The 69,117-nt window shown below is 49.6% G+C and overlaps 4 protein-coding genes across 5 annotated transcripts; 3 read left to right on the top strand and 1 right to left on the bottom strand.

Annotated features, from left to right (window-relative positions):
• The first annotated feature begins 7,296 nt into the window (after nucleotides 1-7,296).
• On the top strand, nucleotides 7,297-8,864 carry LOC103709363 (reticulon-like protein B6). The gene is made up of 5 exons (XM_008794662.2): nucleotides 7,297-7,499; nucleotides 7,614-7,794; nucleotides 8,011-8,152; nucleotides 8,232-8,301; nucleotides 8,372-8,864. The coding sequence occupies exons 1-5, from the start codon at nucleotides 7,385-7,387 to the stop codon at nucleotides 8,539-8,541; spliced, it is 678 nt and encodes a 225-aa protein (XP_008792884.2). The 5' UTR covers nucleotides 7,297-7,384; the 3' UTR covers nucleotides 8,542-8,864.
• A 26,362-nt stretch (nucleotides 8,865-35,226) lies between these two features.
• On the bottom strand, nucleotides 35,227-35,598 carry LOC103709362. Its single transcript, XM_008794661.1, has one exon. It carries the CDS (start codon nucleotides 35,596-35,598, stop codon nucleotides 35,227-35,229), a length of 372 nt encoding a protein of 123 aa, XP_008792883.1.
• Nucleotides 35,599-57,278: 21,680 nt separating this feature from the next.
• On the top strand, nucleotides 57,279-57,833 carry LOC120112549. The gene has a single exon (XM_039132120.1). The coding sequence runs from the start codon at nucleotides 57,279-57,281 to the stop codon at nucleotides 57,831-57,833; it is 555 nt and encodes a 184-aa protein (XP_038988048.1).
• Nucleotides 57,834-59,758: 1,925 nt separating this feature from the next.
• LOC103709315 lies at nucleotides 59,759-68,110 on the top strand. 2 transcript variants are annotated; one of them, XM_026805516.2, is made up of 9 exons: nucleotides 59,759-60,272; nucleotides 60,356-60,433; nucleotides 61,970-62,647; nucleotides 62,836-62,938; nucleotides 64,244-64,344; nucleotides 64,453-64,627; nucleotides 67,196-67,366; nucleotides 67,440-67,525; nucleotides 67,630-68,110. In XM_026805516.2, the coding sequence occupies exons 1-9, from the start codon at nucleotides 59,961-59,963 to the stop codon at nucleotides 67,696-67,698; spliced, it is 1,773 nt and encodes a 590-aa protein (XP_026661317.1). In that variant the 5' UTR covers nucleotides 59,759-59,960; the 3' UTR covers nucleotides 67,699-68,110. The 2 variants fall into 2 exon arrangements, with proteins under 2 accessions (XP_026661317.1, XP_008792829.1); XM_008794607.4 differs by having other exon boundaries at nucleotides 59,762-60,272; nucleotides 67,440-67,540.
• Nucleotides 68,111-69,117: the final 1,007 nt, after the last annotated feature.

The following is a 69,117-nucleotide window of genomic DNA, read 5'->3' as shown; positions in this document are numbered from 1 at the left end:
GGGATTGGCCTGGCTCTCGGAAGCCCCTTTTCTGTCACATGAGCCTATCATTGCTCCAACAACATGCATTGATGTCTTCATGCATGAAGGTTAGGGTGCACCACCATGATACTGATAACATGATAACAGGTGTCACACAGACAGAGAGAGAGAGAGAGAGAGAGAGAGAGAGAGAGAGAGAGAGAGAGTTCACACATCTATCAACTGCCCCTCAAATAGAAACTAGCCCGTGTCTCTGAAAAAGAATGACTGTAACTTTGCCTATGGCCCATGAAGGTAATGATTGGAGAATAAAGATTAGCTGCTCCGTTCTCATTAGCTAGATATCATCAGAATGATTTGAGAGGATAAATTTCAAAGCTTTATTTATGGAAGCTTGACTTTGTTCGGTCATGGTTGGCATGGCCTTTAGGTACTGGTGCTCCATCTGCACGTCTCTTTGATCATTCCATTTTGGATTTTGGAGTGCAGATTGTTTCTACCTACCAAGGTGTCATCACCGCTGCCACGCGTATGCATCTTTGGCGAGAAAGAACGATTGATTTTTTTTTCGCGACATCAACTATTGAATCATATCTTGCACAAATCTTCAAGCACTTTGAACTCTCTTTTTTCATCTGCTTGCACATATATGGTAATGGTTATTGCACGATCAAATGAAGCATATTGCGAAAAAAAATGAATCATTCTTTCGCGCAAAAGATACAACCCAAATCCGTAGATAGAGACATGACTTTAATCATGTCAATGTCTGAATACAAGCCAAATCCAAATCCTATGGTTTGCCGTTATTGGCATCTGACAAATGATACTGAGCAATCAATCCCTTAGTTCTTGACACTCAAATGGCTGATCAGGTTTGGCAAGTTTTGGCTTTTGTTCTTTTTAATTCCTTTTATAGTTCCATTGGTCAGAACGAATGAGAAAAACATGGATAGAGAAAAAATTGACTCTTTATCTTCATTTCTACAGATCAGGCATTTCTGTTTCTGGAGGACAAATTGGTTAATTTATATTCATGGAGAATTCTTAGGGTTCTTGATGAGTCTTAAAGATATAAGAGCCCGTAACCCAATAATAAGATCCTACACTCACTATTGACCATACTGAAATTAGTATTCTTTCATTCAATGCACTTTATGTATTTGTCTTTCATGGATGGATTAATTTTTTAGATATTCTAAGGTGAGCTGATGGATTTATGAGCTGAGACATGCTCTAGTAGTTATGCTCCTTTGCTTGGCAATCAAATACTCCAAATTAGAGATGGTGCATTGCAAAATATTTAGACTTGGATATAATTATAGTATGGGTGGGTCACCTTTTTCTTTTTCTTAAGAAAAAAGAATGTGTTGGTGGATTTCAAGGGCCTGAAAATATGGCCACTAAAGGTTTTGGGTTGACCAGGCATGAGCTTAGCTAATTAGAACCAAGTTCGCTAATTAAGAAGAGGCTATATAGGCTTGGGGGAGGTTTTATATTTAGATTTTATTTTTGGATTTAGGTAGAGCTTAGCTCTACTCGAGCTTTCTTCTGGCCTAAAATTGGTTGTCTGAATGCAATCCCTCAAAGGTTAAATGTGCCCATCTTTTTGCATGCGATGAGTGGAATAAGCATTATATAATGTGCTTTAATACTCTCAACAAAGATATTGTGTTCCGGGTAGAACTAGGATAATCACTTAGCACTAATATAGAGAAGGAAAGCTATGTGTGTATAAGACCACCATAAAATAGCCATTAAAATCTATGGATGAGAATAAAACTCTCAATCAATATGGATTAGTTATAAAATGACAGTCAATTCAATCAAAAGGTGAACCTTTATAAAAACCTAGGCATTTACAAGATTGGCGGGCTCTAGTACCATGTTAAGATTTTATCTGAAAATTCAAATATTTAGATAGATGGATCCAAAAATATATAAGCACCACAAAATTTTTTAATCTATCTGATGTTGAACTATTATTACACTACAGGAAAAAGAAGTAATACCGACATTTTTTATATCGTTTACTGATACTTATAAGCGTCGGTAAATACCCGCCCGACGCTACCTAAAGCATCGTCGAAGCGTCAGCTATATCTGAGATGAAAATTTTTTTTTCCGATGCTTTAAAGCGTCGGCGAAAGCATGCCAGCCCAACCTGTGTCGTGCCACGACTGTTTTTTAACGACGCTTTAAAGCGTCGGGAGTTAAATTTTTTTTTAAAAAAATTAAAAATATAATTACATGTCATAAATTACATTATAACAATATGAACCTGCATTACATTTACATTGACATAAACATTCAGGTCATTCGAAATATTCATATTGTCATATATGATTAAATTTACATAATAAGTTTAGAATTACAATGTACTTTGAAAAATATAAGAAATATACATATCAAACTTTCTAAAAAATAGTCTAGAAAGTATCAGGACCCGAATTCAGCACCATCATCTCTACGAGCTGTTGAAGTATCAGGAATCTACAAAAAAAAAAAGAGAGAAAATCTAGAAGTTAGAAATATGAAAATCATTAACTCATACAAAATAAGTGATAATTATGTAAAGTATTCAAATATATATAGTTATTTACGTGAGGAAGGAGAAATCATTGTAACATAGATGAAATATGCTCAAGCTGATACAGCAAAGTTTGTTGTTCTGCTTCAACTCCGCTATCTCTACTTGATGGCTCTACTTTAGCTCCTCCATCTCTACTTGATGGCTCTGCTTCAGCTCCGCTAACTCTACCTAATGGCGATCCTTCAACTCTTTAATAGTTGCCCGAAGACTACTAATATCTGCAGTGCTACTACCTTCTCTGGCATTTTTTGTATACCTGCTCACTGCAGACAACTGAGTGGGGGTAACTCGAACACCATAACCTCTCACTCGACTATAACGCTTTGGGCCCATCAATTCAGCGAGCACCTGAGCTTCGACATGATTGGTCGCATCGGATAATGATGACTCTCCAATGCGCTCTGAAATAAGAGTTGTTGCCTTGTCCTATATCTCTCAAAAAAAAGTCATATTAATGTATGCTAATAATAGAACTAATAAAAATATCGTTGCACAAGTCAAAGATGAATACATATAACTATATCTCTTGACTCCTTTCGAACAAAGCTGCCATCTCGGTAGGTGTGAGTCATCTTATAAAACTCCACCATACCAGGCTCCCTTCCAGTATCATCTATCTACAATAAAATGTATATTGACAAGCTATATATCATGATATATGCTATATGATAGAACAGTTTAAGATAGTTTCAAAGAATTTCAAAAAAACCTACAAATTCAGCTCTACGCTTCGCAAAACTCATCGAGACTGAAGTATGAAGAATAGTCTGAGATGGTCATGCAGCTCTACCAATATTGAAATATGTCTTCCCAAAAAAAGAGTAAACAATGTAATATATTTAATGTATAAATTTGTAATCTATATTATTAGTAAATACAATCTAAGGTATTGAAAAATAATACAAAACCTAAGCTTTCTTGTAAAACAAGTAGTGGACAAGCTTCCTCCACTGATGAGAGATTACATCAGGAGGACAAACACGGGCAACCTCCTCTTCTGTCATACCATCGTGCTTCTAATCCGCTTTTAACTTTGCCCTATATTATTTTCACTTGCGGTTGACAGACTTCAGCACCCAATTATGACTCTCTTTAGGAAGCAAAAACTTACCCTACACCAAAGTAAAGAATGTTATAACAATGTTAAATCAAAAAATAAAATTGTGATAGTAAGCAAATTCAATTCTTTACCTCAATAACTATAAGAAGCTCAACCTTATACGAAGGAAATATTTCATTCCATTTTGTATAGTTGAGCAGACACAACTGACCCTTCCGCGCAACCGATCCTAGAAAAGTCGATAAAATGCTTGCAGCCCTCTTGATGGGCTGCCCTAGTTCATTGTAATGGACGACGATCTTCTCATCCTCACGTAGGCTCCACAAGTCTCATGTTCAAGTGGGTCCTCGTGTCCTCCTCAATCTCTCCGGTCCTTCTCGTCGGGCTGCTGGGATCGCAGGGAATGATCAAAAGAAGATCCTACTTGAGAGTGTTGAAACTTAATATCTCTGAATCGTTTTCCTCGCGGCATGTTGTTACCTGGTATCCACAAAAAAGAATCAATATTAGTTAAATGATAAATAAAATCTAAATGAATTGCTAATTAATTCAATGTATAAAAGTAATTTTTTTCTTACCATTAAGAAACTATATGTCTCATTCAACATTCGTCCTAACCAAACTCATAGAATTCAGTTTATCAATTGGCAGAACATTAAAAGGCATTCTTAGGAAAAAAAAATTTACTACCAAACTATACCTTGATGTTCTTAGCGGGCATGGCACAGATTCTAGTTAACTAAATATCACCGTAAGCGTGAAGTGCTCGCTCCATTGTGGAGATGTACCATATGTTTAAAAGATTAAAAAGAATCTGATTGCTGTATGGAATGATATTAAAGTCACATTAATTCCCACCTTCACAAGTAAAGAATAGGAAGCAATATGGAATGACTTGGAAAAGAAAAAGATGCATGCAATGAGAACAATCCATCCTTCATAAGAATTTCTGAGAAGACTATTACTATTGCAAGAAAATATTTAGCCACTAAATGAACATGTCAATAGAATGAGGGGAGTTGTGGGAATAGAACCCCTCCATCTAACATGGCTAACATCAATCAAAACCAACTCCTTTTAAGTGCCATGGACGATAAGGTCCACGGAATAGAAGAGTTTTCCTCTCTATATGGATTCAGAAAATAATTTGCTAATTTTTCCCATTAGTTAGAGCCCACACTTCAGCGATCAAAGCCATATCAAATATTTGCCTGGGATACTATCTTCTGCCCTTTCCCCTCCCGAGTGACTCCTTTTCCATATCTCAAGTGAAATGATCCCTTGATGTGACCATGGAAAAAGATAAGGCAGATTGGAAGATTAGCAACGTACATGCCAGCAAGGAAGAAGCCTTTGAGGGATTACAGATGACCACTAGGGCATTTTCTTGAGTAAAATCAAAGTAAATTGAATTGCAGAAAAAACAACAATTCAAACGAAAAATACCTTTATAATTAAGAACACAAGTTTAAGTTTTAAAAAAATAATAATAAAACAGAAACCAAAGCTGATACAGGACGGAGGTAGGGAAGGAGAGACAGAGAGAAAGAGGAGAAGAAGAGGAGGAAGGAGAAGAGAAGGGAGGAGGAGGAGGAAGAAGAAAGGAGGCTAATTTTCATTCATCGTTCATTAACCTTAAACAAATATATGCCCCATATATATAGGGTCACAAAATAACAAATAGGTCATTACAAAGAAAACAATCTAAAAAGAGCCCTCAAATGACAATATGTAAATAAATGCAACCAACATAAAATAAAATAACATAAATCAATCTAGCCACAACGAAAGTGGCTGGACCGTCCTTCTGCGGCAATCGTAATCCCGCAAAACAATCAGTCCGGTACTGGTGTCCAGACCTACCTGAAGGATTAGAAAATATCATGAATATCATCTTCGTAGGCAGTGCAGCTCTTAATTTAATCCAAGATCTCAAACCCTCATAATTATATGCATGTGGCTTTTTACCTTCCAAAAAAAAAGAACTTTTTTTGGCTTTTCATTTCTCAAGACTTACCAGAACATAATATTACATAGCTGGATGAGGCTTTTATCTCTGGAGATCATTAATTATACATATCTATTTAATCTCTTTTAAGTTCTACTCAACCATGGTGATGGTTTATTTGAAGTCATCCTCCATTTATAACACCGCTAGGCTCCCCAAGTCGGTAAACATAAATTGTAGAAAGATAATCCATTGCCAACTCCCATTACCCATGAAATAGAAAGAATTTTCAAAATCACACTGCTCGAAGAGATTTGCCAATTGGTGGTAGATGTTGGAATCTCTCTGAAAGAACCATCATACTCCTGAAAAACATAAAAGATCATACAACCTCAATCCGTCCAAGATACTCCGTGAGATCATATTCGTTGGAGCTTCATGAAGATGATGGGTTAAGATTCATGGTAAAATCAGTATGTGAAGCCACCTTGTACTGGTTTTGAGACTACAGAGTTTTCAGCATGTTCATCCATGATGTGAGCGTTCATATTTGTTGTCCACACACAATCATCAGTACCGGAATAAAAGAATATTTCATTTAGGTTAAAAATTTTATGTCAGACCTTACCTAGTTAGATCCATGTTTCGCATGTTCAAATGACAATGGAAAGATGATATTTTCCATGAGCACCTGGCTTCATAGAAGGTGCAGTGGTGCATCAAGTAACCCACATCAGTGAAACTTATAAAATGCTCACTTTTTGAGAATTAATTGACCTCTTCATTGATGAACAAAAAATATTCCAATGACCCATAAAAGAAAAGGGACTGAAAACAAGAAATTAAAATGGAAGCTGCAAATTGGTACTGAACGAAAGTAAGCATTCAGCATACGAATCATTAAGATATAAGGCTTTATTTTTGTAACCTATCTTTGCCTCTAAAAATCTTTTGAATTACCTTTTTCTCAAACGGAGGGAGATGAGGTCAGCCGGTCGGCGCCGTAGAGGAGGGAGGAGGAGAGGAGGGTCGCTCGGCGCCGGAGAGAAGGAAGGGGGAGATGAGCTTGGCATCGGACGCCGCTCAGTGCCAGAGAGGACAAGGGCCGGTCGCTCGTCGTCGGAGAGGAGGGAGGAGAAGAGGAGCTAGGACTTGATCGGGATGCAAAATGAGAAGGAGGGGGGCGGCCACTAGTTTTGTTGTGAATTTGACTTTTGACGATGCTTATACGCATCGTCTTAGGCTAGTACGACGACGCTCATTAGCGTCGTTTATTGCCGACGCTTTTTAAAAGCGTCAACAAATTTTGGCGCTAGAACGAAAATTGTATGTGTATCAACATGCCTCCATATCTCATAATATAGATTTTCATCTCTCCATGCTCCATGGATTGCCTTTAAATTAAGAGATCCCCCGTCTTTTTTACTTGTTCCTTATCCATATTTAATTGTTTGCAAGAGATGACCCTAGAATCAAGCTACGAGCGACAACAGATGGCATATGCACGCTATGTACTTCAGATGCTGTCTTCAACAAGTTGGCTTGATTGGATGAGAGGTGAATTGCATTTATCAAAAAGAGCCAACAAGGTGCTTTTTTTTTTTTTTTCTTTCAAAGACTTCCCTGATGATGGCAAACCTCCGGCTGAAGCAAATCATAATCTCAGGGTCCCGGCTATCCAAAGCCAAAGCTATTCCTATATTCCCTGCACTCTTGGCACCTCTTGTTGTGAGCTTGGAATCCCAAGTCCTTATTATTAAGGATCCAACCAACCTCTCTAACCATCCCAAGCTACGAAGCCATGCCTCGCATCAAGTATGCTTCAGATTCCGATGAGCAGCAACCAACATTCACCACCTCTAGAAGCCGTCTTGGCCACCACAGTTCTCTCCATGAACTCTTAGGTGGAGGAAGAGGTACTGTAATCCATTTCTCTACAAATCTCTGAAGCCATCTAAATATTCTCTATTTGTTTTTGAAGTCAAACACGCGAACTTATAACTCTCTCGTGCATGGATTGATTTCTCTAGTTGCGGACATCTTGCTATGGCGGAACAAACATTTATCGGCGGCAATTTTGGCTGGGGCCACGTTGATATGGTCTCTTTTTGCGGTGGCCGAATACCATTTCGCCACCCTTCTGTGCCACATCTCCATGATGGCCATGCTTGTGGTCTTCATCCGGTCTAATATGCCGTATCTGTTCGATCGGTAATCACCTTTCGGATTTTATGTTCTTTCTTTTTCTTTTTTTTCTTCAATTTTTAGATTCTAATATGAAGACCGTTTCAGGCTTTTCTTTTGTGTGCTCTCAAGCTAGAAAAAGAGCAGCTTTAGCAAATATTTTGGATTAAATGACATGGACATTTTCCATAACGAGTTCTTACTACATGGAGTAATACCAAAATCTACAACTCATTCTTTCAGGTCTCCTTTCAAGATCCCTCAAGTAATTTTGTCGCAACGTGACATCAAGGAAGTTGCACTAGCCTTCCAGGGCAGACTCAATCACTTCATTTCCATCTTCCATGACATTGCTCGCGGAAAAGACCTCAAGCAATTCCTATTGGTAGAAGATCTATCCCTTTTATATGCACTTGATCTTTTCCCGGCAATGCATTAATTCTGTTCTTCTTCATTTTGTTTAGGCCATGGCTTCCCTTTGGATATTGTCAGTGGTAGGAAGTTATTGCAGCTTCATCAGCCTCTTGTATCTCTGTAAGCTCTATGAAAAATTAATCGATGTTTATTACCTCTACATAAGATTGAAGGCTTGCTTCTTTTGTAGGCTTTCTGTGCATTCATATCCTGGCAGCTTTATATGAGAGAAACGAGTACGAAGTCAATCGTCTAGCTACCAAGGGAAGCCAAGACCTCAGGAAACTCTACATGACGCTGGATTCCAAGGTTCTCGGGAAGATTCCAAGGGGCCCAGTCAAGGAGAAGAAATTCAAATAAAATTATTTTCGCTTCTTGTTGGGAAGGCAACACTTGGCTCGGGCATAAAGTAACATGATGCTACCTTGTCGAAGATCTTATGCATGTAAACGGGCTCCATATCAATTAATGACTGTATTCATATTAAAACCAAAGAGTTTTATCTAGTTGTTCATCTTGAAAACTCTATTGAAAACAGAAGGTAACCATCCGTGTTTAGGTCTAGGCAACCTTAATTCCCAGATGATATGCAAGGGAAAATATACTAAAGTAAATGTCAAAGTTTGTAATATGTCAACCATTGACTCTGCAAAGACAGCTTATTGCACTTAATAATGGTGTCAGCAAGATCTCGAATGTGGAGTTTTTGTGCATGACTCTTTTTTTTTTTTTTTGGTTAAAAACGACATTTTATATAGCTCTAACGTGAGTACAGCCTGCCAGGTCAAACAAAAGTAAAAAATACAGAGAATGAGGTAAAACTGCCAATGACGTCCAGATGAACTCCCCGGAGTGGCGAGCTATAAATGAGGCAACCCAGTCTGCTGTTCTGTTCGTCTCCCGAAACACATGAGCTGCCTCGAAAAAGATAAACTTCCTGGTCGGTTGACGTATCTCACCAATCAATGGGGGTCATCCCCATGCATATCCACACCATAGATCCAGTCAACCACCGAGGAGGAATATCCCCCTCAAGACACATCCTATTGGCTCCGAGAACACGCCTTGCATAGGAGATATCCTCCCAGGCTGCCCGTAACTCTACCCCGACAACGGTCAAACCCGTGCATGACTTTTCCAACATTGTGGCTTTAAAGAAATATAATATATGCTTTCATCTAAGTTAGCTGCACAAAAGGATTCGGAGTTGAGCGTCATATGGAAATATTTGCATGCATGAGTAAATCAAACATCCTATGCTGCCTTTTGTCCAATTTTTTTTAACCTTTTCCATCATCATTATATGCCCATATATGCGTAGAAGATATTACAGACTTGTTTGTTGCTATATTTTAAATTTCAGGAGCTTTTAGTCGGTAAAAGTAATGGATAAGTTGTATATCCAGGATACTAATATCACCATGTCGATAATATCTAAATGCGTATGACAATCCCAATCAGGCAACGTCAGGGTTAAGCTTCAGCATTATATACCAGACTTCGGCGCGAGCCATGCACATGAAAATGCGAGGCAGGAAGTGAAAAATAAAGTGAAGATGAGGCATGCATGGATGACCTGCTGCCACACATGCATGATGCCCGAGAGTTAATATAGTAGAACATAAGAAGACCAGGTTTAGTGATGAATGGAAATAGGCTTCAGCGACTACTCCAAAGCCAAGAAAACATCATTTACAACATATTTCACAAGTCACGGCTTATTGTAGATTGCTTCAATATTCCATGTTCTTTTTCTTAGACAAGATGTACATAACAAAAGAAGACCAGTCAGGCAACTGACACAGAACATAGCCCTTAAACACTTTTGCAGGAGTTAAAGGTGGATTGAGAGAGAGAGAGAGAGAGAGAGAGAGAGAGAGAGAGAGAGGGAGGGAGGGAGGGAGGGGAGAAATTTTTAGTTGGATCATATCTATGGCTGGGTTTGTGGATCAATCTTACTACGAACCAACATGTCTATATTGCTTCCTTTCCTTCTTATCTTTTTTATCCTTGTGCATGTTGGCTTGTAGTTGGACCGACCTCCCATTGAGCTGGTGGACATGATCCAACCAATAATTGTGTATGAGAGATACTATTCACTCTTCTAATTGTTAATGTCAACATAAAATTGACATTTTTATAAAATTTATATATTTCTAAATCTCTTGACAATTTTTTTTTTTATAGTTTTACGTAATGTCCTCGCAACCAATTAAACTTGTCTCGTATTGTCACAAAATATTTCTAGGATAAGTTTGTAGAAGAGAATATCCCGTACCTACTTTCTCTACTTTTTTTTTGCATTTTGGTACTGTATAGTTATAGTGTATGCAGTCCAATCCAAGCCACCTAGAATCTAACATGGAATTGAAATAGGTTGGTAGGTTGGATTAGAGATGGCAGACGCATATCTATCGGTGCAATCTTTTAGCATTTTGCCTAATCCACATTGTTATTTGTTAGAACCAGATGTTGATCTAGCAAGATGCTTAATAAAATATTTAAATTATATAAAAAATTTTAACAATTGTAATAAAATAATAGTAAAGAAATATCTGGCTTGTGAGGTGTGAGAGGCATGCCAAGAGACGCACTATCCTAAAGCCGTTGTTGCTTCTCCACGTGCAGGTATTGGCGGTCAACGACGGCTCCAAGATACAATCCAAACAGCTCACAACGGGCCTAATCTACAATGCACGTCTGTAGTAGACAGATTATCTAGTCTATATCGGTTGTCCAAAATATAAAATAATATATATAATTGTATAAGAGAGAATGGTGGTAAGGAGAGACTATGAGAGCAAGAAGAAGACTTTTGTGTTATGTTATTTTTAGGTGCAAAGAATGGCTCATATATTTTGGCCTTTTATAACCTAACCATAACTGTTGAATACTTATGGCCTCATTAAGGCCATAATGAGAGGTAATGGAAAGTTTTGAAACTTCCAAATCGAATTTGAAATACCTAGAGATTACAACAATTTTTTAAAAAAAATTTGGGGGTTACAATTTTTTTTTATTAACACCTCTTTAAAACTTTTAAAACTCATTAAAATTCCAACAGCAGAAACCACGCAGAAATAGAGAGGAGGAGAGGGCGGTCGGAGAAGCGGAGGAGAATTGCTGCTGGGTATTATTTTCTATTTATCCGACAAAAGGAAGATCTCATACTCCTCTCCTCTCTCTTCCCACAAGCCCATCTTCTTGCTTGCTGATATAAATAAAAATAGATAGATACATGAAAGAGTATGAAAATGATGGAGCAACATCTTAGTTGTGTCGCTTGTAAGGCCTAATAGTCCCACATCAGAAAGACTCGTTTCAGAGTCTGGGCATATGAGGCAGGTGTCTCCAAATCATGCAGACAAGTTTTGGGAAGAAAACAAAACTGAAGAAGGGTGAAGGACGATTACATGATGCCCTGGAACCGGACAATATCTGGCAGGGAAGTCCTGTGTTTCCCCCTCATGTGGCCTCAACGTAGGCACTGAGTGCCTCACGTGCCCCGCGCAGGCGGGGGCATGACATCCCCAACATGGTGTCAAAACTGGGATTGAAACTGAATCAGATTCATGGCTGGTGGATGTCCTTTTAAATACTGTTTGGCGCATCAATAATTGTACTCGTGAGTGCAGTCTCCTGATTTTCTTTTGTTTTCTTTTTTTTTATAAAAAAAATAGGTAAAATTCTTCACAGAAACATAGGAGAATAATCAATTGGAAAGTCCGAAGACAGGGGTCCCATACTTCCTATGATGGTGGTCACTGATTCTTTGTTCTTTCATCTGCATCACTGCTTTCCTGATTGCCTTGTAGATTCTGCTGGAAATATTAGCGGTTGATGTCCTTGTAAAGGAATATTTGATGAGTTAGTTGGGTGATCGAATATGTCGACTACTGGAATACTTTTTCGCTGCTTATCTCGTAAAAGAGAAGGAAAGAGGAGGTGGGGCGAGCTCGATTTGGGGCGAGCTCTCGGAGGGTTTTGGGACGAAGGAAAGGAAGCCCCCCCCTAAAACACCTGGTGTGGGGTCCATGGAGGCTAGGGGGGGGGGGATCGTTACGACCTGGGGCGGGGAAGACTGGTGGACAGGGAGTACGGGATCCTGGAGGTGTGGCGAAGGGACGAACCTGGGCGGAGATAGCGAAAGGAGTTTCCCGGCAGCCAGTGTGGACGAGCCACCAGATGCCGTCCCGGGTTTTGGAGATGTTGAGGAACAAGGCGACCGAGGTGGTGGTCTTCCCAGAGGACGAGCTGGAGGGGACCCGTGCGGAATGGCGGAGCACCGCCATCATCGTGAGGAGCTTGGGGAGGCCTGTTCCGACGGAATGGGTGGCCAAAGAGATCAAACGGGTGGGACGTCTGGACTACAACGTGGATTGTTTCTTGCTTATGGACGGCTTCATTGTCGTCCGTTTCGCCAAGGAGGAAGATCGTGACGCCGCTCTGATGAATGGTCCGTGGACTGTGGCCGGCCAGTTGCTTGCAATGGATCGTTGGCGACCTAATTTTGTGCCCGGAGAAGGAGGCATTGGCCGGGTGGTTGTATGACTGCGTCTGCCATGGCTGCCCCTGGACTATTGGAAGAAAGAGACCATCCTCAAGATTGAGGCTTGTGCTGGTAATCCTCTGGCCGTGGACGAATATACGGATCAGGGGAGGCGGTATGGTTTCGCCCGGGTGAAGCTTGAGCTGGACTGTTCGGGACCTCTCAAGCCGGGCACGTTGATCAAGGGGAGCTCGGCGGGGGTTGAGGAGACTTTTTGGCAAGGGTTCATCTATGAAAACCTGCCCCCCCCTTGCTCCAAGTGTGGAAGGATAGGGCATCGGGAGCAGGAGTGCGATGGCTTTCCAACGGCGGAGGGTACGGCGAAGCCAGCACCGGGCAAGGGGAAAGAGAAGGTAAATGATGGGGCAGAGTCTTCGGGGGCTGGTAGGCAGACGGATGGGGTCGGAGTAGCCTCGGAGGAACTCTCGGCTTTCGGTCCATGGATGGTCACCAACCGCATATGGCACCAAGGGGTGATGAAGAAGAAACCGTGGAGGAAGACGAACGAGTCCGGGTCTGGACCGAGTTCGACGCCCACTGTTTCCCGTCCTGGCAAGGATGCAATGGGGGATGGGTCGGGTTCCACGGTTTCTCCAATCGACCTTGAGGCTTGGCAGAAGCCGTTGAAGGTTGCCCGGCGCAGGACGCCGGAGAAGGATGTCTCGGCGGCGGGGGCAGGCAAGGAAATGGCCGGACCGAGTCAACGCGGCCGAGTAGCTGGAGGTGGAACTGACTCAAGCTCGGGGTCGGACTCGGCTCAACTCAAACCGAGTCAGGACCGGGACGTGGGCCGGGGTGCGAGTGGGCTGGATGGCGGACTGGGCCAGGTCGGTGACAGGCCAGAGAACACTGTGTTGCAGCGGCCTGGTGGATCGGACCCGAGCCCGAGGAAGCGGTCCAGGAGCCCATGTAGGGCATTTGGCACGGGGGGCAAGCCGGAGAAGGGGACGACTTACATCGCGGGGGGAATTCGGTTTCCGGCAGCGATGAAGGGACGTCCGGTGTTTGTTCCCCATCGAAGGAGCAGGAGCTCTCCTCCCCCTCTATCGGCGGCTCGTCACCGGCCCCCGCGGGTGGTACGTGAGGCCAGGGGCGGCGGTGATCATGTCGGAGGCGGAGTGGCGGAGGTTCCGGGGATGACAAGAGCCAGTTCGGCGGCGTCGAACCTCTCGGCGATGGGGATGAAGGCCCCACTCAGGGTGTCCGGCAAGGGGGGAAGGCAGGAAGTGGGAGCTGGGGAAGTCGGTGCCAATGGTGAGATGCCGATCCCAGACGGAAATTCCATGGTTGGGTCACTGTGCCAACTGGCACGGGAGAACAAGGCTTCAGCCTCTGAGCTGGGAATCGGGAAGTTGGCATCGGTGGATTCAGGGGTCATCAAGAGTGCTTGTGGCTTCAGCACAGAGCCCAGCCGGGTGGTGACAGAGGGCCCTGCGGCAGTGGTTGAAGGCAATGCAATTTCAGCGTGCCATTTGGCACGATCTAGTGACGGAGGGGATCACGATCGAATTGTCTGTCAGATGAAGGCTGCAGCAAAGGGTGTGAGCCATGATGGTTTGGGGGGTGGAATAGCTATAGAAGAGACGGTGTTCCATGATTGCAACCCCGGGGCAGGGGGTTGTGATGTAGCCTTGGGTGACCAATGAAGGTTATACTATGGAATTGCCGCGGCGCGGGGAAGCCTTCCTTCGCCCCAGCTTTCCGTAGGATTGTGCAGCAGCATAGTCCGGATGTATGTGTGTTGTTTGAGACCCGATTATCGGGAAGGAGCCTACAGAAGGCTAGGAGAGCAGTACCCCGGACGTGGGGATTTTATGCAGTAGAATCTCAGGGATTGTCGGGCGGCATCATTGTCACTTGGTTGCAGGGCTCTTGCAGGTTGGATGTCTTCCATGTATGTACCCAGGAGGTGGTAGTGGTGATCTCGAAGGGTAGCGGAGTGTCATGGGTTCTTGCTGCGGTGTATGCTAGCACTGATTTCAGGGAGAGACGGATATTGTGGGAGGAAGCGTCTCAGTTGATTAATCAGGGGTTACCTATGTTGGTGGCTGGTGACTTCAACTGTATTGTTGATCCTCAGGAGAAGAGGGGGGGAGGCCCTTCTTATATGAGAGGAAGGTCAAGGAGTTCCAAGATTTTTTGACATCGTGTGGGTTGATAGACTTGGGATTCTCTGGCTCTAGGTTTACATGGTGCAACAATCAGCAGGGCCAGGCTAGAGTATGGGAGCGACTTGATAGAGCCTGTGCTACCGCTGGGTGGGTTCAGTGCTTTCCTGATCACCATGTGAGCCACTTGCCCAGGATTGCGTCGGATCATTGCCCGCTACTGGTGAGTACAGAGACTTACATTCCAGTTCGTCATCCTTTTAGATTTGAGAAAATATGGCTCTGTTATCCGAGATCATGGGAGATGGAAGGGAGGCTTGGAGTGCATCAGTTAGAGGAGATGCTATGTATCGGGTGTCTCGTAGATTAGAGCTGACGAGGAGGCGACTAAGGAGGTGGAATCGAGAGGAGGTGGGAGATATTTTCAGGAGGATTGAGGAGTCGGAGGAGGCCATCGCTGGGTTACAGGCTCGGGAGGATCAAAGGGGTGGGCTAGAGGATGTGGAGATGGGGGAGCTCAGATCATTATTGGCATTGCATGATGGGCTCCTTAGACAGCAGGAGACATTTTGGAGACAGAAATCGAGAGTACAGTAGATTATGGAGGGGGACAGAAACACTAGATTTTTTCACCAGGCGACAGTTATCAGAAGGCACCAGAACAGAATTAGAGTTATCCGGGATGAGGAGGGGCAGCTGTCGGAGGATCCGGAGGTGATTCAGAGGATCTTGAAGAGCTTCTTCAGGGCTAGGTGGACAGAGCTGCCTATGGGTGGGAGCTTAGCGGATATGGCCCCGCCCTTATCTAGGGTGTCAGAGGAGGAGACAGCAGCGCTGATTAGTCCAGTCTCGGATAGGGAGATTAGTGAGGCAGTGAGGTCCCTTGCGGGGGACAAGGCTCCAGGGCCGGACGGCTTTCCACCCTTGTTTTTCCAGAGATATTGGATGATAGTTGGGCGAGATGTGACGGCGGCTATACAGCAGTTCTTTCGCACAGCTGTGATGGCAGGAGATTGGCAGAGGACTTTCATTACCTTGATACCGAAGCGGCAGGATGCTTCGGAGCCGGGTCATTTTCGTCCGATTAGCCTTTGTACGACCTTGTACAAGGCAACGGCGAGGATCCTTGCTGGCAGATTGAGAGATGTTCTCCCTAGGCTTATTAGCCCAGAGCAGGGGGCTTTTTTGGAGGGGCGAAGTATATCTGACAATGTGCTTATTGCCCAGGAGTTTATGTTTGATCTCGGTCGGGCTCCGATGAGGAGGAGTCTGATGGGGGTCAAGCTTGACATGGAGAGGGCCTATGATAGAGTGAGATGGGATTTCTTGCAGCAGTCCTTGCAGGAGTTCGGGTTTCATGAGATATGGATCAGTTGGGTGATGGGTTGTGTTCGTGCTCCCTCCTTTGCTATCTTGGTGAACGGTACGCCGTCATGCTTCTTTATGTCCTCAGGGGGGCTGCGCCAGGGATGTCCCCTCTCTCCCCTATTATTCATTATGTGTGCAGATGCACTGTCTAGATCCCTACGGCGGGCAGTGGCCACTCAGGAGTTGGAGGTCTACAGGCCGGCGGTGGGGGCTTCTCCGATTTCCCATTTGCTTTTTGCTGATGACTGTCTGCTTCTTGCCAGGTCGTCACGGCAGGTGGGTCAGGCTATTGGTCAGATTCTTCAGGATTACTGTGCGGCATCGGGACAGAGGGTCAACCTGACCAAGTCAGCTATTATCTTTAGCCCAAAAACCAAAGTGGAGGTGAGGCGGTCTATACTGGAGAGCCTAGGGGTGGGAGAGCAGGAGGGAACGATGACTTATCTGGGGGTTCCACTCTCGGGCCACAGGTTGCGGAGTAGGGACTGTACATCCATGGAGCTTAGCATCAGACGCCGATTGGAGGGGTGGCAGATGCTTACACTTTCTATGATGGGTAGGATTACTCTGGTGCGGTCAGTTCTTACTTCGATCCCTATCTTTCTACTTTCCAATGCTATCATTCCAGTTAGAGTCTTGAGGTCCTTTGAGCAGCTATTCAGGAAATTTATTTGGGAGAGGAGTAGTGGTAGAGGTGGAGTCCATTTGCTGGCATGGGATGTGGTATGCCAGCCGACTAGCCATGGAGGTTTGGGGGTGCAGTCCCTGGTGGCGAGGAGGGAGGCTTTAGTGGCTAGACATGCGGCTAGATTCGTGCTTGAGCCCGAGAGCATGTGGTCTTCGCTGATGAGGGCCAAGTATGGTACCTTGGTGCCCGGGGCCCGGGCCGGTCGTCACCACTCTCCGATCTGGAGGGAGATGTGTGCTAGTGCTGGGGTGGTGCTTCCGGAGATCAGATGGACCATAGGTGACGGTCGGTCTATTGATGTGTTACAGGATAGTTGGGTGACCGAGCTACCGATTTGCTGTATGCCGACTGTTGCTGGTGGTCCAAACCGAGAACGATTGACACGACGGTGTGAACGGGGTTCCGCCTGAGTTGTCTTGGTTGGTGCTGGTTGCGCTCCATCTTCCGCCAAGGAACCTGCAAACAAGCCTTGCACCACCACCAGGGTGGTGATGGCCCTCCGACGGTCAAGTCAGAGGAGATTGGAGGAGGAGAGATGATAATCACAAGTGGGAGAGAGTGCTCTGGGAGGTATTGCTTACCCCCCCCCTTCTCCCCCCAGCCGCATATATACCTGGCTGGGAGGTCTCTCAGGGGGGTTTGTCGTCGTGGGGCACGATAGAATGGCCACTGACATGGCCGTTACGGGGCGTCGTGGAGCAGCGCCGGGTACGGTCATGGCAGGGCGTAGTGGAGCTCCGCTTTGTACGGTCGATACAGGAGATCGTGGGCAGCATCGGGTACAGCCGTTGCAGGGAGTAGTGGAGCAGGAGGCCGCGGCGTGCCTCTGGAGAATAGCCTGTCGTTATCAAAAGATCTCCGACTCGGGGTCGGAATGCTGGATCATAGGGCAGCCGACCTGGGGTCGGGCTGCGAAGCCGAGGAGGTCCGACTCGGGGTCGGAGTGCTGGATCATAGGGCAGCCGACCCGGGGTCGGGCTGCGGAGCCGAGGAGGTCCGACTCGGGGTCGGAGTGCTGGATCATAGGGCAGCCGACCCGGGGTCGGGCTGCGGAGCCGAGGAGGTCCGACTCGGGGTCGGAGTGCTGGATCATAGGGCAGCCGACCCGGGGTCGGGCTGCGGAGCCGAGGAGGTCCGACTCGGGGTCGGAGTGCTGGATCATAGGGCAGCCGTAGCTTTCCTGGATACGCGTGCCGATCACGTGGGGCATGGCGGCTCAATTCCCCCATAACAGTAGCCCCCCGCTTCCGAGCCTGGAACCAGAAGGGGAACAGGTGAAGGGAGTGATGTTTCGAGATTGCCGCCATCCTTCGGAGAGGCGCGCGCGCTTCAAGCTTCCCGCCTTCTTTATGGCGTATGGCGGTTGCTGCTGACCTGGCAACCTGAGGATTTCGGCGGACATCCTTCCTTAATGGTGTCGATTCGCCTTTGGGGTGCGAGCGACCCTTCGGCGGCCAGGCGTCTTCTGGCGTCATCGAGGTGTCACTTGCCCTTTCGCCTATTTAATCGGGGGCCCTCCCCCGTCCGTCTTCTTCTTTACGGACATTTTCGAGTTTCTCCTTTGCGCTACCATTGTTGCCGCCGAAACGTTCGCTTGCTTTTCCTTTGACGCTCTCGGAGCCGTTCTTCCTCCTCTTCAAGTGAGTTTCCCACTCTTCTACTTTGAGCTCTTCATACTTTTTCTTTTTGTACTAGTGCACCCCAGTCGTTCCGGCCTTTCCCTCCTTCTTGACCCCGTCCTGACCGTAGATTGGCCATTAGGGATGGGCGAAGTGGGAGCAGATAGCATCAAGTCAAAACTGGTCGCCGAGGACTTAGACGGATTTGTGGCTCGGTACCACCTTCCCGAGGCCTGCAATGTCACACTCCCAGGGCCTGAGGAGAGGATGTCTCATCCTCCTCGAGGGAAGATCGCCATCAATGAGGGCATCCTCCAGGCCGGGTTCCGCTTTCCCCCTTCAGACCTAGTCTTACAGGTGCTCCGGGGTTTAGGAATGGCACCGACGCAACTGGTGCCGAACTCGTGGCGTGCTCTGACGGTCTTCCAGGTTCTCTGTCGCTTGCATGCGATTCCCGCCACCTTGAACGTTTTCTGGGAGCTCTACGGCCTGAGCGGCCACCCCCAGGACAAAGGGTGGTGGTGCTTCGCAGCGCGGCGAGGGTGCGGCCTTGTCAAGGAGGGTCCTACCTCCATTCACCACTGGAAGGAGCGCTTCTTTTTCGTTGATGCAGACCCCTCCTGGGAAATCAGGGCAATCTGGGGGACGCCGGTGAAGTCCCCAATTGGCCTGTCGAAGTTGTCGAGGGAGGAATCCGAGGGCGTCGCCGCCTTGAAGGGGTTGGTCGCCGAGGGCCAGCTTCCCCCGGTGGGCCGCCTTATTTCTGAGGATACCTTGGTGAACGTCGGTTTGAGCTCGGTCCCCACCGACCGTGAGTCCGCCATCGTTTCTTTAGCTCTTTTCTTCTCTTTCGTTCCTTCTTCCTTTCGGTTTCTCAGTCCCTGACCATCCCGTCCTTCTTGCAGAGGTCGACGACGTCATGCGGTCGGTGAAGTCGAAGGCTGTTGGTAGGGCGTCCCTGCTGGAAGCCGTCCGGAGGAGGAAACGAGCTCTTCCGAGCGGGGCCCCACCGGCGAAGAAGTCCCGTAAGGAGATACCTCCGATGCCGACCGACGAGTCCGGGCCCACCGGTCAGGGAGATGTCGTGGGCACCGACCGGCAGCTGACGCTGTATCAGCCCTCCGGTGGTAAGGTTGCCGCTACTCCGGAGGTGCCACCTGAGCCTGCTCAAGACGGACGGGTCGGACGTGATCGGTCCCCAACCCGGCCTTCGACTCGGTCGGCTCCTGATGACTCGAGGAGGGACGCGCCGAGGCCCCGGCCGAGCGGGACCCTATCAATTCCTGGGGCGACCCCCGCCGCGAGCGTGATCAGCCGGACTCTTCCCCAGGCGATGGATAAGGGTAAGGCTGCAGAACCACCATCCGGCTCCGGGGAGAAATCGGGGTCTGCCTTCACTACCGATGGCGCCCGAAATCTCATCGAAACAGTGTTGCTGGAGAAGGACCGTCGGCGGGTCCGGGAGTTGGATGTCTCTGACGTCGGGGCCGCCAGCTGCGTCTGTCTCATGTCGGTGAGTGTTCTTCTGGCCGTCTTTCACCATTTATTGGCTCTGTTGTTCTCCGCCTGACTCCCTTATTTTTCCTATTTCTTAGCTCGCCCAGTACATGATCCGTCTGGAGGAGTGCTACAAGGAACAGGCGGGGCTTTTGGCGAAGGCCGAGGACCGGCTGAAAGCAATGGAAAAGGGAGGCCGGGCTGCGGCAGGCAGGACGACCGGGGACCTCGAGGCGAGGCTCCGGGAGGCCGAAGAGCGGGCACTCGGCTTCGCCGCCCTGGAGGAGCAACTGTCAGAGGCTCGGGAGCAACTCAAAGCCGCCTCGGGCCTCGAAAGCAGGGTCAAGAAGGCGGAGGAACGGGCTGAAAAGCAGTCCCGGAAGATCGCGGACTATCGAGAGCGGTGGGAGAAGGCCCAGCGGTCTGCCGACAACGCCTGCGACCGAATCCGCTCTTTTGAAGCCAAACTAGGCGAACTGGAGTCGGCCCTGGAGAAGTCATGCACGGACGTCCAAGAGCTCCGTTCGCGCCTGAAGGAAGCCGAGGCCGCTCGGGTTGCTACCGAGGCGAAGCATAAAGAGGCTCAGGCTGATCTGCTGAGGGTCTCCCCTGAGGCCGAAGGCCGGATTGTGGCGAAGGTCTTGGAGGCCAAGGCTCAGATTATGGAGCGAGCTGAGGCGGAGCTGGCCGAGAAGAGGGCGGAAATCGGGCGTCAGGCGGTAGAGGCTTATCGCCAGTCCGCCGAGTTCGCCCATGATATGTCGGAGGCAGTGCGGACCTATCGCCAGTCTGACGAGTTTGTCCATGACGCGTCGGACGCGGGGGCCGAAGCCTTCACCTTGGGCTTCGAGGAGGGCCTGGCAAGGGTGTCGGCTAAGTATCCCGAAGTTGACCTGAGCGAGATCTCCCTCCTGGACTCCTCTCCGGCGCCATCGCCTGCTGGTTCTCCTGCTGCTTCCCTACCTCCCGCGGACGAGCCCGGCGTTCCCGACTCGGGAGTTCCTCCAAGCTGACCTCTTGTACCTTCCATTGTCTTTTTTATTTTTGTATGTCGGCGTTTTGCCCAATTGTATGGGCCTCGGCCCTGAAAATTAATGCACGTTGAATATTTCTTCATCTCGCCCTCGTCCTCTTTTTTTTTTTTAGCTCTTGGTTGCTTCTTGCTGACTTTTGATTCCCGAAGTTCTTCCGGCACTAGGCCAGGCATCCGAGGGTTAAACCTCAGGAAACTCTTCCGGTGCTAAGCCAGGCATCCGAGGGTTAGGCCTCAGGAAATTCTTCCGGCGCTAAGCCAGGCATCCGAGGGTTAGGCCTCAGGAAATTCTTTCGGCGCTAAGCCAGGCATCCGAGGGTTAGGCCTCAGGAAATTCTTCCGGCGCTGAGCCAGGCATCCGAGGGTTAGGCCTCAGGAAACTCTTCCGGCGCTGAGCCAGGCATCCGAGGGTTAGGCCTCAGGAAACTCTTCCGGCGCTGAGCCAGGCATCCGAGGGTTAGGCCTCAGGAAACTCTTCCGGCGCTAGGCCAGGCATCCGAGGGTTAGGCCTCAGGAAATTCTTCCGGCGCTAAGCCAGGCATCCGAGGGTTAGGCCTCAGGAAACTCTTCCGGCGCTGAGCCAGGCATCCGAGGGTTAGGCCTCAGGCAACTCTTCCGGCGCTAGGCCAGGCATCCGAGGGTTAGTCCTCAGGGAATTCTTCCGGCGCTAGGCCAGGCATCCGAGGGTTAGTCCTCAGGGAATTCTTCCGGCGCTAAGCCAGGCATCCGAGGGTTAGGCCTCAGGAAATTCTTCCGCTCGCTGGTCGACCAAGGCTGGCGCAAGCCGAAGCGACCGGTCGGGGCTTCCGGCTAGTCTGCTCCCGGGATGATCATCGGGTTAGCCAGGCATCCGAGGCCCGAGCCTCGGGAGATTCCACTCGTTGGTCGGCCAAGGCTGGCGCAAGCCGAGGCGACCGGTCGGGGCTTCCGGCTAGTCTGCTCCCGGGATGATCATCGGGTTAGCCAGGCATCTGAGGGTTGTCAAGCCTCAGGGAAATTCCGCTCGTTGGTCGGCCAAGGCTGGCGCAAGCCGAGGCGACCGGTCGGGGCTTCCGGCTAGTCTGCTCCCGGGATGATCATCGGGTTAGCCAGGCATCTGAGGGTTGTCAAGCCTCAGGGAAATTCCGCTCGTTGGTCGGCCAAGGCTGGCGCAAGCCGAGGCGACCGGTCGGGGCTTCCGGCTAGTCTGCTCCCGGGATGATCATCGGGTTAGCCAGGCATCTGAGGGTTGTCAAGCCTCAGGGAAATTCCGCTCGTTGGTCGGCCAAGGCTGGCGCAAGCCGAGGCGACCGGTCGGGGCTTCCGGCTAGTCTGCTCTCGGGATGATCATCGGGTTAGCCAGACATCCGAGGGCCGAGCCTCGGGAGATTCCACTCGTTGGTCGGCCTAGGCTGGCGCAAGCCGAGGCGACCAGTCGGGGCTTCCGGCTAGTCTGCTCCCGGGATGATCATCGGGTTAGCCAGGCATCCGAGGGCCGAGCCTCGGGAGATTCCACTCGTTGGTCGGCCTAGGCTGGCGCAAGCCGAGGCGACCGGTCGGGGCTTCCGGCTAGTCTGCTTCCGGGATGATCATCGGGTTAGCCAGGCATCCGAGGGCCGAGCCTCGGGAGATTCCACTCGTTGGTCGGCCTAGGCTGGCGCAAGCCGAGGCGACCGGTCGGGGCTTCCGGCTAGTCTGCTCCCGGGATGATCATCGGGTTAGCCAGGCATCTGAGGGTTGTCAAGCCTCAGGGAAATTCCGCTCGTTGGTCGGCCAAGGCTGGCGCAAGCCGAGGCGACCGGTCGGGGCTTCCGGCTAGTCTGCTCCCGGGATGATCATCGGGTTAGCCAGGCATCCGAGGGTTGTCAAGCCTCAGGGAAATTCCGCTCGTTGGTCGGCCAAGGCTGGCGCAAGCCGAGGCGATCGGTCGGGGCTTCCGGCTAGTCTGCTCCCGGGATGATCATCGGGTTAGCCAGGCATCCGAGGGCCGAGCCTCGGGAGATTCCACTCGTTGGTCGGCCTAGGCTGGCGCAAGCCGAGGCGACCGGTCGGGGCTTCCGGCTAGTCTGCTCCCGGGATGATCATCGGGTTAGCCAGGCATCCGAGGGCCGAGCCTCGGGAGATTCCACTCGTTGGTCGGCCTAGGCTGGCGCAAGCCGAGGCGACCGGTCGGGGCTTCCGGCTAGTCTGCTCCCGGGATGATCATCGGGTTAGCCAGGCATCTGAGGGTTGTCAAGCCTCAGGGAAATTCCACTCGTTGGTCGGCCTAGGCTGGCGCAAGCCGAGGCGACCGGTCGGGGCTTCCGGCTAGTCTGCTCCCGGGATGATCATCGGGTTAGCCAGGCATCTGAGGGTTGTCAAGCCTCAGGGAAATTCTGCTCGTTGGTCGGCCAAGGCTGGCGCAAGCCGAGGCGACCGGTCGGGGCTTCCGGCTAGTCTGCTCCCGGGATGATCATCGGGTTAGCCAGGCATCCGAGGGTTAGGCCTCAGGAAATTCTTCCGCTCGCTGGTCGGCCACTTGTCGCTCGCCGCCCATCGGGGTTTCTCTGTGCCCAGCCGCGACCGTGTTTCTCCTCTCCTCCAAGCGTTGCCTGGGGGGAACACGAGAAGGGTATTAAACGCTAATTAATGCGTTACCTGGGAAATCGGATCGCCAGTTGCTGCTGGTGAGGAGTGTTAGTTGAGCGGCCGCGATACGCGGGTTCTTCGAGGAGGATGCGGCCTGGGCGCGAGCGGAGACACGTGGACCTAGGGGTATACGTCACCCGGATCGTCCTGCACAAAGAATGCGATTTAAGGAGAATGACGCTTAGGAAATCGCGGGGAGATACGCCTCGGGAGCCGGAACGGCTCCGGATTAAGTGCGCCTGCATTTATTGGAGCCACCCGTATCGGAACTACCAGGGGGCCGCAGCTTGGCTATAAATACAGGTGCAGGTACGATGGAATTTGCCAAGCCGGAGCTGCAGGTTGCCATGGATCGCGGACCTCCTCCTTGGCATATGACTGAGAGACTCCTGTCGAAGGAAAGGGGAGGCGCTCCCCTTACAACTTCAGCCAACTAGCCGTTTCATCTGGGATCAACAAGGAGGGTCTCCCCGGCGGAACTCCGCTCTAGGCGTTTCATCCGGGATCACATCTCCCCTCCTTGAAGTTCAGCCTCCCGGTTGAGCTCTGCGCCGGACGCTCAATCCGGGACCGCGCCTCCATATACTCTTCCCCCTCGAATCCCTTCTCTTCCCTACCACTGGGGAAGATGGGAATATCCTTTGGAGGCGGCGTTCCCCTGGGGGCAGCGGGAGCTTCTTCTGCGGCGGCTCCTCCTCTTTTTGGTGAGGTGCTGGATGGCGCCTCCGGTTAGAAGCACCCACTTCTGGTGGGACTGCAGCCGTCCTGGGTTGAGGGTTTGGGTCCCCACCTCTTCTTTACTTTCTTTACTCCCTAATTCCCCTCTGGGAATTCCTTGTAATCACACGAGCACGCCACTGTAACCAGAAATTATTGAAATGAAAAGTATTGCACCTTTTTAAATTGTCTTTCTGGCCTTGTTGTTCTACTGGTAATACATCCGCAGGTTAGCGGAATTCCAGCCCCTTGGAATTTCTCGGCCATCTAGGGCTTCCAACTGGTAGGAGCCAGGTCGGTTTACCCAACGAACTTTATACGGGCCTTCCCAATTTGGCGCTAGCTTCCCACCTTCCGTAGGTTGAGATGCCTTAGCTCGCCTCAGCACCAGATCTCCAATTCTGAAAAGCTTCGGTCGGACTTTGGAGTTGTAATATCGGGCCACCCTCTGCTGATACATTGCCATCCGTACCTGAGCCATTTCCCTTGCCTCTTCCAAGAGATCCAAGTTCCCTCGGAGTTGCTCTGAATTGGCCTCGGGTCGGTGCGCGGCCACCCGAGGCGAGGGGAGTCCGAGCTCCACGGGGGCAACGGCTTCCGTGCCATAGGTTAGGCTGAAAGGCGTCTCTCCAGTAGGAGTCCGTTGTGTGGTCCGATACGCCCAAAGGACATTCTCGAGTTCCTCGACCCAAGCTTGCCCCGTCCGGCCGATCCGCGCTTTGATACCTTGGAGGATTGTCCGATTTGTGACCTCGGCCTCGCCGTTGGTTTGGGGATGCGACACGGATGTGAACCGATGCTCGATCCCGAATTCCTCGCAGAAGTCCCGGAAGTGCTTGTTATCAAACTGTCGACCGTTATCCGAGATGAGGACCCGAGGTACTCCAAATCGGACAATGATGTTCTTCTTCACGAACTTCCGGACTTGTGCCTCCGTGATGGTGGCCAGTGGCTCTGCCTCCACCCACTTGGTGAAGTAGTCGATGGCGACAATCAAAAATTTCCGCTGGGCCGAAGCGACGGGGAATGGTCCGAGGATATCCATTCCCCATTGTGCGAAGGGCCAGGGCGCGGTGATTGGCGCCAAGGGGACAGAGGGGACTCTCTGGACGTTGGCGTGGCGCTGGCAGGCGTCGCATTTCCGCACGTGGTCCTTCGAGTCCTCCATCAAGGTCGGCCAATAGTAGCCTTGCCTCATGATCTTATGCGCCAAGGACCTAGCCCCCAAGTGCGATCCGCAGATGCCTTCGTGGACTTCGCCGAGGGCGTAGGCCGCTTCCGCGGGACGGAGGCACCTTAAGAGGGGGGCGGTAAACGAGGTCCGATACAGCCTCCCTTCATAAAGTACGTAGTGGGCGGACTTCTTTACAAGCCGCCGGGCCTGATCTTCGTCTTCAGGGAGGATTCCTTCGGCGAGGTAGGCGACGAGCGGGTCCATCCAAGACGGCTCCGGATCAATTGCCATCACCGCTCCAGCCCCGTCAATGCTCGGGGCATCCAGGGTCTCCAGGTAGATTGCCCTCGACAAGTTGTGCGCGTCTGCGTCCACTAGGCGGGACAACCTGTCGGCCCTGGTATTTTCGCTCCTCGGGACCTGCTGAATGTCAACACTGCCGAGGTCGGGAATGAGTGTTTGCACCTTCCGGACGTAGCTCTGCATGGTCGGGCTCCGCGCCTCGAACTCCCCTCGAACCTGCCCGACCACCAGCTGGGAGTCGGTGAAGACTTTCAGACGCCGGATGCCGAGCTCCTTGGCGAGTTTGAGTCCCGCGACTAGGGCCTCGTACTCCGCCTCATTGTTGGTCACTGGAAATCCGAACCTCAAGGCATACTCGGCTATCACTCCATCGGGATTGGTGAGGACCAGCCCAGCCCCTCCACCTTCAGGGTTCGACGACCCGTCAATGTGGAGCGTCCAGATCGGGAGATCGAGGCTGGGTGTCTCCGGCGGCTTAGGTTCCGCCTCCTGCACAGTGCACTCAGCGAGAAAGTCCGCGAGTACCTGGGCCTTGATGGCTGGTCGGGGCTGGTAGCGGATGTCGAACTCACCAAGTTCTACTGCCCACTTCACCAGCCGTCCCGCATTCTCTGGATTGCTGAGAATCTGCCGCAGTGGTTGATCGGTCAAAAGGGTGACAGAATGAGCCTGGAAATAGGGGCGAAGCCTCCTGGTCGCAGTCAGCAGCGCGAAGGCGATCTTCTCAGCCTTCGTGTACCGCGTCTCGGCATCCCGGAGGACTCGGCTGATGTAGTATACAGGCTTCTGAAGTCTTGCCTCTTCCCGAACCAGTACTGCGCTGACTGCGGTTGGGGAGACCGCCAGGTAAAGGTAGAGCATCTCCCCCTCTTGCGGCTTGGACAGCAGGGGAGGAGACGCCATGTACTCCTTGAGCTGGTCGAACGCCGCATGGCATTCGGCCGTCCAGAGGAAGTCTTTTGGGCGCTTCAACACCTTGAAGAATGGTTGGCAGCGTTCGGCCGACTTTGCCACAAATCGTCCGAGCGCGGCGACCCTTCCAGCGAGCTCCTGAACCTCCTTCACTTTGGTCGGAGGGGACATATCTTGGATGGCTTTGATCTTGTCCGGGTTGGCCTCGATCCCGCGCTGGTTGACAATGAAACCGAGGAACCTCCCGGCCGAAGCACCAAAAGCGCACTTCGCTGGGTTTAGCTTCATGCGAAACTTTCGCAAGGTGGTGAAAATCTCCTCCAGATCTGCAATGTGCTGGTCTGCATGGCGGCTTTTTACCAGCATATCGTCCACGTACACCTCCATATTCCGGCCGATCTGCTCCTTGAAGATTTTATTGACGAGGCGCTGGTAAGTGGCGCCAGCGTTCTTCAGACCGAAGGGCATTACCTTGTAACAGTACAGCCCCCGGTCTGTTATGAAGGCAGTTTTCTCCTCGTCCTGTGGAGCCATCATTATTTGGTTGTAGCCGGAGAAGGCGTCCATAAAAGACAGTAGCTGATATCCGGAAGTCGCGTCGACCAGTTGGTCTATCCGTGGAAGCGGAAAGCTATCCTTGGGGCACGCCTTATTCAGGTCGGTGTAGTCGACGCACATCCTCCACTTCCCGCTCGCCTTCCGGACAAGTACGACGTTTGCCAGCCACTCGGGGTAGCTCACCTCTCTTATGAAACCTGCCTCCAAGAGTTTGTCTACCTCCTGGTCGACCACCCGGATTCGATCCGGGGCACAGTGTCTCTTCTTTTGCTTTACCGGTCGGTGGGTCGGATCGACGTTGAGGGCGTGAGAAACGACCTCCGGGTCGATCCCAGGTACATCGGCCGCCGACCAGGCAAACACATCTGCATTGGCTCGGAGGAATTCCACTAACCGGAGCCGAGCTTCCAAGTCGAGATTGGCACCGACCCGGACCGTGCGGTCCGGGCGGCCTTCTTCGAGGGGAACTTCGATTACGCCCTCGGCCGGCTCCCCGTGCCGCAAGGCCACTTCGTCTCTGGCGTCAAGTGACTCGACGCTTAGGGCCTCCATGGGCTTCTTCCCTTTGAGAGTTGCTAGGAAACACTGCCGTGCGGTCGGCTGGTCACCTCGGACCTCTCCAATCCCGGCCGCTGTGGGGAACCGCATGAGCAAATGGTAGGTAGAAACCACCGCGCGAAGGGCGTTCAGTCCGGGTCGTCCGAGGATAGCGTTGTAGGCCGAGGGGACACGGACGACCAAGAACCCGAGCCGCACCGTGGCTTCTGCGGGTGCAATGCCCGCAGTCACAGGCAGCTCGATGACACCTTCGGCCGAGATAGCGTCTCCAGTGAATCCTATGAGGGGGGTGGATGTTTTGTGCAACAATTGTCGGGAAAAGCCCATCTTTTGGAAGGCCTCGTAATACAAAATATCAGCTGAGCTTCCACTATCCACAAGAACACGCCTTACATCATAGTCCGCCATAGTGAGAGAGATCACCATGGCGTCATCGTGGGGAGTCTGAACCCCCTTTACATCTTCATCACAAAAAGTGATTACATTTCCGACCCGCTGCCTCTTCGCGACGGCCACTCCTGATACTTCCGCCGAGCCCCCTGCGTTCCTCACGGGCCGAGAGCAGCCCCCAGTGATGGTGTGGATCACTCCCGCAACGGGTCGATTCTGCTCCCGAGGCTCCTGAGGGGCCGGGTCGGCTGGACGCGGGTCTGCGGGGGGACGTCGGTCGTTTACATATCGACCGAGACGTCCTCGGCGAATGAGAGCCTCGATCTCGTCCCGAAGCTGGAAGCAGTCTTCGGTATCGTGGCCGTGGTCTCGGTGGTACTCTCAGTACGCCCGAGAAGGCTTCCTCCCAGGGATCTTCTTCATCTGCCTCGGGACCGGGAGGTCCTCCCGCCCCTTGACCTCCATGAGGATCTGGGCCCGGGGGGCCAGGAGTGGGGTGTACCGGTTGAAGCGTCGGTGCGGAGAACGAGGGCGTGTGGCGCCGTGGTTCCTTGCTGGTGACGGGCTTCTGCGCCGGCGTTGAGGCGTCGGGCTCCTCCTCTGGGGTGCCTCTTTTCGCCTTTTCTTCCCGGGCTTTAGAGGGGCTTCGGCGGCCTCCTTGTTCCGGTGGGAGGCTGCCTCCTCGGCGTCTGCATACTGGTTTGCCCGAGACAACAGCTCCGGGAAGCTCCGCGGCAGACGTTTGTCCAGGGAGAAGGTGAGTCTGCCCTTCCGGAAGCCTCGCTTCAGGGCTGAGAGAGCCACCTCCTGGCTCAAATTCCGGACCTCCAGTGTTGCCTTGTTGAAGCGGGTGAGATAATCCCGCAGGCTCTCTCCCTCGTTCTGCCGGACATCGAAGAGGGAGTCGGAGACCAGTCTTCGCCGGCTACTGACGGCGAAATGGCTGATGAAGAGACGGGTGAACTGGTGGAAGGACTGGATGGAATTAGCCTCCAGGCCGGCGAACCACGCCCTTGCCGGGCCGCGGAGGGTCGCCGGGAAGGCCTTGCAGAGGAGAGGATCCGATGCTCCATGGAGGAGCATAAGAGTCCTGAAACTCTCCACGTGGTCCCGTGGGTCCGCCGCCCCGTCGTAGGGTTCGATCGCCGGCATTTTGAACCCCGGCGGGTTTAGGGTTCGCAGGATCCTTGAGGCAAGCGCCGGCTGGGAGGAGATTTCCAAGTCGGCGAAGGGATCTTTGGAGTGGCCCTTCAGGACCTGGAGCTGTCTGTGGAGATCGTCCACCCGCCGGTCCAGGGAGCGCGACCGGTGGGTGGGAGACAAGGAGCGGCGCGAGGGGGACCGACTGGAGTGCGGGCCCCTCGAGGACTGGGGTGTCTGAGAACGCGCCCGGGTCCGCCTCTCGTACCCCGCGCAGCTCCGATGAGAAGGTCCTGGCAGAATGGACCGCACTCGAGAATCCTCCCCGCGCCGGCGCTCCTCTCCATGGGAGAGGAAGGAGCGCGGGTTGTGAGGAAGAGGCGAGTGCTCGGGGAGCAGCGGCTCCTGAGCTCGCTGCGGCACCCGAGAGATCACACCCTGCAGATTCTGCACTGCCTCCGCGAGGGTGCGAACCTGCTGGGCTAGCTGGTCGAACTGAGCAGGTTCGACCGTCTGAATGGGAGGAGAAGCGGTGGAATGCTGCTGAGAGTGTGTTGGGGACGCAGCAGCCTCCCGGCCAGAGGCGCGAGAGGCTCCGCGACCGGAAGCATTGGAAGCTCCGCGACCACCTCGCCGTGCCATTACGATCGTTCTGAGATTCGGTGCCCTTCCTCTAGCGCCAACTGTTGCTGGTGGTCCAAACCGAGAACGATTGACACGACGGTGTGAACGGGGTTCCGCCTGAGTTGTCTTGGTTGGTGCTGGTTGCGCTCCACCTTCCGCCAAGGAACCTGCAAACAAGCCTTGCACCACCACCAGGGTGGTGATGGCCCTCCGACGGTCAAGTCAGAGGAGATTGGAGGAGGAGAGATGATAATCACAAGTGGGAGAGAGTGTTCTGGGAGGTATTGCTTACCCCCCCTTCTCCCCCCAGCCGCATATATACCTGGCTGGGAGGTCTCTCAGGGGGGTTTGTCGTCGTGGGGCACGATAGAATGGCCACTGACATGGCCGTTACGGGGCGTCGTGGAGCAGCGCCGGGTACGGTCATGGCAGGGCGTAGTGGAGCTCCGCTTTGTACGGTCGATACAGGAGATCGTGGGCAGCATCGGGTACAGCCGTTGCAGGGAGTAGTGGAGCAGGAGGCCGCGGCGTGCCTCTGGAGAATAGCCTGTCGTTATCAAAAGATCTCCGACTCGGGGTCGGAATGCTGGATCATAGGGCAGCCGACCTGGGGTCGGGCTGCGAAGCCGAGGAGGTCCGACTCGGGGTCGGAGTGCTGGATCATAGGGCAGCCGACCCGGGGTCGGGCTGCGGAGCCGAGGAGGTCCGACTCGGGGTCGGAGTGCTGGATCATAGGGCAGCCGACCCGGAGTCGGGCTGCGGAGCCGAGGAGGTCCGACTCGGGGTCGGAGTGCTGGATCATAGGGCAGCCGACCCGGGGTCGGGCTGCGGAGCCGAGGAGGTCCGACTCGGGGTCGGAGTGCTGGATCATAGGGCAGCCGTAGCTTTCCTGGATACGCGTGCCGATCACGTGGGGCATGGCGGCTCAATTCCCCCATAACACCGACCATGGTGGATTCGACGCGATTATCAGGGTGCAGGGTGAGTGAGCTGTTGACCTTGGAGGGGGGCCGATGGAGGGAGGAGCTAATCCGTGAGGTTTTTGGGGAGCAGCTGGCGGAGTCGGTTTTATCCCTTCCTGTTCCCTCCGGGGGTGGAGCCGACAGGTTAGTTTGGATGCCGACCGGACGGTCGCGGGTTCGGGTTAGAGATCTTCATGCCCTGATCGGTAGGGAGCCAGCCCGTCAGATTGAGGGTGGGTGGATATGGAGGATGAGGATTCACCCCCGTGTGGCGTTATTTATCTGGAAGGTGGTTTGGGGCTGCCTTCCTACGAGGAGCTTATTGGTTCGGCGTGGTATGGCGGTCTCTCAGTGCTGTGAGGAGTGTGCAGATATCGAGGAGACGATCGAGCATGTCCTTCTGCGGTGTCCTAGAGCCCGAGAGATTTGGCGGAGGTCACCAGTCCTACTACCCGACTCGGTGGTGTTTGCGCAGGACTTGATTCATATGGTGAGAGATTCCGTGCGGAGCTCCAGATTTGCTGAGGCTGGGACTGTAGTGGCATACCTGTCCTATTACATATGGCTGGACAGGAATGCCGGTCTTTTCGAGGGGAGGAGGTCGTCTCCGAGGATGGTGGTACACAGAGCGATGCTATCTGCGAGGGAGGTTCTTGCGGCTACCGTCGGGTTTTCTTTTGGGTTAGCCAGGGACATCTGGGGTACTTGTCACGCTGTTTCAGCGCCCCGGTTTGCCCTTGTTTCTTGGGTACCCCCACCCCCTGGCTTTCTCAAGGTAAATTTCGACGGTAGTCGGTCAGCAGACGGTGTGACTGGAGGGGTTGGATTTGTGATCAGGGACCATCTGGGGAGGATGATAGCAGCAGGAGGGCGGCGTACGCCGGGTCTCACAGTGGTTGGGGCTGAGTTGCAGGCGGCATGGGAGGGTATATCCTATGCATGGCATGTTCTTGGTGTGGAGAGGGTATGCCTCGAGGGTGACTCTTCTGTGGTTATTGACTGGATTCGAGGAGCGGATCGTTTTGGAGATGGCCACCCCCTGGTTCGGGAGACCCGTGGGTTGGTGCGGTTGATGGGTGAGGTTCAGATTGGACATGTGTTTAGGGAGGCGAACAGAGCTGCAGACTGGGTCGCCTCCTTTGTAGCCCGGCACTCCGGGGATTTTCAGTGGACGTCTGTGTCGGACGTCCATCCCTCCTTGTATCTCTTACTGTCCCGCGATATGGCTGGGTGTACTCACGTCAGAGTTATATGAAATGAGTAGCCGCTTTTAACCAAAAAAAAAAAAATATGTCGACTACTGCTGAGCATATTTGTAATATATTCCAGCTGATTAATAATTTGGCTGCAGTGTTTTAAAGCCTGTTGTATATTATGATTCTTGTGATTAATTTGGCTGTGTAGTTTCTATTTTATAATGGTAAGCCTTGACATTGGAAAATATTGGTTCTTTGGCATTGTAATTTCTATTTTATACTGAGATCCAGTAACTCTTGGCCTCATGTCATGTGAATTAGCTGTCAGAACAAAATGCAATCCAAAAACAATGATGTCACAAACTTTTTTTCTCTCTTTGTATAATTAAATAAGATATCACTCACCAAGCAACAATAATCTCTACAATCTACTCAAGCAATTAATAGGCAAAAATAATCAAGCAATCTACACATAAGAGGCAACACAATTTTTTAACGTAGAAAACCCTTCTATGTAAAGGAAAAAAAAAATTATGGGACCTAGTCCAACAAAAAACTTTCACTATTTAAAATAATGAGATTATAATAGATCCTCTCTAGTTCAACTAAAGGCTGCACAAACATTAACAACATTTAATCTTGGCTTCCACAACAAAAACATTCATCACCAATAAGGCGGATTTCAACCATAAATAACAAAATAGAGAATAAATTTCACCAAGTGTTAATACTTGAAATAATCAATAAATAAGGCTTTTTTGTGTACAAATAAAGAAGGTTTTTTTTTCTTTGTATAAATAAAGAAGGCTTTTCAAAGATCCAAACCGTTTGGAAACAACATACTGAAATTTCAGTCAATTTAGGATACAATCAACCATCCAATTATCCGACAAAGTAGCATATTTTCTATTTCTTTTCTTCTCTATTTTTTTTTCTCTCTTCCGTTTCCATGGAGCCCCACGACTCCGGTTTTCTTTTCAATTCCGCTCACCAAAACAGGTGGTTTTCTTCTTATCTTTTTTTATTATTTTAAATTTAAATGAGGGGGGTTCCGCATGAGGAGCGACCACACCAACATTAGCTTGCTGGTATATCGTAGACTCTACTGTACATTAAATCGTTATACCTTTGCTAGCCGCTGGTAACCCAAGCATTTGTGTATCGATCTGTTTCAAAGATCACAAACACAATTTTGTTCCTCATCTTGTGACCGTTCAAGAGGTTGGTGTATGTTGTGGCTTGGTTTCTTAGGCTGCCATATCCAAAGAACTGGTGCCATGTATTTTGCTTGGAGCCTTACTAATCCTGAATAACACTAGATGCCCGGCATCTCAGTCGACTGGAACTCACAATTATCCTGGATGAGAAAATTTGGTGCCCTTAAAATTTTGTGAACATGAAATTGCGAATTCTCATTTTAGTGAATCACAACAGCTTATTCCACAACTTATATATTGTTGGTTCGTGTCCGTCGGACGATCGTGTGGCATCGCGGATTTTACTACTGGGATACCATGTCCAAAATCTTATTGAGATGCAGGTGGTGCCAATTGCTTAGAGATAAGAAATTACATTCGATTATTGTGATTTTCTTCATCCCAACTTGAAGCCAAATAACAGTAAACACAAATTTAGCTTTGCACTAATGCGGCAGTTGCCTAATTTAAACATTTCGTTTGATGACTTTCTGCAAACATCTCTGATTCAATGTCTTACAGTGAGACGTGCACTTTTCATAGTTGATCAAATGATCGGTGTCATGACTGTCCAAGTGCTTTTTCGCTCTCCTCACACATGAAGGCAATAATAATGGGGAGATCTCTTCAAATTCGTGTTCTATTCATATTTTTCGATTTAACATATAATTTATTTTAAATTATTTGCAATCTACTAGGTCAGGCTGAAAGTAGTGGTCAATTTTAAATTTGAGTCTGAGTAACAATTTACAAACCCAATATGTGAATACGATGTTACTTTATTCTAAAAGTACATTTGGTTCGAAACTAGAGCCGGAATTGGAATGGAAATCATAATGGTCATGTTTCTCAATGCATTCGACTCATGACTGAAATCGAAATCATCTAGAGCCACCGTGGTGGTAGCATAGTTGAAACAGGGCTTTGTTTCTTCCGAAGTAGTGTAGGTTCGAAATGCGCGGGCGTCGATTAAACGTAAGAACCAGATGCCCCTCGTCTGGATGCGCTCGTTGGGAGCGCCATCTGGTCCAGCTGGTACTGAGGTGGCATACTCACATGTGGGGTAACCCACGGGTCGGAAAGGGTACACGAAAACTTGCAGCCTGCATCGAATATTTTCTGGTAGAAGGAGGGCCCAATAGGGGCTGCTATCTAGAAGAGAGTCTAAATCCCCCAAGGTTTTGAAGTCCGTTTTGGCCTCAATGTATCTTGAAGTCTAGTCTAAGATAAAGGAGTTGGAGAAAGCCTACCTTTCTATATCTAGAGCTCTAAAACTGCACAGGCCTTGTACCTCGTTTCTTTTAAATCAAGGAGAAGACATTCCAAACTCTTTGGAGTGGGCAGTAGCCTAACGGTCGCAGCAACCAATAGAGGGGGTCTGATTCAGATCCTGGAAGGGCTGTTTGTTCAAATATTTTTCATGATTTCATTAGCTGGACCCTTCCTTTCTCCTTAAACAAAGAAATTAAGAGAGAGAGAAAAAAAGAAAAGGAGGAAAGGAAAAACTGAACGAACAATTCATAGAAATATTTATAAAGAGTTCTCCATAGGATTATTCTTCTCTTCCAGGCAGCATCCTCCCAAACCTTGACGGATAAAAATACTAATATTCTTTTCCCCCATTTATTCTCCATTTAAATATGAGAATTTTGTCGAAGTTATAATCGATCAACCAAGAAATTTATAACATTGATCATTAAAAGACCTGATAATGAAATTGAGGCATGTTTTGTTAGAAGAAAAAATAGTTTTGATATGGTATCATCAGATCACAGTTACAATCAGAAAATAAGAAGAAAGAAGGGCGGAATAACCCAAGCGGGGGAAAGAAAAGAACCCCAACGGCTTAGGATTTCGACGAGGAGTTCCTCCTCCGCCGCGAGGAGAGATTAACCCTCGGGCATCCGGATCGTCGTTCAGGCAGCGGCTGATCGGCGTCGAAATCGATGTCGGAGAAGGAGGAGGAGGAGGAGGCGAGGCGGTGGCCGGGTCCTCCTCCTCCGCCGCCGCCGCGGCAGCAGGCGGAGGAGTGGGAGAGGCGGCGGGCGGCTTGGAAGGCGAGCTTGAGGGGGAGCTTGACGCAGCACCAGAGGACCGATAGCGGGCAGCAGAGGCACAGCACGCAGGAGGCGGCGGCGCACTCGGCGGCCGTGTGGGCGCAGCCGCTTGTCGTCGTCCGAGAGGGAGGAGGAGGGCAGCGAGTCGGCCGGGTTCCCATTTCCGGGCCACTGCCAACTGGATTCTTTTCTGTTTTCTATATTTATTCGATTGTTTTTAAGGTTAAGAAACCAAGAATGTGAAAGCTCTTTTTCTAGTCCAGACTCCAGACTCTGTTTTAGCCACTTGTCTCTCCATCTATCTCTTATTTTCCGCATTTGTTTTGTTTGTTGGGCTTTGCCCGACGATGCCATGCTCGTGCCCAGGCCCAGCCCATGTAAGGGTGTAAGATCCAAAAAGAAAAATAAAAAAAAAGTTTACAAGAAATTATACTCTAAACCACGCCAATGCCCTTATTTTAGTTCTATAGAAACGAAATTAGGTGATTGGTGGGTACACCGCTACGTGCGGTATATGGTGTAAGATATAATTTCTCTTAGTTTAGCGGCTAGAATTACTTGAAGGTTGGTGTCACTAATCTAGATTGAAGCCCTATTTATGTTATTTTATATTTTATTATTTTAATAAACTAGAAACCTTGAAGCCTTATTTATGTTATTTTATATTTTATTATTTTAATAAAGTACAAACCCTCCTGAGCCAAGGTCCCTTTGAATTTGTCCTAGAAGCGTTGCTTCCTTCGTTCGATCAAAAGGACCATTCACACAAAATCTGAGATGAGTTGGTAAATCTGAGATGAGTTGGTAGAGAGGTTGCGGAAAACTCACCACTCCAGACTTCTAATGAGATTGAGAGAAGAGCTGCTCCATCCAACAAAGATGCCCCAAGCAGGAAGTCACGTTGATAGAGAAATGATGCCCCAAGCAGGAAGTCACGTTGATAGAGAAAAGATGTCCCAACCTCAAACCTCACCTAAAAATTTTGCATAGGTGTTCAAAATAACTGATGTGGAACTACTATAGGAAAAAGGAGAAACGCCAACGCATATACGCCGACGCTTCTTAAAATGTTAGTAATTTAAAAGCGTCGGCGGTCACAATGGTAGATCTGAGATGGGAGGATTAGACGACGCTTAAAAGTGTCGTCGGAGTCCCACGACGCTTCTCATTTCACCCACCCCACCCACATATACAAAGCCCCCTCCCGATCCCTAACCCCTCCAGCCGCCTGCTACCTGCCGCCCTCCTTATCCCTAATCCCTGATCCAGAGCCATGGCCATGGTCCAGCTTCAAATAGGTGGAGGAGATGCTCCAACCCCAAAGAAAAGTGACGGTCCTTTTCTTCTCTCCTCCTCCTCCTCTCTCTCTCTCTCTCTCTCTCTCTCACTCCCCTCCCTCTATTTATATTTCTACTTCGTTTTAGGGTTTCGATCCGGCGGAGAGGGGATGGCGATGGAGGAGAACACTGGATGGCGACAGAGAGAGGGTTATGAGCACCGGCGGAGAGCTGCACGTCCTTGCCGTCGACGATAGCTCCATCGACCGAAGGGGTTTTCATATTTCTCCATGGTGCCGGAGCGTTTCTCCATCTTTCCTTTCTAATTTTTTTCCTCCCCTTGTTATTTATCTTCATTTCTTTGCTTTTTTTATTCTTTTTGTTCCTTTTTTTATTCTTTTTCATCTTCTTTTCTCTTTCCGTTCTTCATTTTTTTCTTTTTTTTAGATAAATGATATAGTTTCAGAGAACAAACTTTGATTGAATTTTTTTCTCTCTCTCTCTTTTGCAGTGATGCCTGTGGATAGCGGGAAGAGAGATCTGGAGCTCCTGGGCTAGGTATGGCTATTTATTTAAATCTTTTTAAGCTAGGTTGGCATGCGTTTATTTTTCCTTAGGATTAATATGTGAATATAAGATTTCGGTTTACTAGATGCCAGAGATGACCGGGTATTGGAAATGGAATAGAGTATATTTGTAAGCTAGGTTGCCTCTTCCTCTTCTTCTTCGTCGCCTCCGAATGATCAGGGCTTATAAGCCATCCTCAAGGCCCCCAGAGATTTATAAATATTTTTTTAAAAAAATTATTTACAACGACGCTTATAAGCGTTAGAATAGAGTATATTTTTTTTTGTAGGAATAGGGATTTGCCGACGCCTATAAAGCATCGGTAAATTCCTGTTTTTGCCAACGCTTTCATATAGCGTGGGCAAAAACTTTTGCCACTCCGGTATCGCCGACGCTTTTGCGATGCTTTAATTAGCGTTGCCGGAACTTTAGCCAACGCTTATAAGCGTCGGTAAAGTTTAGAAAAAACGTCGGAAAAGATGAGTTTTCCTGTAGTGAACTAAACACACGCTTGCATAGGTCCTCACATATTTTTCCAATTCAAACTCTGACGTCCTCATCAGGCTAGGGGGTCTAAATCCATTCAAATTAGTCCCACACACGCTGGCATAGGTCCTCACATATTGTTTCTATTTAAACTTTGATGTCCTCATCAGGCTAAGAGTCTAAATCCATTAAAATTTATTCACAAATACCACAATCAGTCTGTGGTCGGTCTCCATGAGTCCATGTTGCAGTATCTCCTAGTCCACATGGGCCATAGACTAGGTTCGCTCTAATACCATTTGTCACAACCCAAGATCTCATCCAAATAGGCTAGTCAGAAGATATTATTTACATTCCTTGATTTTGTATAAGTATCCAAAATCTCTCTGACGAATAGCTAATATGGAACCAAACACATGCTTGTATGGTCCACATAAAATAGGAGGTCAAAGAAGCAACGTGGTCGGTTACATAACAACCGGAGGAGAAGTAATTAAGACTTGGACAAAGGAGTGAGCCCTAAAGAGAAAAGAGCCTTGACTGATTAAACTTAGGGGTCATTTCTATCAAAAAAAAATATATTCTTAGAAGTCATTTAACCGTGGACATGATGCCATGCTTAAGTGGGCAAGGGATGCAATATTTTTGGTCTTGCTCATTACATTAATGCCCTAACTATGGTTTGTCTTGATCCACAGACACAGGGGAGTGGCTAAATACCATTTGTTTCACAACCATCATCTCTTGAGCTATTTAACGCCAGTCTGTGTTTGTTGGGATGGATAATTTAAGCCAAAGGCTATGTTTGTCTTGATCCACACACGCACACATATGGGTGGCTAAATACTATTGTTTCACAACCATCATCTCTTGAGCTATTTAACACCAGGCTGTGTTTGTTGGGATGGACAATTTAAGCCCAAGGCTACGCTGAGCCTTAGTTTCTCCTATATTCTTTTTCTTTTTTTTTTAAAAAAAAGCCAGTATATGTAATCTAATTGAACCTCCTAGTTCGTTACACAACTTCATGCCACACGCCCACCACCTTCAACCCTAGGGCTACTCGAGCTTAACTCGAGTCCAAGCTCGACTCGACTCGACTATTACCAAGCTCGAGTAGTTTGAACAATTTTTTAAGTCGAGCTCAAATAGCAAAATACTCGGTTTGAAAGTTCACAAAACTAATCGATTATATATATATATATATAAAATACTATATTTTATTTATAATATATTATTAATTTAATATTTTAAAATATAATATAATATTATATTTTATTTTAACTATATTTCTTAATTACGAGCAAAGTTTTAATTCGAGGTCGAACTCGAGCTCAAGTATGGCTCGATTGATATTCGAGTTGAGTCGAACTCGAGTATGACCCTTCTTCTTTTTTTTTTTGATTGAGCCAAGTTTCAACCTCAAGCTATTCGACTCGGCCCGGTTGCACCTTCTACTCCTAGCTATTCAGCCTCTACCCAGTATATTGTTGTCCCGACAAAAAAAGAGAGCTTATTTGCTCAACAACATAACCTCCAAACTTACATATCCAACCAAATACAAATTTTCTATTCCATGAATTAGTCTTAACTTCCAAACTTATTTGGATAACTTTTTCTTATTCTTCCAATTTTCATTTACATCTAAAGCATCCTCAAGATATAGGTTCTTCAAGGAAAGCAGCATGGATCCACTCATGACCAGACCCTAATCTAAGTATAATCAAGATCCTCTATGGTTCAAACGTGAACCTGAGAAGATCGCCTTTAGTCATGAATTTCTATGATAGGTCCGATGGCCGTGATAAAATGATCCTGCATGATTGCTGTGTAGTGTATCATATGAAACCACTTCAATTACAACTATTGAACCAATCATGGATGGCTATAATTTAAGGACCGGCTCTTTCTAGTTTCCTAGTTCACATTGGAAAAGAACGTTTGAACTCATTCCAAGTTTCTATCATTAAGCATTTTATAGTCCCCATACTGAAAAATAGGCTAAACATCTTTTTTTTTTGGGATCCATGCTGTCGTTATTCTTCTTCCAACAACTTAAGCTTTTGGATCATAAGCCTATGATAGATACTATGGTAGCTGTTGCTGGAAATTGGACCCGGGGGCAATCTTCGGTCGAGGAGAGGGAGCGGGAGGTGGTTACTCACGGCGGGGCGGTGGTTCGTCGACGGGCGGCGTCCTCCGTCTGGGGCGATCGGCGAGAAGGAGCGGCTGATTCCCGCGGCTGGGCGACGATCCGACAGTGGGCGGCGTCCTCCGTCTGGGTGCCTGCACACGAGCCGGTGGCCGGGTCTCCCGGCGCCGGCCCTCCGACGCTCAAGTCAGGGAGGGGGCAAATCGTGTAGAGTAGAGGTAAACGGTGCGTCCCCCCCAGTATCGATTTTCCAACCCCCTTTTATAGACCGGGGGTCGGTTTACCTGCGATGTAACGGGGCGAAGCCGTAGTACGGCTCGGCATGTCGTTCAGGTCGGCGCTTGGTCAGGCGAATGATTGCACTGATGTCGGCGATGAGGGCGTTGTACAACCCGAACTAGCACGCTACTAGGCGAATTTATTGCATCAGTGTCGGAGGTATGGCCGAGATCAGAGACTTATCACAGTTGACTAGACTCTGCTGGGCTTATTTGCCGTGGAGAGCTGGGAGTCCGTAGATGACAGGAGTCACGTGCATTAATTGTTGAGTGAGCCGGAGATCCACATTTATTGTGGAGTAAGCCGGAGATCCGCATTTATTGTGGAGTAAGCCGGAGATCCGCATTCATTGTGGAGTAAGCCGGAGATCCATATTTATTGTGGAGTAAGCTGGAGATCCATATTTATTGTGGAGTGTGCCGGAGGATCACAGCGGTCATGCGCAATAAATGCCGGAGGGGCGTCATAGTACGGTCTCTGGCCGGACCTCGGAGATGTATAGCCGTAGTAGGTGGCTGACAAAAGTAGGCCTCGGGCATTGGGGTTTCTCTTAGGTCGGAGGTTCCGAGTTCGGGTGCCGACTTCGGCCTTCCAGGGTCGACGATTGTGCGGCTTCTTTGGGGCATTCGTGTCATTTGGGGGAAAAACCTTATTCCCCCAACACTACCCCCCGACTTCCGAGTTCGAGCGGCTTGTGGGCTCGGACGTAGGAAGTAAAGTCCATCGTTAAAGTTGGGGGGCGAACTTCGTCCGCACCCTCATGTTTCTTGGAATTTTCGTGGTAGGACCTGCGCCCTTGGGCGTTTCGAGGTTACTTTGTTCGGCGAATTAATGATGGGGTCCATATCCCTACGTCTTTCGAGGCGACTATAGCGGGGGCGGTGTCTCTTGGATTACCGAGGTTGGTTTGTGAGGCGGACCCAGGATGAGGGCCCTCGGGTTCGACGGGGTGGCGCCTCGGCCCCACAATCGAGAATTCCCGCTCATCAATGAGCGTGCCATTTTGGGTTTCAAAACGGACACGCGGCATGACCAGGGGTCGGACGCTTCCGATTTCGTGTTACCGGGTCATAATTTCGGAGGAGTGGAGGTCACACCGGGGCTCCACGTGTCCCAGATTTTATTAAACGAGGGGAGCGGGGGTGCCGTCCGCTCATTCTTCGAGGCGATGGGGTTCTGTGGACCCATAATGAGGTCCCGAGATCCGATGGGACAACACTTTGATTTCGTATTCGATTTATTGATCCGGAGTGGATGCAGTGCCTCGGCCTCAGAGGTCGCCACGTGGCGCAGCCCGATCGGGGGATGGGAACCGACCCCATCGATCTGGGCCGTCAGGGGGGTCTATATAAACCCCACGAGTCTGCCCTAAAGGTCTTGTTTGGCTTCCCCTCATTTTCGTCGTCTTTTTTCCCTTGTTTTCTCCCTCAACCGAATTTTGCCGGCGGTGCTCGGAGCAATTTCTGGCAATGTCCAGTAGGTTTTCTTCCTGTTTTCTCTAGAGTTTCCTCTTTTCTTCTCCTTGCCAACTTCCATTTTCTGCTCTTAATTTTTACTCCATTCTTCTGTGAGAATGAGTCTCGGTCCCGAAGAAGTTGGGTCGAATATGTCAGAGGAGGAACTGGAGACAATCCGCTCCCGTTTCTTCTTCCAGCTCGGGTTTCGTCTTGAAACCGCAGGGCCGGGGGACAGGGTGACGCAGCCGCCCCCAGGTCGGATCGCGGTTTACCGCGAGACACTCTGGGCGGGCCTGCATTTTCCCACCCATGAGTTCGTGAGCAGCTTGCTGGCCGAGTACCAGCTCGTCCCGGCGCAGTTGGCTCCGAACTCATGGAGGACCATAATCGGGTTTTTGTCCCTGTGCCTCGGGCACGGGATCCCGATCACGGTAGGCCTTTTCCGCCGGTGTTTTCTGTTAAAGAAGAACCCGGCGGACGCAGGGTGGCTATATTTCGCCTTTCGGGGCGGTATGTCACTCTTCCGGGGCGCCCCTTCCTCGATCCACGAGTGGAAGGTGAAGTTTTTCTTCCTGGCGTCCGCGGCGCCTTGGGGGTTTGAGCCGAGGTGGGGACACCCACGGCTGAAGGCCCTCAACAGACTCTCCGAGCCCACGGGGAGGGAGCTGAGGATCCTAGACTCTGTGCGAGCCCTCGGGAGGGGCAACGACCTGACCGAGCTCCTGCGGGAGGGCGCCCTGGCGAGCGTGGGTCTGAGCTCGGCGCGCCCCGAGGGTAAGGGCGGCTACGTTATTTTCATTCTTTGTCTTTCGCTTTTACTGCCACTGGCCTGACACTTAACAAAATTTTTGATTTCAGATATTCCCCGCATGCCGACCAGCAACACGTCGCTTTTTTCCCGCCTGAGAAGGCGGGAGGCCGAGGCCGGGGGGGCTAATCCCCAGCCTCGGAGGAGGGCGAGGACGGACGGCGCTTCCTCGTCGGCCGGGATGAGTGGCCCCGAGGCGGGGGCCCCTGCGGCCGACCCGAGGCGGGAGCGGGTGGTCAGTGGTGCGAGCCCATCGGCCCCTCCTTGCCCTGCCCCCCTTGCCCAGCGGGGGGAATCATTCGTGGCCCGGCCGCAGCAGCCAGGACCCGGGCCTGCCCGAGGCCCCGAGGCGAGCGGCTCCGGGACCTCGGGTCCGATCGTGCCGAGCTCTTCCCGAGCTTTCCGAGAAGAATCGGTTGAGCCAGACTCTTCCGTTCCTGAGGGGAGCTCGGCCCTTCAGGACGCCGAGGTCGCACGCTCCATGTTGCGGCGTGCAGTGCTCCCAGCGGACCGGGCCGCGTTCCGGGGGATTTCGCTGGAGGAGGTCGCCGGCAGTGCTTACTGCAGCACCGCCCGGGTAAGTTCCCTTCTTAATTTTCCTGAGTTATTAGCGTGCATACGTGCCTTTCAACTCACAATACCCTCGCTTCTTTTTTTTTTTTTTTTTTTTCTTTCAGCATATTCTCGAGCTCGACACCATGGCGTTCCTCGCCCACGGGTATCGAGAAGAAGTTCGGCAGCTCGGCCAGCAGCTGGAGCCGGCCAAGAAAAGAATCGCCGAGCTAGAAGCGGTGTCGGCCGCGGCCGAGGCTCGGTGGGCGGCCACCGAGGCCGAGCGCCTTGCCGTGGTGGGGGCGCTTGAGGAGGAGAAGGCGGCTCACGCCATGACCAAGGCAACCATGCGCGGCACGGAGGCGCGCTTGGGGGAGGTCCAGGCCAGGGTCGCGGCCCTCGAGTATGAGGAGAGGGCCCTTCGCCTCCGAATCGAGCAACTTGAGGCCCGGGAGAGGAGGGCTCTCGAACGAGCCGAGCACGCCGTGGAGCTCTTCAAAGAGTCGCAAGAGTTCCGCGACATGTTGGAGGAGGAGACGGTCGACGGTTTCCTTCGAGGCTTCGAGAACTTCCGAGAGCAGGTGCGCCTGTACTGCCCTCAGTATGACTTCTCGACGGTCCGTCCGAGGGAGGACCGGGGCTGGGGGTCCGACGTGCGAGCCCTTCCCACCATCCTGACATCCGAGGCGGGAATATATGAGCAAGACCCCGCCGAGCCTTCGACGAGGGTAGCCGAGGCGGACGGTGTCATGGAGGTGGCTCTGGCGGCCGAGACGGACGCTGTCCCGGAGGTGGTGCCCGAAGCTCCTGCTCCCGACCCCGAGCCTGTTCCGGAGGAAGGTCTTGAGGTCATCAATGTGCCGGACGACCCCCCGGATGTGGCTCCCGCCGCTTAGGACTTAGCGTATTTTTCTTTCTTTTTCATTGTATCCGAGGTCGGCCCTTGAGCGGCCGACTTCCAATTTTGTAATTGGCCTTCCGGCCCTTTGTTAATGAAAAAGTATTTTTGCCATTCCGTGTTCATCTTTCCCTCTGTTGTCGTGACCGAGGCCAGGGCCTTAGCGAACAGCCTCGATGGCCTAGCTTTGCATTTTAATTTCCGGGCTGCTTAACGAAGTTGCCCTTCTTCCCGGGCTACGTCTTAGCCTTCTCGGGTTCCAGTCATCCCGACGAAGAGGAGCTCCGAGTCTTGAGTTTTTTAGAAAATTTCCCTAAGTCCTATAGCTCGGATTTGGGAGACGTGGAGGTCATCGCGTTTAGCCTTTAGGGAAGTCCCAAGGTGTCGAGGTCGGGCCTTAGCCCTTTAACTAAGACCGGACTAGGTCTGTATGTGCCGCTAATCGGGGAGTTTAGTCGGGTTTCCGAACTTAACTCCAAACTCCTCAGAGGGAGCGCGGGCCAATAGGCAGGTTATTACCGAAGGTTTTCGTAGTTATTGTTCTCGGACTCTGCCGAGGCTTCGGTGAGCAAGGCTGGGGTTTCCAGAGATTGCCTTGGTACTCGTGTTTGGCTGGCGCATTCGTGGCCGGGACCACTTTTTAGCCGGACGTAGGAGTTTACGTCGAAGAGCCAAGTCGGGCACTAATTTATGAAATCCTCTGTACCAGTTTCGGAGACTTGACGAACGGTGCATGCATAATGTAATTAGGAGGTCGATCCTAAGCCGACCCGTTAGAGAGGCCCGACTTTGGGGCGAGACAAGGCTTCAACATTAAGATTCCGTTCAGCAATATGTAAATAAAATTTGACAAGGAGGGCGTCCAGTTGAATGTACCTCTTTCATTCTCAGAGTTATGCTTCGCATGGTGGAGTAGGCTGCTTCCCTTCCTCGTCGACCTGCGGAGTCATTTTTGACTTTAAGGGGGCTCGGGCTTCTCACGGACCCGACAGCACCCGCCGAGGTTGAGAGGGCTTGGGGAGGCTTTATTGATTTGTAGCTCTTTGCGAGGTCGAGGGAGTTTGAGACCCTGTGGTCGGACCTCGGGGCACCTCAACTTTGGTTGAGGAGGCGCTACGGGGGGCCGCGAAGGTACTACCCCGTTGTTGGTGATGAGCGCCACGGGGGGCCGCGAAGGTACTACCCCGTCTTCCCGAAGTGTCGAGGGGTCTGGGCACGCACTGTCGACACTCGGGGCATCTCGACCTTAGTCGAGGGATCGCTCGCTTCGGGGATCGGGGATCGTCGACCGCTCCTGGGGGTCCACTTCGTGGCGCCCCAGGTGGAGCCACCCTTTCCACCCCTCACGGCGCCTTCCCGAGGTCAAGGGAGTCTGGTTCTCTACGGTCGACCCTCGGGGCATCCCGACCTTGGTCGAGGAATCGTTCGTCAGGTCGAGGGGTCTGGGTACGCACTGTCGACCTGCGACGCTTCCCGAGGTCGAGGGAGTCTGGTTCTCTACGGTCGACCTTCGGGGCATCCCGACCTTAGTCGAGGAGGCGCTACGGGGGGCCGCGAAGGTACTACCCTGTTGTTGGTGATGAGCGCCACGGGGGGCCGCGAAGGTACTTTCCCGTCTTCCCGAAGTGTCGAGGGGTCTGGGTACGCGCTGTCGACACTCGGGGCATCTCGACCTTAGTCGAGGGATCGCTCGCTTCGGGGATCGGGGATCGTCGACCGCTCCTGGGGGTCCACTTCGTGGCGCCCCAGGTGGAGCCACCCTTTCCACCCCTCACGGCGCCTTCCCGAGGTCAAGGGAGTCTGGTTCTCTACGGTCGACCCTCGGGGCATCCCGACCTTAGTTGAGGAGGCGCTACGGGGGGCCGCGAAGGTACTACCCCGTTGTTGGTGATGAGCGCCACGGGGGGCCGCGAAGGTACTACCCCGTCTTCCCGAAGTGTCGAGGGGTCTGGGCACGCACTGTCGACACTCGGGGCATCTCGGCCTTAGTCGAGGAATCCTGCTCCATTCCACGTTTCGTCGTCTTGCGATTCTTCCCGAGGTCGAGGGAGTTTGGGACTCTACGGTCGAGCCTCGAGGCATCCCGATTTTGGCCGGGGAATCTGAGGATCACAGACGACCCAATATTAAAAGAGGATTACAGTTATCAAGGTGAGAGAAATTTTTGCAGAAAAAGGAGCTGAGTCCATTGTCCTGATTGTTTTGAACCCCTTAGGGTTTCATTGGTAATACATCCGTAGATTCTCGGAGTTCCAGCTTCGTGGGATCAGAGTCCCCTCCAGGGACTTCAATTTGTACGCCCCTGGTCGTTGTACCCGGGCGATTTGATACGGCCCTTCCCAATTTGGGGCGAGCTTTCCTTGCTCGGTCGGTTGAGAAGCCTCGACTCTCCTGAGGACGAGGTCCCCTACTTTGAAGAGCTTGGGCTTGACTCTGGAGTTGTAGTATTGGGCCGTTCGCTGTTGGTATCTCGCCATGCGAACCCGGGCGACCTCTCTCGTTTCTTCGACAAGGTCCAAGTTGCTCCTGAGCTGGGAAGAATTGGTGTCGGGGTCGTAATGCTCCATTCTGGGAGAAGGCAGGCCGATCTCCAGCGGGATGACGGCCTCAGTGCCGTATGCTAGGTTGAAGGGGGTCTCTCCCGTGGGTAGTCGGAACGTGGTCCGGTACGCCCAAAGGACATTGTACAAGTCCTCGACCCACTGTCCTTTGGACCGATCAAGCCTAGCTTTAAGTCCCTGCAAAATAGTTCGGTTAGTTACCTCGGTTTCCCCGTTTGTCTGGGGATGGGCAACCGAGGTGAAGCGATGATCAATGCCGAGTCCAGAGCAAAACTCCCTGAAATGAATATTGTCAAATTGTCGACCATTATCAGATATAAGGATACGGGGTAGTCCGAATCGGCAGATTATAGACTTCCATACGAAATCCCGCATCCTTTGCTCGGTGATCCGGGCGACAGGTTCGGCCTCGACCCATTTGGTGAAATAGTCGATGGAGACGACCAGGAACTTTCTCTGTCCGGTGGCGAGGGGAAAGGGCCCCAGGATGTCGATCCCCCATTGGGCAAACGGCCAGGGGGCGATGATGGAGGTCAGCAGAGCTGAAGGTCGGCGCTGGATATTGGCGTTTCGCTGGCACCGATCGCACTTGCGGACGAAATCTGTTGCGTCTTTTTGGAGTGTGGGCCAGTAATATCCCTGCCGCAGGATCTTATGGGCCAAGGCCCGGCCCCCCAGGTGATTTCCGCAGATCCCTTCATGGACCTCTCGGAGAGCATAGTCCGCCTCGAAGGGGCGGAGGCATCTGAGAAGGGGGGAAGTAAATGATCGTCGATAGAGCCTGTTCTCGTATAGGACATATCGGGGGGCCTGGCGCTTGATTCGGCGAGCCTCCATCTCGTCATGAGGTAGGGTTCCGTCCTGAAGGTAGCAGACGAGCCCGTCGATCCAGCTTGGCTCGGAGCCGATGCACATGGTAGGCTCGGGTTCCTCCGTGCTGGGGGTCTGAAGATACTCGAGCGCGGTTCCCTTAGGAAGCTCGCTCATGCGGGAGCTTGCCAGCTTGGATAGCTGGTCTGCCCTGAGGTTTTCCGTTCTGGGAATGTACTGAATGTTGAAAGAATTCAGGGCAGATATGAGTTCCCGCACCTTTTGGAGATACTTTTGCATGGATGGCTCTTTAGCTTCAAAATCTCCTTGGACCTGGTTCACCACCAGCTGGGAGTCGCTGAATGCCGTCAAGTCTCCCACGTTTAGTTCTTTCGCCAGTTTGAGCCCGGCGATCAGGGCCTCATACTCGGCCTCATTGTTCGAGGCCGGGAACTCGAGGCGCAGGGCTTGCTCAGCCACCACTCCGTCTGGACTAGTGAGGATAAGTCCGGCCCCGTTACCCCCCGAGGTCGAAGACCCGTCCGAGTGCAGGACCCATGGCTGCCTCGGGGCCTCCTCCGCGGGTCCAGATGGCAGGTCGGGGTCGTCCGGAAGGGTGCACTCCACGATGAAGTCGGCGAGTATCTGAGCTTTGATAGCCGGCCTGGGCCGATATTCGAGGTCGAATTCTCCGAGCTCGACCGCCCATTTGGCGATCCTCCCCGCACGATCCGACCTCTGCAATATTTGCTTCATGGGCTGGTCAGTCAATATAACTATCGTGTGGGCTTGGAAGTAAGGCCTGAGTCTCCGAGCCGAGATGATGAGAGCAAAGATGGTCTTCTCAAGTTTAGAATATCGGGTCTCGGCATCCCTGAGAACCCGGCTGGTGTAATAGACCGGCTTTTGGAGCTTGTCCTCTTCCCGGACGAGAACTGAGCTCACTGCGGCTGGGGAGACGGCCAGATATAAGTAAAGGACCTCGCCTTTCCGGGGCTTGGTGAGCAGCGGGGGAGAAGCCAGAAGGCTCCGAAGATCTTCAAAGGCCTGCTGGCATTCTTCTGTCCACCGGAAGTCTTTCGGCCGTTTGAGGCTCTTGAAGAAGGGGAGGCAACGCTCGGCTGACCGAGAGACGAACCTTCCCAGGGCGGCTAACCGCCCCGCGAGCCGCTGCACCTCCTTAACTGTCTTTGGAGGCGACATCTCTTGCAGTGCCCGGATTTTCTCCGGGTTGGCCTCAATTCCGCGCTGGGTCACTATGAAACCCAGGAACTTGCCCGAGGTGACCCCGAACGCGCACTTCGCCGGATTGAGTTTCATTTGATATTTTCTGAGCTTGGCGAACGTCTCGTCGAGATCGGCTATGTGGTGTTCCGCCGCTCGGCTCTTCACCAACATGTCGTCCACGTAGACTTCCATGTTCCGGCCGATCTGGTCTTTAAAAATCTGGCTGACCAGCCTCTGATAGGTGGCCCCAGCATTTTTCAGGCCAAAGGGCATCACCTTATAGCAGTAGGTGCCCTTGTCGGTGATGAAGGCCGTCTTCTCCTCGTCTTCTGGCGCCATTCGGATTTGATTGTATCCTGAAAAGGCGTCCATAAAAGTTAGCAGTTGGTGTCCCGAGGTGGAGTCGACGAGCTGGTCGATGCTCGGGAGGGGAAAACTGTCTTTTGGGCAGGCCTTGTTCAGGTCGGTGTAGTCCACACACATACGCCATTTTCCGTTGGCCTTCTTTACGAGGACTATGTTGGCGAGCCAGTCCGGGTAGGAGACCTCCCGGATGAAGCCGGCTCCGAGGAGTTTGTCCACCTCCTCGGCCGCAGCTCGTTGTCGCTCGGGGGCGGAGCCTCTTTTCTTCTGCTTTATAGGCCTGCTGGTTGGTTTCACCTGAAGTCGGTGGACCATGACCTCAGGGTCAATTCCTGGCACGTCCGCGGGCGACCAGGCGAAGACGTCGGCATTATCCCGCAGGAAGCTGACGAGGCGATCCCTCTCATGGGCGCCGAGGCCGGAGCCGACCTGCACGGTTAGCTTGGAAAAATTTTCTCGTAGTGGGATTTGAATAAGGAGCTCACCGGGCTCTACTTGCTTCTTCCAGGGGGTGTCCCTTGCATCGAGGGTTTCTATGGGGAGTGAGGGGCGCGTCGGGCGGTCTGGCGCCTCAGCTGGTTGTTTCACTGTGTGGGCCGCCATGTAGCATTGCTTGGCGACCAGTTGGTCTCCGCGGACCTCGCCTACTCCTTGGCCGGTGGGGAACCGCATGAGTAAATGGCGGGTTGAAACCACGGATCGAAGGGTGTTTAACCCTGGGCGCCCAAGGATGGCGTTGTAGACCGAGGGCAGACGGACCACCAAGAAGTCCATCCTCACAGTGCTCTCCCGGGGGGCGAGGCCAACTGTGACAAGGAAGCTAGCCTCACCTTCAACCGAGACCGCATCTCCGGTAAACCCGACTAGCGGGGCATTGATTCTCCGGAGATGTTTTCCTGTCAACCCCATTCTTTGGTAGGCATGATAGTACAAAATGTTGGCTGAACTTCCATTGTCAACTAGGACACGCTTTACATCAAACCTATTTACAATCATGGAGATGACCACAGCGTCATCGTGAGGGGTCTCGACCCCTTCTAAGTCCTCGTCCGAGAACGAGATGACTTCATCAGTACGTGGGCGCTTCGGGGGTGTTCCCTGGGCGGCCGTTCCTGCCGAGGCCCGCCCGATCATGTTGATGGTGCCGGCGATGGGCCTGTTGTCGCCTGGATTTTCGGTTGGTGCGACATTCTCCGCCGGCCTTCTTTCCTCAGGTCGATTCCTCACGAACCGGTTGAGTACTCCCCGTCGGATGAGCGCTTCTATCTCGTCCCGGAGTTGGAAGCAGTCCTCCGCCGGTTGAGTCCTCCTTCGGGGAAATCCCGTGTCTCGCATAGGAGGCGGGGGTCGGAAGAAGTCCCGACCCTCAATTTCCATCAGGATCTCGGCCCGGGGAGCATTGACGGGTGTATAGTTCTCGTACCTCGCCTGGTACGTCCGTGGCCGTGGTTGAGACCTCGGACGAGGAGGTGTCCTCTGCTGAGGTCGCCCCTGCTGACGGGGCGGACTCCTCAGTCTGGGGAGATTTTTCTCTCTGCGGGGAGACCGGCTCCTTTGTCGGCCGCGCTCCTCGCGGCGCTTCTTCTGCTTCTTAGAGGCGGGCTCGATTGCTCCCCGCCTGGAGGCGACTGCCTCCTCGGCCTTGGCATACTTCCGGGCTCGGGCCAGCATTTCGGTGAAGTCGGCCGGGAAGCTCTTCTCGATGGAGAAGAGGAATCGGTAGGAGCGAACCCCAGTTTTCAGAGCCGACATGGCTATCGACTGGTCTGGCTCGCGGACCTCCCATGTGGCGGCGGTAAAGCGGTCCAGGTACTCTTTGAGGGACTCCCCCTCCTTCTGCTTGATGTCCAGGAGGGAGTCTGATGTCCGTCGCTGGCGCCGGCTGGCAGCAAAGTTGGTGGCGAACTGCCTGCCGAGCTGCTCAAAGGAGGACACCGTGTTCGGCTTCAGTCCAGAAAACCAAAGCCGAGCGGTCCCTCGGAGGGTCGCTGGAAAGGCTTTGCAGAGTATGGCCTCCGAGGACCCTTGTAGGGCCATGAGGGCCCGATAACTCTCCAAGTGGTCGAGGGGGTCGGTGATTCCGCTGTAGGGCTCCACCTGAGGCATTTTGAATCTCACGGGAACCGGCTCGTCCTCGATCTGGCGGGAGAAGGGGGACTTGGCAGTGAACTCAAAGTCCCCTTCCTGTCTTGCCTTCTTGCCGTGGAGTGCCGCAATCTGGCGCTCCAGATGCTCAACTTTTCGGTCGAGCTCCCCCACCCGTGGGATTGTCGTTGTGGTTTGCGCCGGCCCTTGGCGGTCCGGGGCTGACTCCGCCTCGGAAAGTTGGGGTCTCCGATCGAAACCTTCTCTCGGTAACTCCCTACGGGGAGTAGCCCGTTCTCCGTTGTTGGCTCTGGAGGAGCCATGCAGATTTTGACTGGGGAGAACCGGGCCGTTGGGGAGACACTCCGGCGGGGCCTGGGCCTGCGGGGGAAGCGCCGATGAAGCTTCCACGCGCCGTAGGCCCTGCACGGCGGCGGCCAGGGCCTGGACTTGCTGTACCAGGGCATTGAACTGTTCCAGCTGGACCTGAGGACCTGGGTCAGCTGGAGTTGGGAAATTCTGGACGGAGTGTCCAGGACTTTGCGGGGGACGCCGGGAGACGTTAGAGGCTCCCTTACTTCTCAACTTCATGACTGCTACTCGGTCCCTTCCTCTAGCGCCAACTGTTGCTGGAAATTGGACCCGGGGGCAATCTTCGGTCGAGGAGAGGGAGCGGGAGCTTCGGGCACCACCTCCGGGACAGCGTCCGTCTCGGCCGCCAGAGCCACCTCCATGACACCGTCCGCCTCGGCTACCCTCGTCGAAGGCTCGGCGGGGTCTTGCTCATATATTCCCGCCTCGGATGTCAGGATGGTGGGAAGGGCTCGCACGTCGGACCCCCAGCCCCGGTCCTCCCTCGGACGGACCGTCGAGAAGTCATACTGAGGGCAGTACAGGCGCACCTGCTCTCGGAAGTTCTCGAAGCCTCGAAGGAAACCGTCGACCGTCTCCTCCTCCAACATGTCGCGGAACTCTTGCGACTCTTTGAAGAGCTCCACGGCGTGCTCGGCTCGTTCGAGAGCCCTCCTCTCCCGGGCCTCAAGTTGCTCGATTCGGAGGCGAAGGGCCCTCTCCTCATACTCGAGGGCCGCGACCCTGGCCTGGACCTCCCCCAAGCGCGCCTCCGTGCCGCGCATGGTTGCCTTGGTCATGGCGTGAGCCGCCTTCTCCTCCTCAAGCGCCCCCACCACGGCAAGGCGCTCGGCCTCGGTGGCCGCCCACCGAGCCTCGGCCGCGGCCGACACCGCTTCTAGCTCGGCGATTCTTTTCTTGGCCGGCTCCAGCTGCTGGCCGAGCTGCCGAACTTCTTCTCGATACCCGTGGGCGAGGAACGCCATGGTGTCGAGCTCGAGAATATGCTGAAAGAAAAAAAAAAAAAAAAAAAAAAAGAAGAAGCGAGGGTATTGTGAGTTGAAAGGCACGTATGCACGCTAATAACTCAGGAAAATTAAGAAGAGAACTTACCCGGGCGGTGCTGCAGTAAGCACTGCCGGCGACCTCCTCCAGCGAAATCCCCCGGAACGCGGCCCGGTCCGCTGGGAGCACTGCACGCCGCAACATGGAGCGTGCGACCTCGGCGTCCTGAAGGGCCGAGCTCCCCTCAGGAACGGAAGAGTCTGGCTCAACCGACTCTTCTCGGAAAGCTCGGGAAGAGCTCGGCACGATCGGACCCGAGGTCCCGGAGCCGCTCGCCTCGGGGCCTCGGGCAGGCCCGGGTCCTGGCTGCTGCGGCCGGGCCACGAATGATTCCCCCCGCTGGGCAAGGGGGGCAGGGCAAGGAGGGGCCGATGGGCTCGCACCACTGACCACCCGCTCCCGCCTCGGGTCGGCCGCAGGGGCCCCCGCCTCGGGGCCACTCATCCCGGCCGACGAGGAAGCGCCGTCCGTCCTCGCCCTCCTCCGAGGCTGGGGATTAGCCCCCCCGGCCTCGGCCTCCCGCCTCCTCAGGCGGGAAAAAAGCGACGTGTTGCTGGTCGGCATGCGGGGAATATCTGAAATCAAAAATTTTGTTAAGTGTCAGGCCAGTGGCAGTAAAAGCGAAAGACAAAGAATGAAAATAACGTAGCCGCCCTTACCCTCGGGGCGCGCCGAGCTCAGACCCACGCTCGCCAGGGCGCCCTCCCGCAGGAGCTCGGTCAGGTCGTTGCCCCTCCCGAGGGCTCGCACAGAGTCTAGGATCCTCAGCTCCCTCCCCGTGGGCTCGGAGAGTCTGTTGAGGGCCTTCAGCCGTGGGTGTCCCCACCTCGACTCAAATCCCCAAGGCGCCGCGGACGCCAGGAAGAAAAACTTCACCTTCCACTCGTGGATCGAGGAAGGGGCGCCCCGGAAGAGTGACATACCGCCCCGAAAGGCGAAATATAGCCACCCTGCGTCCGCCGGGTTCTTCTTTAACAGAAAACACCGGCGGAAAAGGCCTACCGTGATCGGGATCCCGTGCCCGAGGCACAGGGACAAAAACCCGATTATGGTCCTCCATGAGTTCGGAGCCAACTGCGCCGGGACGAGCTGGTACTCGGCCAGCAAGCTGCTCACGAACTCATGGGTGGGAAAACGCAGGCCCGCCCAGAGTGTCTCGCGGTAAACCGCGATCCGACCTGGGGGCGGCTGCGTCACCCTGTCCCCCGGCCCTGCGGTTTCAAGACGAAACCCGGGCTGGAAGAAGAAACGGGAGCGGATTGTCTCCAGTTCCTCCTCTGACATATTCGACCCAACTTCTTCGGGACCGAGACTCATTCTCACAGAAGAATGGAGTAAAAATTAAGAGCAGAAAATGGAAGTTGGCAAGGAGAAGAAAAGAGGAAACTCTAGAGAAAACAGGAAGAAAACCTACTGGACATTGCCAGAAATTGCTCCGAGCACCGCCGGCAAAATTCGGTTGAGGGAGAAAACAAGGGAAAAAAGACGACGAAAATGAGGGGAAGCCAAACAAGACCTTTAGGGCAGACTCGTGGGGTTTATATAGACCCCCCTGACGGCCCAGATCGATGGGGTCGGTTCCCATCCCCCGATCGGGCTGCGCCACGTGGCGACCTCTGAGGCCGAGGCACTGCATCCACTCCGGATCAATAAATCGAATACGAAATCAAAGTGTTGTCCCATCGGATCTCGGGACCTCATTATGGGTCCACAGAACCCCATCGCCTCGAAGAATGAGCGGACGGCACCCCCGCTCCCCTCGTTTAATAAAATCTGGGACACGTGGAGCCCCGGTGTGACCTCCACTCCTCCGAAATTATGACCCGGTAACACGAAATCGGAAGCGTCCGACCCCTGGTCATGCCGCGTGTCCGTTTTGAAACCCAAAATGGCACGCTCATTGATGAGCGGGAATTCTCGATTGTGGGGCCGAGGCGCCACCCCGTCGAACCCGAGGGCCCTCATCCTGGGTCCGCCTCACAAACCAACCTCGGTAATCCAAGAGACACCGCCCCCGCTATAGTCGCCTCGAAAGACGTAGGGATATGGACCCCATCATTAATTCGCCGAACAAAGTAACCTCGAAACGCCCAAGGGCGCAGGTCCTACCACGAAAATTCCAAGAAACATGAGGGTGCGGACGAAGTTCGCCCCCCAACTTTAACGATGGACTTTACTTCCTACGTCCGAGCCCACAAGCCGCTCGAACTCGGAAGTCGGGGGGTAGTGTTGGGGGAATAAGGTTTGTCCCCCAAATGACACGAATGCCCCAAAGAAGCCGCACAATCGTCGACCCTGGAAGGCCGAAGTCGGCACCCGAACTCGGAACCTCCGACCTAAGAGAAACCCCAATGCCCGAGGCCTACTTTTGTCAGCCACCTACTACGGCTATACGTCTCCGAGGTCCGGCCAGAGACCGTACTATGACGCCCCTCCGGCATTTATTGCGCATGACCGCTGTGATCCTCCGGCACACTCCACAATAAATATGGATCTCCAGCTTACTCCACAATAAATATGGATCTCCGGCTTACTCCACAATGAATGCGGATCTCCGGCTTACTCCACAATAAATGCGGATCTCCGGCTTACTCCACAATAAATGTGGATCTCCGGCTCACTCAACAATTAATGCACGTGACTCCTGTCATCTACGGACTCCCAGCTCTCCACGGCAAATAAGCCCAGCAGAGTCTAGTCAACTGTGATAAGTCTCTGATCTCGGCCATACCTCCGACACTGATGCAATAAATTCGCCTAGTAGCGTGCTAGTTCGGGTTGTACAACGCCCTCATCGCCGACATCAGTGCAATCATTCGCCTGACCAAGCGCCGACCTGAACGACATGCCGAGCCGTACTACGGCTTCGCCCCGTTACATCGCAGGTAAACCGACCCCCGGTCTATAAAAGGGGGTTGGAAAATCGATACTGGGGGGGACGCACCGTTTATCTCTACTCTACACGATTTGCCCCCTCCCTGACTTGAGCGTCGGAGGGCCGGCGCCGGGAGACCCGGCCACCGGCTCGTGTGCAGGCACCCAGACGGAGGACGCCGCCCACTGTCGGATCGTCGCCCAGCCGCGGGAATCAGCCGCTCCTTCTCGCCGATCGCCCCAGACGGAGGACGCCGCCCGTCGACGAACCACCGCCCCGCCGTGAGTAACCACCTCCCGCTCCCTCTCCTCGACCGAAGATTGCCCCCGGGTCCAATTTCCAGCAACAGTATAAATCCAAAATATATCACAACTTTATTAGTCATATGAGCTTCTAATGGAAGGATACCAAAATACAGTAGGATCTGATACGGTTGAGCAGAACCCAGAGAGAACGCAGAGGGAACCTCACCCTGCGGTCAACCGCCGAAAGTTTTTAAGGGATTAAAAGCAAAGATGCCGGTTCACCGCACGAGAGATGGAATGAAAGCTAGGAGCTGTGATGCATCTAACAGCAGACAGACTCGTAAGGCAGGCTACGGTAATTTATCATCTTTTATTACACCGACTTTATCTGCGTGTCAGGTGAAGACTTGTAAGGAAGGCTGTCATTTATTTCTTGGAGGACAGCTGATCCAAGCCTAGAGAGGGAGGCCTTGGAAACCACACAAAAAGGACACGGTTCCTTTATTTATTTATTTTTTTTCTTACGTAGCAGCTCTCAGACCAAAACCACATTTTAATCAACACCGTAGCAACTTGAACTTGGGACCATGAGGATAAAAATTTGCCCAATACCACTAGGCTACCACCTTGGCAGCATTTTTCTTATTTTCTTTCCCCTATGATATATTCCTTTATTCGCTTGTAGGTTTCTTTTCAAATTTTTTTATAACTTTTACTTATCAAAAAACAAACTCTTTTAACTTTTTATTGCAAAGTAAATCTCCTTTCTTTCTTAGGCTACAAGAACTCTTGCCGAAGTCACCGCTTACCATTCGGCCTCTTCTAATGGAGAGGATCAGTACTTTTTTCTTTTTTTTTTTGTTGGATACATCGACAGCTCACACTAGTTGCACGTGAGCATTGCCATCTGAGTCAAAGCCATCTGAGTCAAAGGTCAAAATACTCCACAAAGGTAGAGGAACAAAGACAGAGCTGGTCTATAAAATATCTTGCGAATGATGAACAGCAAAGAAGGCAACCTAATCTGGGGACGGCGGGGAGGTAGAGACGGCATTCATCTGGTGGCATGGGAGCCTATTTGCCAGCCGACCAGCAGGGGAGGACTTGGTATTCATTCGTTGGTTGAGCGCAGGGAGTTACTGGCGATCAGGATGGCAGCCCGATTTCTTCTAGAGCCTGAGGGCCTTTGGGGCTCACTGTTGAGGGCGAAGTACGGGGATCCTGCCCCCCACTACGTCCTACATGCTGGCCGAGGAGCTTCCTTTATTTGGAGAGAGATCTGCGCCCGCGCCCCGGGAGTGATGCCAGAGATCAGGTGGGAGGTTGGGGATGGGCGGACGATCAGGATTCTGGAGGACAGATGGCTAGCTGAGGTATCATTGTAGGGTTGGCCCACCGAGATTGACCATGGCTGGATGGAGGGACACAGAGTGTGTGCCTTATTTGCCCAGGGGGAGCGGAGGTGGGACGCGAGTCTTGTTTAGCAGGTATTCGGGGAGCACCTTGCTGAGCGCGTCCTGGCTCTGCCGATCCCAGAGGGGGAGGCAGTGGACAAGAGGGTATGGAGCAGGACAGGGAGGACGATTGTGAGAGTTCGGGACCTCTTGTCGATAGGTAGAAGGCCCTCAGCGCGACAGATGGACTGCGGCTGGATTTGGAGGATGCACATTCACCCCCAAGTGGCCTTGTTCCTGTGGAAGGTGGCTTGAGGATGTTTACCTACTAGTGGGTTCTGGTGAGGCGGGGAGTGAAAGTTCCTGCTGGATGTGGAGCTTGTCAGGCGATGGAGGAGACCATCTACCATGTTCTTTTTGGGTGCCCGAGAGCCAGTCAGATATGGAGATATGCTTCAGCTCAGCTTGACCAGAGGCAGATGTGGGCGTCCACTGAGGAGTTCCTACGATATTTGGAGGCCTCGATCCGGGGGTCTGTACGAGGGGAGAGGGGGACTCGTGAAGCCTACCTGGCCTATCACTGCTGGTTGGAGAGGAATACACGGATTTTCGACGGCGAGAGCCTCCATCCGAGGATGGTGGCGGACCGAGCTCTACGGCATGCGGCGGAGATCACCGGCACTATTGAGGCTTCACCTACTGGGTTGGTCAGGGACATCTGGGGCCCCCATTCTGCTCTTGCAGCGTCCAGGACGATATTAGTATCCTGGGTGCCCCTATCCCCTGGCTTTCTTAAGGAGAACTTCGATGGCAGCGTATCAGCGGACGGGAGCTGCGGAGGTGTGGAATTTATTATTAGGAATCATGATGCCAGACTTGTGGCGGCAGGTGGAGGGAGGATTTTTGACTCATCAGTGGTGAACGCGGAGCTTCGGGCGGCCTGAGAGGGTGTCTCCTATGCGAGGTATGTACTAGGTGCGGGTCGCATCCTTCTCGAGGGGGACTCGACCACGGTGATCGAGTGGATCCGGGAAGAGGGATGCTCAGTTGAGGATCGGCCGCTGCTCCACGATATCTGCAGAGCTTTGGGGGAGGTTGTCTCCTACCAGGCCACGCACGTATATCGGGAGGCGAACGGTGCTGCAGATTGGGTTGCTTTCTTCGCAGCTCATCACTCGGGAGGCTTTTTTTGGATAGACCACGAGGCTGTGCCTACGCTTTTGCACAACATTTTGTTTTCTGATTTTGTTGGTCATCTTCACGCTCGTCAAGTGTGAGCCGCCGATGTACCAAAAAAAAAAAAGAAGGTAACTTAATCAACAGCATGGATGTGAGGCCAAATGTAGTCATTGGAGAGGGACAGTGTCATGCATGCAAACAAGAGTCGAATGCAAGCTTTTTGTTACTTGTGTTCGACCATCATGATCTTTGATTGGGGATGAGATCGATGTTTTATATGTGCAAAACTATTTAATAGTCTAATTGCTCACTTAATTTAAAATAATAACTCAGTTTCTTCTGTCGCTTCATGTGCAAAACAATTTAATTGCTTAAAACTAAAGCAAATCAGCTACTTTGTTCATTTATTACGAATAAATTTGTTTTATATATGATTTTGTAGTTAGTTTATGTTAAATTATACTTACCTGAGGGTGTGCTGAATCCCACTATTTAGTTAGGGGAATAAAACAGAATGGATGCAGTTTACAATTTCTATATTTCCTTTAAAAAAAATAATTTTCCTGAGCTTCAGCATAAAATGTGCCTCATCTATGGTAGGAGTGTGCGGAAAATCCATCAAACCATAAATCCGATCCGAGCTGATCTTTTTAGATCAATTTATATAATTATTTTTTTTAAAAATAGTTGGTTTAGTTTTTAAAAAAATTAAATTAAAAAAGTTTAGCTTAGTTTCGATTTGAGGTTTTAAAAAATTTATTCAAACCGGCTGATTCGATTTATATATATCTATATATATATATATACCGAACTAAATCAGAATCATAGCGCTATATGATGAGGTCAAGTAGAGAACTGGACTATTCATACTCCGACAAATGGCTATTTTGATGGTAAAAAGTGAGTGTATTAAGTGAGTTTTATATACAAAGAAGCGAGACTCTCTCTAACCCTTTTTCCGTTCTCTTCCTTCCTCATTCCTCCTCTTTCTCCGCCTCCACCCTTCCAACGGTCAAGTCTCACTCTCCCCTCCGTTCATGGGTCCATCACCATCTCTCCTGCGCGTTGCTCTTCCAACAATATTGATGATTTTTGATTTGTATAATAATTATGCCAGATCATGATCCGAGATTATGCAGGTTGAGTTATTTGTTTAATAAAAAAAATCTGAAACTTGGATTTAAATTTTCGATCCATTTAATGTGTCGTATTCGGGTTGGTAGACACTTAACCTTATCAGTACATGATTCGCCTCATATTCGATCCGACCCAACTCAATTGCCAGGGCTGGACTCTGAATCCTTCCGTGGAATTGCATTGACCTACTCGTAATTTTAGAAGTTTAGCTTCTTATACAAAATTAATTTCAGACATCACAACTCTTTCAAATGCAAACAACCACTATTGCGACCCATGGCAGCTCCATTCTTGGATTCAACTCCTAGATTCCATGCGGCAGTGAGGGATTGGTATTTGGTGGAGGACGTAGGGGGTAGGTGGCTATTGGTAGAGGTCAACATCGCGGGAGCATCGGTAGACCGCCAAATTAATAACAAAACATAAAAATTTCATAACATTAAAAAATAAAAAAAATTATTTAGTAATTTATATAGAAAAGGAGCTTGAGCCGCTTTTTCTAACCAGTATCGAGAGGATGCATTTGAAGAAATCCATGGCTGGTGTTCGTGGATGCATCAACAACCAACCGTCTCTTTTTCGCAGCTTCTGGTCTTTGTCTATTCACGGACAAAAGCCCTCGCTGTCACCAGTCATCGTCCCCCATTTAGAAGGGAAAGGGCTTGCGAAGAGGAAAACGTGGGGGAATAATACTCATATTTTTTACAAGAAAGGAAACAAGAAACAGCGGCGCAAGGAGAAGGCCATCAGAGGCGATGATGCTCCTCCTCCACCCCGCCGACGCGCGCTCCGCCCTGGCGGCGGCGGCGGCGGCCACGGCCTCCTATCACGTCTCGATCCCGCCATGGGGCGGCGGGAGGAGAGGCGGGCGAGCGGCGTATCGCCCCGTCTCGGCCCGTGCGGATCCCTCTCCGAGTCCGCTCTCCGTCTCGCTGGAGGCCGCATCCGCCGCCGCCGTGAAGGAGGGCAAGAAGCCCGCCGTCTGCACCGCCGACGAGCTGCACTACGTGCCGGTCCCGGGCACCGAGTGGAGGCTCGCCCTCTGGCGTTATACCCCCTCCCCGGAGGTCCCTCCTCTCCCGATCCCTTTGCCCTCTCTCTCTGTCTCTCTTTTTCTCTTTTCTTGATATAGATTGATGGGGATTTTCAGGCGCCGTCGAGGAAACATCCCTTGATGCTTTTGTCGGGGGTGGGGACGAACGCGATTGGGTTTGATCTCTCTCCTGGGGTGAGTTTTTCATTTATTGATGATTTTTAGTAATTTTGGAAGATCTTTTGGGTGAAAAATTCCGTTTGTCTGGTTAATTACTTATTTTAACAGCTTTTTGGCCGCTCTGCCAAGACATGAACTACTTATATAATTGATCAAACCATACTTGTTTGAGCTGTCGCAGATTCTTGCTTTTCCCATAGTTTGCATTCTTTCTTGTTGTCATGCGTTCATTTCATAAATAAGCTACAAATATGTCCTGGAAATTCTATGGTGCATGGGGTTCCCCTGCCGTAGTTGTGGTAAAACACATCAATAACGGGCCGAGACATCAAGCCATACGCTATTATTAACACTTCTACAATTTGTTGCTTATTAGAGTTCATAGAATGTCTTTGTCTAAATTTACAATACTTTTTCTTTATTCTCAGATTCTTAGAAACCAGTCGGGGTACTGTTAGTTGTGTACCTCCACATTTTATCTTGAGGTTATGCCACCTATAGGGATATCCTTGGCCAGGCTTTCGTAAACCCATCCACTTCACTGGGCTTAGCTTCAGGCCTTGCTCATTCCCTGGGCGAAGTTCCTGGCCCACCCTATGAGCATGTAATCTATTTGATGATTTGTTTAAGCATGTAATACGAAATAAAATAATGATCTTCATGTAACTTTATTCCTATAGAAGTAGTTCTCCATTTTTGTTAGAGCAGTTGGTTTATTCATATTGAAATCTCTGGTCCAGCCATTTCCCTATGGACTGTTTATGATATACTGTGAAGGTCTGATAGGCATAACATATCAAGCCTTCTTAATTGATTTGTTTGGCTAGAACTTAGTAGCAAAATTTCTAGCTAGGGTGCCATACCTGTTTTGAAATATTTTGAGGAACTTGTTCCTGCACATGCTTCCTAAGCCCTTCCTATTCTAAACTTCTTTCTGAGCGATTCACTTATTCACACCTGCACTCGCACCTCATACTTGAATATACTCCTGCTTCAGGTAACTAAGGGCTATAATGCAAGCCCAAAAGTGATTTGTTCCCACATTCCTGTACCCTCCTATGTAGGCTGGGCCAAGGCACCTGTTGGACCAGGTTGACTGCTGTGCAGTCCTGATGGCGTTATTTGCTGATTCTTTGTAGATATAAGTGTTTGTAAAACTTATGGTTGTTTTTCATCTCAGCATATAAGTTACAAACTAGATTTACCTGCAATCTACTATGTTGCCTTTGTTGTCTCCATTTCAAGTTCTAATCATTGTAAATGCTTGATAATTATTAACATAATTCTTTTAATATGATGGTGGTAGTGATCTCGAACTGTTTGATGAGGGTTCAAAGATCAGCATGCCCTTTCCATCAATTCTGCTTTATATTTTCTTGTTTTTATTTGCATCTCTCTGAACCTCAAACTCAACATGTAACTAAATTTTCTGCCATAAAATCATAAAAACTTCTTTCTTTATCCTTGTGATCATGGAGAGTTGTTGTAATATCATTATCATTTAATCTATCCATTTTCTGCTTTTTGCTGATGCATAAAAACTGTACTCAGGTTTCATTTGCTCGTCACATGTCTAGCCAAGGATTTGATACATGGATTGTGGAAGTTAGAGGTGCTGGGTTAAGTACACGTGTAACTGAATCCAAGGCAATTGATCAGTCCTCCAGTAAACCTGTTATATGTAATCCAAATTTTGTTAACAAGTACAACTCAAATGTTGATACGCCTGTAGAGGAATATTCAATTGTCAAAACTGGTCTAATGCCAGATTCTGAACTCTCCATGAAAAATGGAAACAAGACAGATTTAGTTCCTTGGGATGAATCACAATTAGTAACAAGTCTAACAGCTACTTTGATGCATTTGGCTGAAAGGCTTTCGGGTTATCTAAATGAAGGTCAATTAAGGGTTGTCTCCGCTAAATTCTTTGATCGGATTTCAAAACTTCTGGAAGATGCTCGATTATCTGAACGGTTTAATGAGATCACAGACAAAATTTCAGGTTTGTTAGAAGCAAGGCAAAATTCTTCTGTTGCTGGCCAAATCAGAGATCTAAGTCAACGACTTGTAAATATTATTGAGGAAGGTCAACGATCTGTTTCACCGCAACTGTTTGACTTGCAAGAGCGCCTTTCAGCAACCATTGAAGATTTCCAGAAACAGCTGGATCTGATTGTTACATATGATTGGGACTTTGATCACTACCTGGAAGAGGATGTTCCTGCTGCGGTGAGGTGACATGTCCCCTTGCTATAATTGACTTAATTATGAGAATTTCTGTTGAGTGTTCTAGATCAATGTTTTCTTCCACTTTAGCTTTTGTGTTACATGATCATAGTACCTTTATTCTAGTTTATAACTGACCCTGCACTGGTATATCTGAGGAATTACACCAATCTTCATTTTGATCTCTGCAGATGGAATATATAAAGCTTCAGAGCAATGCAAAGGATGGAAAATTGCTTGCAATTGGTCACTCCATGGGGGGAATATTGTTGTATGCAATGCTGTCAAAATATGGTAGCTTTCCTTGCTTTTCTGCCTACTGATGGCGTGAGTTTTGTAGCATAGTTTTTGTATTTTGAATAGCTTCTTGCCTGTTTATTCTCACTTCATCTCTATTGGCATATAAATTCTCATAATTATCTCATGCTTTTTGAACATGCAATATATGCTTGGAGGTAGATGTGTCTGCTTCAAACATGCACATAAACGCTTATTTATATCATTCATTCAATATCTAGCCTTTTGTTTTTCTTAATGAAATAATTGTAGTGTAGTCAAGGGCAACAAATATTCAGGATTTATATTTGGTTTTGGTATGGCTCAGTAGCTTTGAAACATAATTGGCTATGTTTTCCTCTTGCTATAATGATAAAACAACAGAGATTTTAATCCAACGAGTATGCCCAGATGAATGGATTATATTAATTACAGCATTTTTTTTCTAAATTGAAGAACATATTTTATTGAACACTGGGTTTTGCTAGGTACTTTAGATATCAACCTGTCTAGGTGTGGAAATGTATCTGTTGTCTTGAACTAGGTCACCAACTCTGTCTGGAAGTCATTATCGAAGAGTTCATGCAGAATATTCATACTTTAGTTGGTATTAATGTATTCCAGTTTCTGATGGTGCTTTTTTCGGCACTAGTAATTTCCTTTGTTCTTTGGTTAATGTTCTTGTCGCGGCAGTTCATGTTATCTGGTTTCTGACATACATTAGCTCACCTTTTAGTATTCCATGTGTGTATAACTTTGTATATATTCTGATTTCAAACACTATTCTTGTTTAATCTGAAAGGAGATGAATGAATAGTTCCTACCATATTAGGTGTTTTAGTCTTTTTAATACAGTTAAAGTTTAAGTAATCACTGGATGGAATGTATTGAGCCCATTCTGCTGTTATATTTCTAGTAAGAAAGTATAAGCTTGTATTTTAATGTAAATCAGATTATTCTATGAGTGACCTAACCACTTTAACCAATAATAATTAAATTTTAGTTTTACTAAATTTCAGTCACATTGGACATTTTACCATGATCTGGACCCATACTTCCCAGTTAATTTCTTGTTTTTGTTGCTTCTAGCATGTACCATAAGACTCCAATCTGGATCATGTGTTCTTTATTACATTTCTTGTGACATTGAGAAATTCAACTTGATCTATGAGTGCGACCAATATAAAATATGTCCCCATCAAATTTTTTCTTATTATTATCACTGTTTTGGGAGTTTAGATTTATCTGAGGATCAGTGAATCTTCAAGAAGTTATTGGTACTTTATTTAGTCTCATTTTCTTTCTGTCTTTTTAATTTCTTAGGTTTTGAAGGAGTACAATCTGGATTGGGAGCAGTTGTTACATTAGCATCATCTGTTGACTATACATCATCTAGATCTTCACTCAAGTTGTTATTGCCTCTTGTAAGTGGAAGAAGCACTGTTTAATTGAAAAAGCTTGTCGATTTTTTGTTTTTGATATTGTGAGAGAATGATTGAGAAACTAATCTTAATTGGTTTTTTTTTCTATAGGCTGATCCTGCACAGGCTCTAAATGTTCCTGTTGTCCCATTAGGAGCATTACTTGCAGCTGCTTATCCTTTATCATGTCGTCCACCATATGTTTTGTCATGGCTCAATCCTCAAATTTCAGCACAGGACATGATGCATCCTGAATTGTTTGCAAAGCTTGTCTTAAATAACTTTTGTAAGTGGGAACTTGCTATGCCCTTTGCCTTCAACCTAAAATTATATCCTTTGATAGTTTTAGTTAATCTAAAGTTGGAAACCAAGTCAACTGGTTAGCTCCACCTTAAATGTTTCAATGATGTGCAAATACGCTGATTATTTGAGATTTTCATATATTTGGATCCATTTTTTTGCCTCCTAGTGGAAAATTTTCTCTTAGATGTGTGTGTGTGTATGAAGGTTTTTTCTTTTGAATTTTGTTTGTTTTTTAGGGAGAAGTTTTATTGTGTACTTATATGTGCTTCTGACTGCTCCATTTTGGAGAGGCCCCTTGAATTTTGGAAGGCTTTACTTTTATTGCCAAAACCATTCTCTATTTTTGATTGGTTAATATTTCTAAACTTGTTTGCTACCTATGCATCATTTTGATGAATGATAACTTTCTCAAAAGATGAAAAAAAAGAAAAAAAAAGATGATAACCATCCAATTTTTAACATTTTGTGTTAATCCATATTTTAGGAGCATTTTTTATTCTATGTTTACATAAGATATTAGTCAACTAGTTTTTGTCCTTTTTTTTTCTTGTTCCTAGTTGTCTAGAGAGTGAAGAAATCCCCCTAGTTAAGTAGACTCAACTCAACTCAACTAAGCCTTGTTCTCAAACTAGCTGGGGTTGCTACATGAAGCCTTTTCTTCCATTCTACTCTTTTTAAGGCCACTCTTTCTAAAAGATGTAGTAATACTAAGTTCTCCTTTACTACTTCATCCCATGTAATTTTTAGTCTACTTTTATCCCTTTTTTTCTTCTTACATATATCAAATCACACTTTTGTATTGGCGCATTCATTGGCCTAGGTTGTACATGTCCGAACTATTTAAGTTATCCTTTTCTCAATTTGTCTTCAATTGGTACTACCTCTACTTTTTGACAAATGGCTTTATTTCTTATTTTATCTTTTCTTGTGTTACCATACATCCATCTCAATATTCTTATTTTGGCCACACTTATCTTGTGTATATATTATTTTCTATTTGTCAACATTCTATACCATATAAGAATAACTGGTTGTAATTCTATCCTATTTTTTTTTTCCAATTTGGTAGGTACTACGATCATATAATATCTCAGCTGCAATTCTTCATTCTATCCACTTATGGATAACATCCTCTTCAATCTCCCTGTACGAATAATCAGACCGAAATACTGAAACGATCACTCTTAGAAACTTTCTGGTTCTCAATTTTTACTCCATCTTTATCTTTATGTTTAATTTTACTAAAACCTTCCATGCATTTTGTCTTAGTCCTATTAATGTGAAATACTTAGATTTTAATGCGCTCCTCCATAATTCCAATTTATGATTTACTCTAATCTTTGTTTCATCTGATAAGACTATATCATCTGCAAATAACATGCATCAAGGAATATTGTCCTGAATATACATACTAAGTTCATCCATGACTAGCATGAAAAAGATAAGGACTAAAAGCAGATCCTTGATGTAAACCTAATGTGATCAAAAACTTAGTACTATTACCACAGGTAGTTCTCACACTAATAACCGTTCCATTATACATATCCTTAATTACATTAAAATAACTACAATTATTCCTTTTTCTCTAACACCTACCATATGACATCTGTAGGAATCTATCATATGCTTTTTCTAAAATAATAAAACTATATAATGGTTTTGTCTTTGTTCTCTATGTTTCTTTATTAACCTCTGAAGAAAAAAAATAGCTTCCATAGTTGACCTTCCTGGAATAAAACTAAAATGGTTCTTTAATATTTTTATGTTGCATCTCAATCTATTCTCAGTCACCTTCTTCCAAAATTTCATAATATGGATTATGAGATTAACACCAGGATGATTTGAATAATTTTAATATTATCTTTGTTTTTATAAATTGGTACTATAATGCTATTCCTCCATTCATCAGATATCTTCTTGATCTTCAAAATCTTATTAAACAAGTTAGTCAACCAAATTACTTCCTTGTCATCTAAACATTTCCAAATCTTTGTAGAGATTTTGTCAGGTCCACTTTTCATAATTTCATTTTTTTCAGTCTCTGTGTATCTCAAGTATTCTAATTCTATGTGTATATTTAACATTTTTATTCTCAGTGGTGTCTGCATGACTTCTATTCAATAGGTTATCAAAATAACTTCCCTTTCTTTGATCTCATCCTCCTTAACCAAAACTTTTTGATCTTCATGTTTGATGCATATAACCTGAGTCAGGTCTCTTATTTTTGTCTCTTATTCTTGATACCATGCAAATGAAAAACAGACATGCTGTCTGAGGGAACCTTAAAATATATAGAAAGTTTAAAACTGTTTTAGCTTCTGAGCATTGAGAACTTCTATGCAAGGACTGCAGTGACCAATTTTGCTGTCTCCAGAAATCTAAGTTCAAGATCATGCATTCATAAAACTACCGCATTCCATTCATGCTATCTATTTCATTCTTTATTTCTGAAACTCTTAAACATTATTGTTCTATTTTTTTGACAAAGTTCAATGTATCTGATAATGAGACATTTTATTTTTTTGTGCTTGGAATGAATCACAATTTGCAGGTACTGTACCTGCCAAGGTTCTCCTACAGCTGACGACTGCTTTCCGTGATGGAGGGCTATGTAACAGAACTGGCACTTTTTTTTACAAGGATCATCTGCATAAATGCAATGTTCCCGTCCTGGCATTGGCAGGAGACCAGGATTTGATTTGCCCTCCTGAAGCTGTGAATGGTAAACCCAAAGAACTTACAGAATAGTTGTTATACTCAACTGGCATCAACTAAACTTTTCCATTGATGAGCAGAAACTGTCAAACTCATCCCTCAGCATATGGTCACATGCAAAATATTTGGAAAAACAGATGGCCCACATTATGCTCACTATGATTTGGTGGGCGGGCGGCTGGTACGCTGCTAGTCCATCACTACATTACAAATAGGTGATGCATTTGAAAGTTTGCTCATGCCTTGTCTTATTTTGGTTTCCTGATGCAGGCAATTGATGAAGTCTATCCCTGCATTATAGAGTTTCTTTCTCAGCATGACAAGCTATCGTTGTCTTGAGATTTGCGTGGAACTCAGAGACCGCAATTCCTGCGTTGATCCAATCGGGTGCCCTTTCATATTTTTTGACACATTTAGGGTTTCTCATCATTGGAGGATTGGGATAAAGGTTGGTGATTCTGATACCTTGACCTATGTATCAGACTGACATCCTTGAATGGGTAACACTAGTGGTAAAGAACATTAATTCTCTAGGTGCCCGCATATTATGACATACGTTTCATATGTCCTGGAAATTTGTTGGTCACAGACCGCCCAGTAAATTGTTTCTATTGCTTCTGTAGATGTCTTGTATATGGTTACAAAAAAAAAGTATGGAAACAGGACTGCAATAATGCGGTTGGAGTCCATGTCTTGCATAAAGAAGACAATCCATGCAATGGTTTATCTTTTCTCTTTTTTATTTCCTCTATTTTGAGGTCTTGGTGGTGTTTTATGCTACAGGGGTGCTGCAAGGTTTTGCTTGCTGCTGCTTGATGGTAGGTTGCTAGGTTGTTTGGTCATGTGCAGTTGACATGAATGCTTCAGTCTGGAGGCAGTTCTTAATTGCAAATAGCTGGGCCTAGTAACCAACGTTTTCAGGACCTAAATGTCTAACGTGGCCCTAGAATCCTTTCTAACCAAGTAAACAGTAGTCTGCTGTGATCAATGTAGTTTTTTGTGGTTTGGTTGGCCAGTTTGGATCTTCATCTCCGGTAGCTTGGTTCATGGGGTTTAGACCTGTTGGTAATTAGACCTGTTGCTCAGACACTCTTAACCATTATTTTTATATAATAGATTGGCAAAAAGAAAGTCGCTGAGGTGGACGGGTAATTAGATGTGGTTTCATAATTCATTCATAATAGGCATGGTTGATGGTTGCCATTGTTTCCAGCATCAGCTTGGAGCCTAGAACGGTTTCACCTGGTTGATGGTTGGAATCAGGTACAAAGATTTCCAACTGGCAGCGTCATTCGGATGTGAACGGGCATAAACTACTGGATGAAGCTGTTTTGGTTACAGAATGGAAAATGGAAGCAGACAGAAAACGTCATTATGTAGGAATGTGAGTGCTGAGGTATTATTATTCTCGGTTTTGTTTCCTTGACAAGGTTTTTGTCCGGTTGAAATAGCTAAATTTCTTACCAAGGTAAACAGCGACATTACAAACTAGAGGGCATCAATCAAAAACTTTAATCGATCATGGAGCACAATTAACCTCTGTATGTAGAGAGCTGCTCAGGTAGGGCCATCCTTTAATAAATGCATGCCCTTGAACCGTAGTCATAACTAAATTTCATAATATGCAGCAAAAGTTGCAGACTTTGAATATGAAAACCTCCATCACACTAGGCCTCCATAATGCTGAAGCCTTGTGAGGCTCATAAGCTGTCCAACATTCATAGCTTGGACAACAGCTTCTTTAACAACCAAAGTAAT

This window comes from Phoenix dactylifera, chromosome 11 (genome assembly GCF_009389715.1).
Source record: "Phoenix dactylifera cultivar Barhee BC4 chromosome 11, palm_55x_up_171113_PBpolish2nd_filt_p, whole genome shotgun sequence".
Taxonomy (NCBI): domain Eukaryota; kingdom Viridiplantae; phylum Streptophyta; class Magnoliopsida; order Arecales; family Arecaceae; genus Phoenix; species Phoenix dactylifera.
Note: the sequence above shows the minus strand (reverse complement) of the source record. Positions and strands in the feature narration are given on the sequence as shown.

Bases quoted from the DNA above. Each gene is read 5' to 3' on its own strand.
- LOC103709363 (XM_008794662.2), top strand. From the start codon at position 7,385: ATGCCTCGCATCAAGTATGCTTCAGATTCCGATGAGCAGCAACCAACA. The intron at 7,500-7,613 runs GTACTGTAATCC...TGATTTCTCTAG, and splicing joins ACTCTTAGGTGGAGGAAGAG to TTGCGGACATCTTGCTATGG. The intron at 7,795-8,010 runs GTAATCACCTTT...TCATTCTTTCAG, and splicing joins ATGCCGTATCTGTTCGATCG to GTCTCCTTTCAAGATCCCTC.
- LOC103709362 (XM_008794661.1), bottom strand. From the start codon at position 35,598: ATGGGAACCCGGCCGACTCGCTGCCCTCCTCCTCCCTCTCGGACGACG.
- LOC120112549 (XM_039132120.1), top strand. From the start codon at position 57,279: ATGGAGGAGACCATCTACCATGTTCTTTTTGGGTGCCCGAGAGCCAGT.
- LOC103709315 (XM_008794607.4), top strand. From the start codon at position 59,961: ATGATGCTCCTCCTCCACCCCGCCGACGCGCGCTCCGCCCTGGCGGCG. The intron at 60,273-60,355 runs GTCCCTCCTCTC...GGGGATTTTCAG, and splicing joins GTTATACCCCCTCCCCGGAG to GCGCCGTCGAGGAAACATCC. The intron at 62,648-62,835 runs GTGAGGTGACAT...TGATCTCTGCAG, and splicing joins AAGAGGATGTTCCTGCTGCG to ATGGAATATATAAAGCTTCA.